We start from the raw sequence: 72089 nt of genomic DNA on the forward strand, positions 1-72089 counted from the left end.
GCTCATGTTCCCAGGATCTTTACTTGAGGAGTTCCAGTCAGTGTTTATATTCATTTCTTCCAAATAGCAAGGTGCAGTACCAACCTAGGACTACTTCAAGCTAAATTTCCAGCATGCAGTTTTTCAGGTCATCCGTGTAATACAAATGCAGATGCCAAACTTGCAGGAGGGAGGGTGTGGGAACAAGAGTTCTCTGGAGAGAGATGTTCTTCTTTCCTATTCTCTCAGAGCCAACAGCATTTCTTCTTTCCATCTCTCTGTGGGGCAGGTAATTTTTCCAGGTCATGCACCAAAACCTACTAAGTGGGTATTCTCACTTAGTGTAGACCCCAGCCCTTTTCTCTTATGTCCTATATATTCAACACACATGACAAATGTTCGAGTTCCTCCAGAGCTCACTAACTCAAATTAACTCAGGCTTCCTAGGGCTTGGCCTCTGAGGAACTCACTGACTTTCTCAAACACACTTTTAAAATACTTACCTTTTAAATATTGCATATTTAGGTGGGCAGTAGTGAGGTGAATTATTCTGAATGTCTCTTCTCCATTCTTGCCCTCCACAGACTACTTTTGCCAGATTCCCTAAAATTTCCCATAAGTAGCAAGGTAAGATCCTTTCTAGTCTGCTATGGAGGGTTACATAGCCACTTGTATAAGACTTGGCTCAATAACCCCAAAATGGGTGCAGACACTAGCCTGCAAAAGTCAACTAACAACAGAGTAATCTGGGAGGAACTATAGAAGCCATTGTTTCCTAATTCTGGAACCTAGACAATTACCTAGACAGGAAATTAATGAGAAAGACACATGTCAGTGTTGGGAGTGAGGGATTCGCTGACCAGGAGATAATATGACTTTTCCTGTGGAAGCTAAGTGGGCATTAAGGTGAGCAGTAAGAAAGATAAACAGGGTGCTAAATATAAACCGTGGTGTCTTTACTAACTCACTAAAAGTCTAGCTCTGTCACAGGGAGAGACACACATGAAAAAAATGGATAAAACATGCATGTTGCACGGAGGCCATAGAAATCAATTAGTCTGATTTCCTCAGCTGAAAAAACAGAGGCTAAAATGCTTGTCCAAGATTCAACTGTAGTTTGAACCTAGGTCTTCAGATTCCTGATTCTAGCACTATTCTTGTTTCTCAACAGATCTTAGCATTTTTGCCTCCCACATGGTGTGTTCCTTCAAAACAATAGCTGCAGAGGGTGTTGCTATGTGAGAAGGAAATCAGTAGCCAAGCCTGAGAAACATTGAGACAGACAGAGTTAGATATGTTTTAGAAGATATTTTTTCTCCTTTTATACACAACTGTTATTTGTGAGGGTCAAAGAGAGAATATAGAACTTCCCAAACTTATTTGATTGTGGGATCTGTTTTTGAATTCAACATTACAAGGGATTAATGTTCACAAAAAAACCTATTTGGAAGATGTTAGACTGTGTTGCACTGTTTGTGTAATTCTCTAACACTTACAAAACATTTGCAGAATTCATAATAACAAGTATTGATGAAGTACAGGCCATCTGCCCAGTCTGATGCTAAGGCAGTGGAGGACACAAAGACAAATAAGATCCCTGACCCCAAATGCTTATATTGTCCTAATAGTATTCAGACCTGTGCATAAAAAATACTATTCTGCCCACAATATGATCAAGAACTTTTTGGAAACTCTGGCAATGTTTTGAAGGTTAAAAGGTTGCAAACTTCACAACTGAACAGATCTTCACATCATACTTAACAAACACTTAAAGTTAACTTTTCCAAAACTCAGCTTCTGATATTCCTCCCCTGACCCTCCGGGACCTGCAAAGATACAGCCTTCCCCATTTGGATGAATGACCTGTTTCTGTTTGCTCAGGCTAAAAACCATGTAATCATCCTTGACTATTCTTTTACTCTCATACCTCACAGCTTCAGCAAAATCCTTCAGCAAGTTTTGTGGGCTCTCCCCTTAAAATGCATCCAGAATACAAACACTCCTCTCTGCCTTCACTGGCACACAAGTGTAAGTTACCATCTTGTCTCCCTTAGCTCACTGCCATGGCATCTTAACCAGTCTCCTTGCTTCTGCCCTCACACCCCTAAGTCTTTCTTCAATACTGCAGAAGATGTGATCACTTTAAAATCTGAGGCAGATCACGTGATCCTTTGGTTCAACACAATTCGCCCAAGTGCAAATGCCTTCACAATAACCAGTTGAGATCCTGAATGATATCACTCAGGCCTTTGCCCCCTCAATCCCTTGTTCTAGCTGCAGGAGCCCCTTCAGTCTTCCTTAGACCCTCTGCACACCTTCCTGCCTCTGCACCATGGCGTTCGCTGCTCCCCCTGCCTGGGCCATTCTTCAGCCAAACAACTTACGTGATCTCTCCTTGTCCTCCTTCACACTTCCTTAAATGTCCTCCAACTGTTTAAATGTCAACTTCTTGGCATAAGAACACCTATTTCCAACTGTAATCCCCACTCCCTAGGATTCATTTGCTCAGCTTTACTGTCTCTCCAAATACTTATTTAATACACTAAATAATTCAATTTTCATTTGTTTATTACTCTTCTCTCTCACTAAAACCCAAGGCCATGAAGCAAAGTGTTCACCTGTTTTGGCTCCTGCTGCCCTCCCTCCACATAAAGCAGCTCCCAGCACATAGCTTGATAACAACTTACAGGATAAGAAATGGATAGAACTGGACGAAGCTATTAAAAAGCACTTCATAAAGAAGGTGGCCTTTGGGATGAGCCATGGTAGGCTGAGGGAATAAAATACCAACAGAGTAGCTTGCGTCTTGGTATAGCTCCTCCAGCGGCTGATTTTGATCTGGATCTAGTCTCAGCCTTCCTCAGTTGGGCCTTGATTGCTCATAAAGGAGAGGGCCTCCAGTGTCTAAGGAAAGGAGGAGCATTCAGCCCAGCCCCTACTTCCACCAGAGTCGCTTTAGTCTTCCCACAGGCATTTAGCAGTCTGCACAAGATTTCACTTGAAAAGCATTATATGGCCAACAATGAAAAGCTTGGAAACCATTGCTCTGAGTGTGTGTGTGTGTGTGTGTGTGTGTGTGTGTGTGTGTGTGGCTGGGTATTGAACCCCTTGTGTGCCACTGAGCCACACTCTCCCCTACCCCTGCTTCTGACAGTCTTTAAGACACCCACCTTAGATAGTAGGAGACCATATAGTCACTACCCAGGCACGGACGGCAAGGATGAATGGGCATTCTGGGTGGCTGAAACTCACTCCCAGATGGGTTTGATCTGAAATGAAAGAGGTGAAGCCCACATCCTACAGCAAGAACCTGGTCCCAAACCCTGTCATCTCCCAGTGGCTCCACTCAATGGGCAGGCATGAGAGGACTACAAAGCCACCACCCATCCTATAGTTTGGTGAGTACATCACGGAGCAGACATCTTAGCGTGGAGAATTCAGCAGGTGTCAAAATGCAGTTTGTTCAACTTCCTGGATAAATTAAGAGCCCAGGATTCCAGCCTCACACTAATTAAATCATAAGAGAAAATGATAGAGTGAAGAAAGCAGACGCTGGAGTAGTTGAAAGCTGCCGAAAGTCTGTGCTAATGATAGCTGATTCCACATTAACATGAATGCCTTTGGTTAACGGTGGAAATGTGCCGAAGCAAAAGCTTTTGTCAGGGCAGACACATCTGTGAATAAATGAACAATATTCATGTCGAGGGAGTCAGCAATTTATCACCAGCTCGGCCTCCACTTTCAGAAGGAGTGAATAACTTTTTGAGTGAAGAGATTAAAAATATGTACGTACACATGCACAGCTCTTGTTGCAGAGTATGCGATGACTCTGGTACATGACAATCTGATCCAGTCTGACTTTTCTCTATGCAGGATTCAGAATCAGATGCAGTGAGGATGAACTCTCTATTCACATCCCCAACTCATAGCCCCAGAGGAGCTGCTTCTACACAGTCACCTCAGCATCTCCAGGCAACCTGGCTTGTACTGAGACACCCAGACCTCACTCAGCCTCACTCCATCCCAGGTCTCTCAGGCCTTAAAAGGTTGGGGAGTGGTCTGTCAGTTGTGCCCCAGCAGCTGTCAACTCTTGGCCACCAGCTCCCCTGTACCTCAGACCTCAGAGACAAATCCCTTCTCATCAGTACTAGTGATGCCAGTCAGCCAGAGGATGGTAAGGAGCCAGGCTCTGTAAATCAACTCAGTTCTGAGAGAAGACCCCAGCAAGTCAAAGCTGAGAACCATGAAGATGGACTGAGCACAGAAGAGCCAGTGTTTGCTGGTAAGAGAGCCCAGACCTGGAGAAGCGCAGTGAATTACGCAAGGTACCCAAGTGCAGAGTCACATCTTTCAGACACAGACTGGCAACATTGTGCAAAGCAAAAGGTGCTTTGCCAAACACCAAATCAGAGGAGGCTTGAAAACATGGGGAGGCATAATTGCTGAGTTTTAGAATAGCTCAGAATCAGAGTGTGGATCCAAAGGGAGAGGAGAAAAGAGTCTTCAGTCACCTTGCCCACCCTCCTAAGTGTGTGTGTATATACATGTGTATAAGCGTATGTGTGTGTGCGCACATGAAGAGCATGTGTGTATATGCATGTGGGTGTGTTTATGTGTATATGCGGATACATGTATATGTGGGGGTATGCACACGTATTTATGTATGTACATGTGCATATGTGTATGTGTTTGGTCATTTAATTCAGAAGGTCATAGATAATATAGACCTTGGATAGAAGAAAATTCCTTCCCCAGGAGAGTGATACTGAGCAAATGACCACAGCATTGAACTCAGCAAGGGCCTGGCACTGCCGTTCAGGGTCTGGAAGCTGCTCGAAGCAGAGCCTGCTCTGATGACCCTCTGTGTCTGGTCCTGCCCTCTCTGGCTGCCAGTCCACAGCCAGTGCTCTCCCAGATCCACAGCCTGGCCATCCCCACCCAGCCGTGAATGAAGCTCCTCTCCACCTGCAGCTGAGAGAGAACAGTGGGGGGCCAGGAGGAGGGGACCAGCTCCAGATGGAGCCAGGCAGTAGCACGATGGGATAAAAATAGAGCTGGCAGTGGTGACTTGAAAAGTGAAGCCCTGTGGGCAGGAGCATTGTATTGATTGGCTAGGACCATGGAAGACTCCAAGTGCTTCCATTTACTGCTGTACTCCCAGCCCCTCCACCCTCAGCACTGTCTCCCTGCCGCCTCTTCTTTGATTTGTTTTTATTTTGATGGCACTGGGGTTCAAACTCAGGGCCTCACACTTTCTGGGCAGGGGCTCTTTCCATTTGAGCCACTCCACCAGTCCTACCTGCCTCTTCCTTGAAAAACACCCACATAACTGCGTTTCCCAACTCAACAATTGTACATCCTGGTAACACCAGGTGACAATAAAGGATATGTCACTAAACCACTGTGTGGTCTTGGATAGGTCATGCTCTTTCCTGGGGCTATAAAATGAGGAGTTGGAGTTCCTGCCATTTTTGTGCTCCCCTTCCTCTAAATCAGCAATAGTGTAGAGAGGTCCAAGCACCAGGCCTGCCCATAGGGCCCATCAAACTCATCTTAGCAGAGTGGTGGTGTCCTGAATTACTGTGAGCAGCCCAAGTGAGCAGGTGGGAACCTGCTTTCCTGGCCGTTTCTTATGTCACATTCTTTCTCCCCACTCAGCTGTGCAACTAACTAGACTGTGGTCAGCCCTGTATCATTGATGGCTCTTTCAAAGACACAAGTGACAAATGGTGACAGAAAGGAGAAAGAGAGCCACAGCAATCCTAAATTAGCCAGCCTCATGCCCAAAGCACCAGAGGCTCCAGTTCCCTGGATGCTGTTCTTCAGCAGTCAATTACCCTGTATATGGTCCTTCTCAGACCTTCCTTGGGCTCTTCCTTTGGTATCTATGTGGCTGCCCCAGGCCTGCCCTCCCCTCCATTCTTACTAGTTCAATTCCAGGGAGAAATAAAGAGCCTCTCTTCTAGGAGCTCCCTCAAAATCCTAGATTGGCTCTGAGTAGACCATCCCAATTAGAAGCCAGCCCTGTGAGAACGAAGGTTGACAATGGAGGAGGCATAGGTATGGGTTAGTGCCATGGCCTATGATACTTCATGGAGAGCCTGAATTGCAGGATAAATAAGCAATTGCTAAAGAGGGGAATAGATGCCATTACTCGGGTGGGGTGTCAGTGATACAGTTTCCTATCAACACATGTAGCATCCCCTGCCTCCACTTCATTTGCCTTGCCTCTCAGCTTTTGTCCCCTGCCCCACTAAAAAGGTGTCACAGCTACATAAGGGGCTTGGAAAATGAGATCTCTGGTCTGGAGAAGGCAGCCTAGAAACCCTCACAAGAAGCGACAGGAGAAGACACACAGCATTCCAAAGAACACACACACACACACACACACACACACACACACACACACACACACGTTCTGGACCTAGTGCCCACCCAGAACAGCTCACCCTTGCTCATCTCCAATAGTTAACTGTGACTAAATAGTGACTCCTTAACTCACATGGGCTAGAAGCCAATTGCCATACTGAAGTCTTCACTTCCCCTTTTCTGCAATGGATCCCCCGTCTGCATCCCCTATCCTTCCCAGCCTTCCCTTTCACTACCAGTAAGTGCCACTCTGGACTCTTCCAAGGTCATCCACTACCAGAGTGAGCAGACCTGAACAAGAAATCCCTCTCTGAAATCAGAGGACTCCTCGTTGGCTAGAAATCTCAATTTGTTTTCCTGTTAAGTATTAGAGCTTGTAACTAACATAAAATAAACATACCTTATTGTTTTTTACATTTAATGCCATGACTGAAGGAAATTCAGATGGCAGTCTGCACCAGGTGGCTTCTGTTTAGGAAGATGGGAACAAAGCAGAAAACACACTCAACAAGTTGATGGAGGGTTCGATAGGGGTCACAGGCTCACGGCCCTTGTGTGCCTGGGGACCATGCCCCACTCAGCTCTGCGCCCCCAAATAAGAGTGTATACATCCTAGACCTTCTCCCAAGACATCAGGATGCACAGTGGATAGACTGCTTTATGTCCCTTCCTCATGCTCCTGAAGGACAACACAGGGGGCACACATACTCATACCTATGTATATGTGTGCGCACACACACACACACAGGCACATATGTGCCCACATACCCCCCACACCCTGTCTCTCTCAGAAACCATCTCTCTGATATTTTCATTCTCCCTGCCTGCCATGCCCCTTCTTTGTCATTTTGAACCATACTCCATCACAAAGACCCAAATCCAGCACTCTTGTCCAGGAAGCCCGCCAGGCATGCTCTTTCCTTGGGAACCCCTGGGTGCTTCACCTGAGCCTCCTACTGTCCATAGCCTTCAAGCATCACCCCCAGCACGTGGGCAGGAGAGCCTCACCAGCTGGATAGAAGGCAGCCAGCTGTTCAGCTGTAGATTGCCCTGGTTTGAGTCCTGACTCTGCCAGTTCATGGCTTTGCACATGCGCAATTTCCTTGCCCTTGCTGTGCCTGCTTCCTCATGTGAAAAGTGGGGAGTATGACGTGAGCTACGTGAGCCCTGAAGCTGAGCTGTGAGAGATTCCATGAGGGTCTGAAAAGTACTGAGACAGCACCTGGCAGGTAAGAAATGTCCCCTGCTCTCCCAGCCAGAGCCTCAGCTTCCCAGGAGGTGGGACTCTGTCTTCTGTCGGCTCCAGAGAGCCTTGGATACAGCACTTGCTCAGTGCATGTCTGTTGAATGATCATCTGTCCCTGGGGAAACACGTCAGAAGTCTGAATGTGTGGTCATCATGGTACGAGCCCTTCTAGATCCAACCCCAGGTGACCTGGAAAGTTTCCATAAGGCCTGGCTCTCTATTCCTTGGGAACACATGTGTCTTCATTTCTTCTCCCAGGGACTTTAGGAAGAGGGATGGTTTTCATGGTGTTTACTTTAGCTGTTTTCTGTGTACACCTGGCCCAGATCATCCAGTCCACAGAATGGCAAACACACTTTTGAAAATGAGCAGACTATCATGACATTTAACTGGGAAGGCAGGAGGTAAATGATGAGGTTAAAGATATTCATGGCAGAGGGCTGAGGGTGTGACTCAAGTGGTAAAGCATCTACCTAGCAAACTCAAGGCCCTGAATTCTTTTTTTTTTTTTCATTTTTCTTTTATTATTCATATGTGCATACAAGGCTTGGTTCATTTCTTCCCCCTGCCCCCACCCCCTCCCTTACCACCCACTCCGCCCCCTCCCTCTCCGCCCCCTCAATACCCAGCAGAAACTATTTTGCCCTTATTTCTAATTTTGTTGTAGAGAGAGTATAAGCAATAATAGGAAGGAACAAGGGTTTTTGCTGGTTGAGATAAGGATAGCTATACAGGGCATTGACTCACATTGATTTCCTGTGCGTGGGTGTTACCTTCTAGGTTAATTCTTTTTGATCTAACCTTTTCTCTAGTACCTGTAAGGCCCTGAATTCAAATCCCACTACCATCATAAGGAAATAAAAATTTAGAAGCTATTCATGGCAGAAGCTGAAGAGCAGACAGAGCCACTGAGCAGTGCGCCGTGTCTGGGGGCTTAGGAAGGTGGGGATTCACCAAAACTCTTAAGCAGGTCTACATTGTAATCAGATAAGAAACTGAGGCTAGCCAAAGAAATGGGCTGGCACACCAGACAGGTGCAATGAGGGAAAAGAAAAAGGTAAGAAGGGTGAGACGGAAAAAGGGAGGGAAGTAAAAGCAAAACCTGTTGGGCAGAGATGGTGGCATTTTCCCTGCAATTAGATTCTAGCAAAATAAAGTGCAGATATCACCTGGCTGTGGGAGGGTGGAAAGATGACAAACAGAGATGCAATCAACCTTTAAGTCCTATCATATTGTTTATGAAGATTAAACTTGTTACAATGTTTAAAATGCCCAGAACACATAGTCAGTGTTATTTACTCGTTCTCTGCTTCCTCGTTATAATTGATTACTAATGCTGACATCTGTTCACCAAACATATGGAGGTCCCTACAGAAGTTGTGCAATGGACCAGGCATCCATGACACACATGTGAATAAGAGGAAGGCCCCTAACGAGGGAATTATGGAGACAGGTTGATCAGCAGACAGGTGATGGAGATGGGAGGAACAGAAGGAAGAGAGTCCAAAACTGCTGGTCACTGGGATATCAGCCTCCTTCCCAGAGCCCAGCCAGAGGAGGCTTTCACCTGGCCCATGAATGTGGCAGCATTCGGAGCCCCCTCAAACCTGCAGAGGGTGGGCAAGGACAAGATGTTCCCGCCCTGTGTGCTGATTCCTGGCTCAAAGCCAGCCTGTGCTGCCCCAGACCTTGGATGAGGCTTCCTTTTATCAAGGTCACATTAGAAACTCACCTTTCAAATTGTTTCCCTGGCTCAATCAACTTTCACATTCATAATACAACAGAGATCTACAGGTCCACCCAGCTGAAAGCGGCTGCAGCTTTTCATTTCCTGGCATGATTAGGGGGATAATCACTGTGCTTGGAAAAATAATAAAGCCAGAGTCTGACGTGGGATCAAAGAGAAGAGTCCAGCCACACACAGGCTTGAAGATGCAAAGACACATGGGCTCAAGCCTTCCCTGGGGCAGAAGGAAAGGGACCCTCTCACCTCTCACACAACCCGTGCAGAGGGCTGCAATCAAACCATGGTTGCCCCATCAGCATCAGCATCAATCGCCAACTGAAAAATGTCTTGTGCCCCAGCCCTCTAGCCATCAAACAGAAAGGAAGAGAGCTGAGCACACTGGCTGGAGGGAAGTTCACAGACACATCTTTCCCATAGGGAGAAGAGTGGATTTGGAAGGAGCCACCTGCCATCTGAAGAGCTGAGGGACACAGATATAGAGCCAAAACAAAGGGTAGATGCAAGAACTGACAGCACAGGCGGGGGCCCCGGATGCTGGATCCATTTCCCACATATCTGATGTGGGAGCTCCTCCAGCACTGCCTCCCTAACACAACAGCACATAAGGAGTGACATGGAAAATAAGATGACCTAATGTTGAAGAGCTACCGGACATATGGACTCCAAGCTGGGCTGGCCAGGCCATACTGTGTCCAAAGAGACCAAGATACGCTGGTGAGTAAGAGGAAGTGCTGCCATGATGAAAACAGAAGCCTGTAGTGAATGAGATGCTCTCTGGACCCTAAGGTCTTGAACTGGATCTTGGAGGTACAGGAGGCAGGTGGATTCCCAGCAGCAACAGCAGCACCCATGAGCCCAAGTAAAGAACACAGAGCATGCTTAATGGGATGAGGCTGACCCAACCACATATGTGACTCCTTCTGTGCTGTGACATTGTGGCCTCACAGCCAGCCATCACTTCTGAGAGTTCAGCAACTGCTGGCCATGCTCTCCTCCATATCTGGGCGTCGGATCCCTCATTTGTAAAGTGAAGAGTTGTACTTGGTGATGTCTGAGCCCCACTCTTTTGGATCATTCATTCTGAGGCTCACTGAGGAGAGTGATCTTCTCAGAGGGCAGAACTTTGAGAAAGAATTGGTACAACCTTTTTATTGTAGTTATTAATCCACATTTTCATCCCAATATAATCTCCCTGAAAGCAAGAATTTGATGTCACTCCTCTCTAAGCCTCTAGAACTTAGGACAACATTTGTATCCATAGTACAAAAGTGCTACAAACCAAATCTATGAGCAGGAGAACCATATAGGCCAGGGTTTTAGAAATTATCCACTAATCAAAGTCATGAGTCAAATCCACCCAGACTCATGCCACATGTATAGACAACCCTTCAAAACACATAGGCAAGAAGGGATGTTGAATCCAGTTCCCAAAATGTGGCTTTGAGCCTCAGCAAATTAGCAATGTTCCTCAGCATGAGACCTGGATGGGAGTGAGGGACGCCAAAATCCCCTGTCACCCTAATCAGGAGATAAATCCATGGGTCTTGTGTTTGTGTGTGTGCGCACACACACATATTCATCTGCAATTAGCTCAGAATTAACACAGGAACTTTTGCAATGGAAATTAGGCCAGGATAAAAGGAGAATGTGCCTTTAGCAAAACAAGGCCAGGGTGATTATTTCTCAAGGCATAGGGGCACATAAGCTGGTTTCTTCCCTCAACTATTGGAAGAACTCATGTAGCTCAGACTACAAAATTTATTTTTGAGCTAGTGAGTTTCATTTGCCTTGGGGACTCTTGGGAGAAACACCAACAGCCACTCTGTGGGGCTCTGAGCTTGGAGATTTCTCTCCTCATCTGCTCCCTCCCTTCCAAAGGGAGCCCCTCCCCATACCCTGCTTCCTTAGGCTGGCACTGGAGCAGCAATATGTGCCAGACACAAGGTGGGGCTGTGCTCAGACCTGCTTTGAGGTGGCTGGTGAAGGCAGGATGGCCAGAGCAGAAGGCCAAGTTCTGGAAGGAGAGGGGTTAAAGGATGTTTGAGAAATGCAAGAACTTAAAATAGTGGCAGTTAGTTTCTCCCAGGAGCTTGCTGGAATAAGGAGTTTCTGTAAGAAAATCCAATCTCACCCTGCACAAAACAAGGGAGCGGTGTGCCCTGAGACCCTGCCACCACAAAATAACAGCCTGGGTTTCCACAGGAGGTGCAGCAGAATTTAGAAAGGAGTGATTGCTCCATGGTCATCTGATAGACACAGGCCTGTCTCACTGCTGATCAGCAGGCAGAAAGCTGTCCTTCCAGGGAACAGGACTAGGCCATGATGGGCCTTCTTGGAACTTCAGTTTCCTCATTCATAAAATATGGATAATAAAAGCTACACCTCCACACACAGCACGTGCAGAGTGAATGCGATAAGGTCCAGCGATGGACTTTGTGATTATAAAGTCATTCAGGCAACTAGAAAGATCACAATGCACTGCAATTCCCTGTTCTCTTCTAAAGGTAGCTTTGGGCTTTGATTTTGTGTCTTTTGCTAGGTTTTGTGGACAAAAGGAAGACTGGGAAGTCAGTCTTATTGTCAAGAAGGAGTATGTGTTCCCATTTCCTCTTCCCTACTGTATCCTGTCCCTGTGGATTTCATTCACCCTGGTGACTGCATTTGCACCCAAAGAGCTCTGAGTCCAAAATCAACCTAGGATGTGGCCAGGTGGGCTTCTCCACTTGGATCACCTTAAGGCCTGCATTGGTCAGCTCTGGCCGCCATAGCAAGGCACTTCTGACTGCGTGGCTTACACAGTAGGTGTTCATTTTCTCACAGTTCTGGAACTAGAAGTCCAAGATCAAGGTGTGGGCAAAGAGTAGTTTTCTCCGAGGCCTCTTTCTTAGCTGCTAGACAGCTGTCTTCGCCGTGTGTCTACATGTGGTTTTCCCTCTGTGTCTGTGTCCTAATCTCCTTCTGAGGACACCAACCTTAATGGATTAGGGCCCAGCACAGAGGCCTCATTTTAACTTAACCCCCATCTGTAAGGACCCTGTCCTCACAGTCACATTCAGAGATATTAGAGCTTAGAATGTCAACATGTAGATTTGGGGGGGGACATAGCTCAGCCCATAGCAAGCTGTCATTTTCTGACTCTGTCTCTCCCACCTTACTGTGACCATCTAAGGACAGGACACTGATTCTTCAGCCTTGGATCCCTAGCACCTTGTACAGTGCCAGAGAAACAGCAGGTGCTCAATAAATTCCCAGGGTGATATATGAGCAATAACCAATCCACCACACCCATCTTGTCTAAGAAGAAAGCCATTCTATAGACGACCCCACCCCACCATACAAAATTTCAGCTGAGTAAAAGCTAAGTTTGATTTCTTGCTCCCTTTTATTGTGTGATCAATAACTTCTTAAAATCCTTAAAATTAAGTGGCAGGGCAAGGCCAGGGATCATAAACATGGAGAAGACGACAACACATGAGGAGCCTGCAAGAAGCACTGCTAGTATGTCACAACACTACAGGGATATCAATATTAATAGCAATATTAGTGCCAAAAGGCATCAGCCTCAATATTTTGCAGTTTCTTACAAACACCTTTAATGGGTAATGACAGATGGGTGATTTCTGGGTAGAACTGAAAAATGCTGGTGAGAGTGAGGAAGTAGGACCGTGTGTCTCCTTGAGAGAACCAGCCCCTCCGGCACCTGTGTCTTCCTCAGGCTGCAGAGGCATTTCACAAGCCCACATGGTGCCTGGATGTCCTGGTCCACCAGGGTTCAAGGCCCAGGCTCAAGAATTGGCTGAAGAACAGAAAGAAAAAAAGTGGGAGATAGGAGCTACCAATGTCGCTATAGATAAGGTGGGCATCTCAGGCTCCCAGGTGGATTTGGCCCCTCCCACTTTCTGCACACCTGCAGAAAGTGATGGAGAACGTGGCCTATTTGAAATTGCATCCTGTTGTAAATGCACCAGGGGCCTCATCCTTCAGCAAAATAATTTATATAGCCAGTAATCCTTTTGCAAAATGAATACAGGTGTGTTCTCCCATAAGCAAGCGTAATTTACAAATTCAATCTAATTCAACAAATGTTCATTGATTACTTTGTTTGGATTCAGGGCATTGCGCCAGTACAGGTAATAACAAAGATATATAAGACATGATCCTTGCCCTTTAGGAAACTCATATTCTAGCAGAAGAAGACTGACAAGTAAATAAATACCTCTACCAACAGCGAAGATGTGTGTATTAAAATAAATCAAACAATTCACCAATAATGAACGAATCAAGAAATGCTGCAGGGAAAACAGGGGACAGTTGAAAGGAAAGAACAATTGGAAGGGGCCTTGACATTTGAGTAGGAGTTCACCAGGCAGTTGCATCCAGCCAGATGAGGGAACAATGTGCCAATATGTGAAACACAATGGATGAGAAAGAAAGATCAGGAAGAAGGAGTGAAGGGAACAGCCTGCTCTACACTGAAGGAAGAGATTCAGCTGGGCTCAAATCTCCATTCTTTACCTATCCAGCTGATGTACCTAAGAAGTCACCCTGGGATTCCTGTAACTGGCCAGCTCAGCTACTACATTTGCAATATGACTTCCTTTACAAAGTTCTGTTTGTGTACTTAGAGAAATGCCTTGGTTTTGTGGCAAGAGTGCATTTGTAAGGGAAGAACAGCCACACCCCAGTGTTCACACAGAACACTGTGCTGAGCTGGAGCTCAGGGCTTGACTGCTCTGGGCACACAGGAAGATCCAGGAAAGGCAAGTTCAGAACCACAACCCACCGGGACTCGACTGGGGTCATGAGGAAAAGCTTATTGGGGCTGGAACTGTCTGGATGTGTAAAGACCAAGTGTGTCAAGGAAGACAGGGTCCACTGCGCAGAGCCTCAGGGTACTTGGGGAAGGAGAGGGAAACACACACTGCCCTCAAGACGTCTCTCACCTGCACTGAAACCCAACTCCTGGTAGGGGACACAGATTCTCCACCTCTCCTGTGACCCTCATCTGTCCACCTGCTGCTCTTACTCATAATCATACAAATGGTCAAATGGAGAAAGACCATCTTCGACAACATCATCATCAATGTCACCATCACCATGCCTTCCATCCCAGAAAGGACCCTGACATAAATGCAGGCTTTTATCTGAATTATCTTAGGAGAGGTGTCTGTGGCTCAGAGAGGCTGTTTAACCTGCCTGGGATCTCACAGATTATTATTTGCAGAGGTAAACCTAAATCCAGGTCTCCTGGCATCCAATGTAAGGTACCGGGCCCTGTCACCTTACAAGTGGTGACTCAAGCAGCAGATGACTGCAAGGGGTAAATAGAGAGGCATTAGTAAGGTCTCCCGCCCACCCCAAGTTTTGTCTGTCCAACCAAAATTGCATCATTTGATACTGTGGCGTGGGGCAGGGAGTGGTAAAGACAAAAATGACTTCAATTTTTATCTCTACATGTTTTACGACAAAGCTCATGTTGCAAGTAAGCCAAAGATCGCTGTATGTGTAATGTTGTTCTCAGACCTGGGAAGAAAAGACTGATGCTGTCTCAAATGAAGAACTCTCCAAATAGAGATGGTGAAGCTCCAGGCTATCAATAAAGGGGTACAAAAGAGTCATCAAGACCCCCCCAATCTCTTTCCATCCTTCTGTTCTGCATCCCCAAAATGCAGTTATCCTCTTAGACACAAAATGGCTGCAGAGGGCAGCTCCAGGTGTCTTCCCTCACATAGCTGCAACCAGAAGGGGGCAAATGTGTCTCCCCATTTTATGCAACTGACACTTCTCTTAGTTCTCACTAGCTGCAGGAAGGTCATATGCCAGTCCAAATCAGTCCTGGCCAAAGACATGGAAGACCTACACTGGCTTCATCTTATTGGCATTCTTCCTCCCCGTAGAAAATCTTGACCTTTCTCCCAGCAGCACTGCAGGGAAGCTACATAAAAACAGTGAATTAGCCAAGCTCTGTAGCGCTTTGGCTGTTAACACCTGTGCTCCCTTACTTACCAGCTGTTATTAATCGCATCCTGTATCTGGCTAAGAAAACCTTGTCATAATTTTTGCATTGTGCTTCTAACTAATTGCAGAATAACTAAAGCACCAAGCTCTCTTCAACAAGTGTTAGGGGTCAGGAAATGACACCCCAAAGAATGACACTTCACTCACCGAGCGGATCAAATGGAGGGGGATTGGAGGCAAAGTCTCTCGGCTGTGTTTGGATAAATGACCCCTCCCCACCCCGCCAAATGTCCATGCAATAAAACTTGGTCCCTAGGCTGTCCCTATTGCAAAGTGGTGGAACTTTCAGAGAGGTGGATCTTGGTTACAGTTTTTAGGCCACTGGGGATGTTCCCTTGAAGGGGATTTTGGGACCCCATTCTCTTGGTGTCGCAGTCTCTCTCTCTCTCTCTCTCTCTTTGCTTTTTGCATTGACATTTATTGGAATGGTAAGATTTTGTCCAAAAGCACCTTTGAGTTGGCGTTGTATGAGCTCATTTCTTACTTCCACAGAGGAAATAGTTGCTTTGCTCCATCTGATTTTGGTTTAGTCTTTGATTTTGTTATTCTTTTGCTAATTCAGGTTTTAAAATTCAGCTTTTGCTTTAATGTTGTCATCTTCCTACCACAATAGTCGTATCTTCTCTTTGCATTTCTCTTCTGAAGTATTGGTGGATTACTGGAACATAATGTATAACAAATATTCCATCCGTAAACATTTTGGGGTAGAAATTAGTAAAATAACATCCGGATCTCCTAAGATGCTGCCTTGCAGCACCACACAATTCATGTGCCCAAAATTGCCAACCTAATGACTTATTTCACCTCCAAACCTTATTACTTCTTAGGACACCACACACAGAATCTGTATAAAGTATTCTCTGTGAATATACTTGCTAATATTTATTTTATCTGCAACAAGGACTCACCACTAGCAGCCAACAGGGCAATGAATACAGTCTTATCACAGGCAGGAATGACAGGCACCTGCTCAGGTTCTGACAGCTGCACTCCTTCCGGCTCCTGTCAGGTCCAGGTGCCTGAGATCTTTGACCTTAACCTCCAACTCCTGGGATCAGCATTTCCTGTTCTAATTTTCTACTGTGTCTAGGGGTTCTTCCGGAGCAGCAGCAAGTGTCTGTGAACTGTTAAGATTTAATTCTCCCAGGAGACTGGCAATATTTTTTTTTAACCACTTCTCAACTGATTTTTCTCAGAGGAGCACACACATTTTCTGAGACATTCTGGAAAAAGAATTCCTGCCTAGAATAGTCCATGGGTGGGAATTCCCACGGAAAGTCTCTTAAAGCACAGGATAGTGGGCCAAGTCAGGCTCTGAATGGGGATGTGTGAGACCCTCCTCACTGTACAATAGTACCATGCACTCGACTTCCCTTAATACCTGTCCTCCTCCCACCATGATCCTGGCCCCACCTAGTCAATTCACCCCAAGTTTCATCCACACTAGACAGACTTTCTCCCCTACTTCCTCACCTCAGTTTTGCCCTCTGCTTCTCTGTACAATCCCAGTCTCCACAAACACCTCCACTTCTAATATTCTGAGCAAAATCGCTATCAGCCATGAGTATGCCCTAATAACCACCATGACAATTTAATTAAAGTCATTCAGATGAAGGTCTGAATCATCCATAAATTTCCACTTCCTGTCAGTATGAACTTACAAAGATCATTTCATCATACTCAACCTCAATTTTTTGGTCTATAAAATGGAGATAAAAATCCCCAGTTCATAATATTTTTGAGAAGATGAAACGATACAGGTAAAGCAAAGAGCTGGTAAGTGCTAGAAAATGTTTTCCTTCCCTCCTTCAAAGAGGATAGGATTTGGATTTTAAGAGAAGAGTTTTTGAGTGCAAATGGCTTTGTGGCAGCTCGTGGAACCACCAGCCCCATCTCCAGGAGCAGAAAGCACTGTATTTGTAAATCCAACATGAAGAAGTGTGGCGAGTGCCTCTCCTGTCTCCACAAGTCCATCTAACTTCCCACCCTCCACATTTGCTGAGTGGGTTAGACCATTGTCACTGCCCCCAGTGCCTGGCCTGAAGTAAATGCTCAATAAATGTTTGCCAAATTGAATTTCCTTCTCCCTGGATTAATCGGTGGCAGAAGCAGGGAGCTGGCCCCTCCGGGTGGCTTCCGGACCCAAAGGCTTTGTGAGTCATGTCTTCGAAGGAGGCCAGGCAGCAGCCACTGCCTCCTCTGCTTCTGACCTCTCCTGGTTCTTCAGCAAGTTTATGGACATAATTACAGCATGCTATTGATTTCCTGACAACCGTCTTGATGTAACTATTTTACAGAATCAAGCTAATTTCATACATTGAGGTTTTTATGGTCTCTGGCAGACTCAACTGAAGAAGTCATTTTGTCTCCTCGCTGGGTGCTCCTGCCCCTTCTCAGAACACCACTTCTCTGGGCCCCTCCTTTCCTGAAGCCAGCTGGCCTCCATTGCAGTCTAGAGTCTCTGTCTTTGCTTTGCAACCCCTTGTTGACAGTCACCCGAGCCACAGTGTCATGGGCCAACAGGGAGGTCTTGCAAGCCCACGAGGGCAGAGCAGTGCTTCTGGAAAGACACTCCCTGGTGACTCCTCCCCCTTTAAAATTTGACTCTTCCCTCCAGCCGCCTCTCACCCATCCCCAGATGTATTCCTGGGCTCATAAAACACTCCTTTCCTGCAAGCATGTACTATTTTACAGTTTTTAGTGCTCTGTGACACACGATTCTCTTTAATCAGCAGATCCATCCTGTGAATATGTGATTGTGTCCATTTTAAACCTGTGGAAAATGAGGCTAGAACAATAAAGCAGCTTTGTCATATAAAATATTAATAAGTAGCCTACAAATGCCTCACCCAAAGGCTTCTCCCAAGCAGTTTCATTTGTAGACATAAGGAGGTACAGAGCCAAGGTCAACTTCTGCTGGTAAGCTCTGTCCTCACACCTCAGCTTCCTCACTGTGTCCTTTCTGCTTCCCACTTGCACAGTGCTCCTCATGGCCTGATTCACCACGCTGCTCTTGAGCTGCTCCCCTGTCACCTCCAACTCAGATCTATCCTTAAAGCACTTCCTCCAGGCCCATCTCCACAGGAAGACTTCCTTTAAACTTCCTTTCTCTGAACATAGTAGCCATATTGTCCATACTACCAGACATTAAATGCACACAGGCAACATTTAATAAAGGTTAATAAAAGTTCCATTCCTCTTGTCCCTTAAAGTAGTAGACCTGTATTGGTTGAATCTCCACCATCCACTTCCCAATGGATGTAAATCTCTCAATTTCCCAGTAGCATATCACCCTGTTTCCTCTTTGGGGAACCATTGGGGTATCTGGGAAGTTGAATTCATCCATGGTCCAGAAGTAGCATCCAACACCAAGGCCAGGTCAATCAGTGCATCCATGTGACATAAGGTGGTCCAATCAGAGTGAACAGCTAGACTTTGGCTAGGAATGCTGGGAAAGACATTTGCTCTTTCCTGATGAATATGAAAGAGAAAGAGAAGAGTCTGCTCACAGGAGAGCCAACAGAAAGGAAGCAGATTTAAGAACAAACAAACAGAAAAAGTGGGTCTAAGTCAAACATTTTGAGATGCAAGATCAAACCTTGCCTGAAGCTAGCCAAGCCCTTTTACCAGATTTTTCAGTTGCATGAATCAGTACAGTGCTCTTTGTGTAAACCCAGTATTAGCCAGGATTTCTGCCCCTAAAGGGATTCTAGTGCAAGTACTTGAATGGTGATGCTTGTTCTAATGCATATCATTGTAGTGGAAGAGTGACCCTCTGTTCAGGCTTTGAATTTTTATAAGAGAATACCAAAATACAATTAGCTCCATTGATTTTTTTATATGACTTATTGGATTTTTGTTTTATCTGATAACAAAATAATACATGTCCATTAAAAACAGCTTAGAAATTCTACCATGGAAGATTACTACTAACAAACAAGATATATTTACTTTTATTCAATTACGTATGGTATTTTATAAAATTGGCATGGATCATGGTATGTGAATAATTTTGACTCCTTTAGCCATTTAATAACAGGCTAGCATGATGGAAAATAGAAAGGAAGGAAAGAAGCAAGGAAGGGAGGGAGGGAGGAAGGGAGGGAGGGAGGAAGGAGCTAGATTGCCTGGGTTCAAATTCTGTCTCTGTCATTAATACCTATGTGACCTTGAAAAAGTTATGCAAATCTCACTATGTCTCAATGACCTCATATGAAAAAAGAACATACTGTTAGTAACTGATTATTTTATAGAGATGTTGCAAGGATTAAATAAGATAAATTAAGTATTTAGTGTGGTAACTGGCATATGGGAAGAGTAAGTTTTGGACAAGTTGAAATTTGAGACATTAGGGCTGCTCAGAATGAGGAGGGAGGGGAGAGAAATAACCCAAACAATGTACACACATGTGAATAAATGAATAAAAAATTTTTAATAAAAGAGCCTGGCCATCTGCATGCATTCCTTTCTTTTTTTTCTTGGTGGTACTGGGGTTTGAACTCAGGGCCTTAAGCAGGCGCTCTAACACTTGAACTACACTCAAGCACATGCTGCCACCCAGGAGGCATTCTTTATTACAGGAAACCATCCCAGGCATTGTAGGATGTCTAGCATCACCCCTGGCCTGTAGGCACTGGGTGTCAGTAGTGGACTCCCCTACCCCACCAAACCCCCACAATGTCTCCAGACATTGCCCAGTGTCCCTTAGGGGACAAAATAACCCCACCTGAGAACCACTGCTTGATATTTCATTTTATAGCTATATCCTAGTATATTTTAATCCATTCTTTATCGCTGTGCAGTTAGGATGGAACCTTGTATGTATTACAATATCCTTAGACTGATTCAACTGTGGTGGGAATTCCTTTTGTATTTCACTGTGCATGTAATAATGAACTATTAGTTTGAGCTGAATTATCTTATATTAATTTTTAATTAAATTTTTACCAAGAAATTTTTTGAATTGTTTTTCAAAAGTCTTTAAGGCACTAGATGAGATTTTCTCTGCCTCACATATTCTTCAGTTGTGTAAATAGAATTCCTATCATTAAATTATTCTTGCATTCATAAGATACTGCCCAACTGCACATAGTATTGTACTCTTAATAGCAATGACTGCAATTTGACGTCATTTAATTCAAGGATCGTTATTTCCATTTCATAAAATAAATTAAAACCATTATTTACTTTTGTTTCATTATTTGGGACCTATTGGTTTCATAAAGTAGTTTGGAAAGGTTTGCATTTATATATGATATGAAATGATTAGTTTACCCTGTAAATTATATAGTTCTTGAAATTGATAAAGTGAATTACAATATTAAGTCAAGAGCATTTTTGCAACATAATGCTTCAACAATATTTTTGCAATTTCTTCTAAGAATATGAGTTCTCTATTGTTAAGTCAATTTCGGTGATTAATATCTTGCTACAAAGTGATGTCTTATAATCAAAATATTTTAAATAGCATAAACAGTACAATTTGCATAATGGAACATATTATATTTTCAATCTCTATAGTTATATACACTTTCTAATATCTAATTTTGTATATTTATTTACTCCCTTTTTTATTAGACTTTCTGTGTTTCCAACTGCTATTCTAATTCAAGAATATCTCCTTTGGGATTTGTTTTTTCTTCTCCTGTTTTGTGTTTAGGTTTCTATTGTTGTTGCTCATTAAAATATTTGGATTAATTTTTTAAATTTAATAATAAAAACCTTTAGCCTACGAATTTGCTCTTTTGTACAGCTTTGGCTTTTCTTCATAAGCTTTTACATGGACTGTGCTCATTTTTGTTACTTTATTAGTAGTCTGTTTTTCTTTTTTGACCCAATAATTGTCAGGTCTGTCATATTTTAAAAGTTTGTTATTATTTTCTATCTATTATTTTATGGTAGTCAGTGCACACATTCTACATAAATACTGATTTTTAGCAGTTAGTGAGATTTTATTTCAACTTTTGTCACTGTCCTAAGGCTGGAGAAAGGAAGTCTTATCTGTTCATTGATTTAAAGTTTATTGCTCATTTTATTAAATAAAAGTTATTAATTCCATTACCTGTCTACCATACCCCTTGATAATTTTTTGCCTATTTCTTCTGTCGTGTTCTGAGGAAAATATTTGTCATCCTTTAACAAATACTTTTTGCTGTTTTCTCTTATATTTTCTAATGCTTTTGCTTTAATTATTTTGATATTCAACTATTTGGCACCATCTACCATTTAGTTTATGAGAACTACCTTTTTATTCTAGATTTTATGTTTGATCGGTGTTAGATAATTCTCACTGTATTTCAATCCTATTGGTATTAGTGTTAGTGCTAGTGTTGTCACTACTGTATTTTGTATTGTCTCATCCTGATATCTTTCACCTGGCCTTTTACTCTTCAGATTCACTGTCAATCATTGTTTATTAAATTTAAACACATTATAAACAGCATATATTTGACATTTATTCTTTGACCTAATCTAAGACTCCATGTGTATTAATGGGAGAGTCGATCCTGTCATTTATTATAAATTTTGCATCTAGACTCAGTATTATCACTTCATTTTATTATTTCTGCCTATGAGACTTCTTTATTTCTCTAATACTTTTTATTAATTTGATATTTTTCTTATAACTTTCTTTTCCATTTCTATTTATCAAAGAGACCATAAATTATTTACTTTGGTTTTTCCCTTTAACATCTTGGATGATGCAAATATATTCCAAATTCTTTTCATGGCTCTTTTAGATTTTAGGAAATCATTTTAACCTATTTTTCTAATAATAAATATAAAAAGTGAAACAGTATCTATTCTCTTCTCTCTACTAAAATAAGGAAGTCATGATGCTTTTGATACTTTCTGCTCTTCCCATTCCTTTGTTTCTCCTGGAGTAAAATAGAGCATTAGAACCAAATTCTGTTGGGCTTTTTTCACTTTTGAGAATGACTCTTGACTTTCCATCCTACTTTACAGCCATGTTAACAAGAATTATTTAGACTTCACTCCCTGCTCAACTGACACTAGTGCTTGCCACCAAGCTCATTCCTAGATAGCTTCCTCATACTTAAAGTTGTTTACTTTGACACACATATCTGTCACCTGGAGCGTATTCTTAAGTACATTTTTCAGAAAGGAAATAGGCCTGCTACATGTTCTGAACTCACATTTCTGAAGGTATGTTTCTCTTGTGCTCATACCTCAGCTGCAGCTAGATTAAATTAGCAAACAAACAAATTTGAATCATAATCATTTCCCTCAAAACTCTGTAGGCCGTTATTTAGAGCAGGCTAAATGCTATAACAAACAGCCTCAGAACTGCAGATGATTAACACTTATCAGAGTCCATCTGGAGGCCAAAGACAGGCTTGTAAAAGATGATTCAGGAACCTGGGGTCTTTTGTCATTATTTAGGGGGTCTCTAATGTGTCCTCTGCATCTGACTGGCAATGATCAGAGAAAGGAGAAAGACAGTAGTAGATGGCATAGCAGATTTCAGAGGCTAGGCTGCAATTTCAATAGCACACCCCACTTCTACCCAAATCTGTCAGACGAATCACTCAGCTGGCCCATCTAAACATGAGAGGGCTGGGGAAAACTGTCTTCCTGTGTTTCCATTAGGAAAACCAAATGTTCTGATGGACACGTAGCCTTGTCTGTGTCACAGAGTGCCCTGTTATCTTTGGATAGCTACAGAGAAATTGGAGGACCTTTCACTTTTAATTTTTGTGACTATGTGTTCAGACCCTTTGTTTCTATTTTTTCTTACAGTGCTTAGAATACCCAATCTTTTGATTAAAAAATTTAGCCACACTGCATGTAAATGCAGTTTTCTTTAAATTTATTTTGCCAGCATACATAGGCCATTCTGCAATGCATGCTTTCTTCTGTTGTGACTTTGTCTGTGGTTTCTGTCTAAGTTATTCTGGCTTTTTCCTCAACAGGTGCTTTAGTAATCATTAGTCAGGCAGTGTTGAATGAATGAAGGAATGAATGATTGAATGGAGTGAGTGAATGAGTTCAGGAAGCAAAACAACAATTAAACCAATTTATGTAATTGGCTTCTCTTGGTGGCTTTTTTCTCTTTCCTGGGAGAAGGGATTCCTCTCCTTGCAAAAGTGAGGACAACTAGTCATGGCAGACCTCACCTAAGTCCCACCATGCTGGAGCAGCTGAAGACAAGCCATTCTCTTCCTGCTTGTTGCTCCAGCCACTTCCCAATCTATTGCCAGCTGCAGATGCCACCACCTCTGCCCTGTCTACTTCCTAGGGATGAGGTTCCCTGTCCTCCCCACACTAGCTACAGCTAATAGTCTGCCCCCTGAGCTTATCCATCTTTCCCTCTTAGTGGGGAGAGGGCAGGAGGAGTGGACTCTAGCTATAGCAAGCCCAGGTGCAGAGACATGAAGAACAAAGGAAAGATTGGGGTCAAGATCAGAGTCTCCCTGCAAAGAATGGGATGTTCTATAAAAATGGCAGACTGTCAGCCTCTGAGCATGAGGAAATGACAGCTAAATATGTGATCAAGGTGGCCAGGTGACATGGTGACAGGCACCTCTCACATAAATACCAACCAGAATATAATGGGGATATTTCTTCACCAGTAGCCAAATCATAGGCAGGATGCCCTACACGCAACAAACTGAAGATCAGAAGGGCAGCCCTCGCCCTGATCAAGGTCACCTCTGCATAGGGCCAGGTAATGAGTCCAGAGGGCTGGGGAAGCAGGGGAGAGCTGACAATGGAACAAGAGAACTGACAGGTAGCCTCAGGCCTTGCACTAACTAGCTATAAATCTCAGGGAAGCAGTAACCTCTCTAGGCCTTCATAGATTGTCCCATGAAATGGGACGGTGATATTTGTTCTATTCTTCCATGAAACAGACCCCTGCTTCTGCAACCCCCTCACCCACCTCTGGTGCTACTTTAATGAGCCATAAATGAAGCCCTGCCCAGAACTGGCAGCCATCCGTATCTCCAGTGTGTGTCATTTACGAGCCCTAATTTAATATTGCTCTTGAACACAAGGAGGATGTTAGGCCCTGGATTAACTGCTGTGCAGAGAAAATCATGGAATCCTCAACCCACTCATGAGCTAGTTACAGTCATGTGCCTCCCAACAATGTTTTAGCCAACCATGGGTCACATACACAGTGGTGGTCCCCGGATTTTATAATGGAGCTGAGAAATATCCACCACCCAGCGACATGATAAAGTCATAATACTCTGCATTGCCGGTATTGTGTACCTACTATATTATACTTTTAGCAGTTTTTAGAGTGCATTTTTTGTACTTCTATAAAAACTAGTTGCTGTAAAAAGGCATGCCTTTTACGCCAGCAGCAGCCACACCCAGCTCAGTGAGTTTACTGAATCTCACATAAAGAGCTACATGGAGCACTGACCTTTCCATCTAGGTGTGTGAGAACCCACTGTGATGTTCACACAGTGAACGTCGATCAGGGACACGTGACCCTTCTAGGTTTATTCCCACTGTCCTTTCTGAAGTGAGGAAACTGAGGCACAGATGGTCCTCACACACTAGCAGGTGGCAGCATAGTGCCATGTTGCACTTTGCTGCCTCAGTGCCCTGGAGACTCGGCTGACATCAGGTTTTCTGATCATTTAACTCTCACTTTGTTGCCTCCCAAATAAATAGTTCCTATGCCCTGGCTTCTACCAAAAAAAATCATATTTCCAGCTTGTGCCCCTTGGGCAGTAATGGAATTTCATCCTCAATCCCTAGCTCTGAGTCTCTGTCTTTCTAACATGTACAAAACCCCTGTTCCTTCAAACTAGCACCCCATTCTGTTCTCAAGGTCTATGCACACACCTCACATATTCCACTGGAACTGGTACCCGTAGTCAACCTTCCTTTTATAGACAACCTCAGGGCAGCCTTGTATGATGATGCTGTAGGGCCTGGATGGCCTTATCCATCCCCACTTGCCCGTTAGTTCCAGTGCTCAGTTAAACCAGCTCATCTAGCATCCCACCTGTGAACAGCATCTATCTGCTGGGGGCTCACCTGGCCACCATCAGTGGAAGTGATCTCTACCCCAACAGCAGGCAGAACATGTACTTTGGGATCTGACAAAGTGAATCATACGTCTTCCACTTCCCCTGTTCTTTTGTGGTTTTTTTCTTTTTAGGAAGGAAAATTGACATATAAGATCTTACGAGCACAGGTCAATAACTTTTGCCAGATATATTCTACCATGTGACCAACACCCCAGTCAATAAATAGAACATCTCTGTCACCCCAGAAATTTCCCTCAGGCCCATTCCACTCACCATGCACACATACCTCTCACAGGCAAGCACAATTCTGAATGTTATCACTGCAGATCTGATCTGATCTTGGTCATTTATATCTTCATGTAAATGACCCCCTGTGAAAGGAAATGTGGTCTTTGGTGCCAGGCTTTTTCCCCACAATGTGTTTCTGACCTTTACATCTGTTGTTTTCTTGTTCTTTGTTTGTTTTTCAGTTTTGTTTTTGTTTTTTCTGGCTTCTTGTATATGAGAAGAAGTATTAAGTATTATCTGCTTTGTAATCTTGGGAAAGTCATGGGGCTCTCCAGTCATTCATGAGTCAGTTTATTTAATAAGAAGAATTTACACTCTGCCCAGTTTTATAAAAGACCACATTAATTGCACTTATTATTGTCTGTGTGTTTAACCACGACTAGAAAGCTAGAAAGACAGTTGGGTGAACTCAGGAGTCAAATAGCTACTTCAAATCCCAGTTTTATCCCTCACTAGCTGGATGATCTTGGAGAAAATACACAACCTGTCTGTGCCTCTGTTCTCTCCTCCACAGAAGGATTAAGTGGGGATGAAACAATGATTGTAAAGCAGTTAGAACGGTGCTTGGTACACAGTAAGTGCCATGTAAGTGGTGGCCATCATTAGCCCTCACTAAATCATGGCTATTGTTTCTGTTGTTGCTGTGCTATTCTTCATATACAAGAAGAAAACAAGGGCACTGGTCAAGCTCTGGGGCTCACTCCACTCAGGAAGTGGAGACTTTGAAGATCACAGTTCAAGAACAGCCAGGGAAAAACATTAGCAAGACCCCATCTCAATAAGCAGGACATGATGGTGTGTTCCTGTGACCCCAGCTACATAGGAGGCCATAGGTGGGAGGACTGCAGTCTGAGGCCAGTCCTAAGCAAAAAACTTGGGCTGGAGGTTTTTTGGGCTCAAGTGGTAGAGTGCCTGTCTAGCAAGCATGAGGCCCTGAGTTTGAACCCTGGTACCACCAACAAAAGAAAGAAAAGGAATGAGGTCACTGACACTTACCTAGGGTGGTTTAGTGAAGTGGGGAAGGAACCCAGTCCCTTGGTCATAATAATAAACTAACAGGGCTGACCTGACCTATGGTAGCCAACTTGTGCTGGGACTTTCCCAGTCAGCACTGAAAACCCCAGGAACACTCATAGCTCCAGACAAGTGGAGATAGTTGACTACTCTAATCTGAACCTCACTCTACTTGTCTATTAAGTGGGCATAATACACACTGCTTACCAAAAAGGCCAAATGAAACAACATGTGTGGAAGTCCTATATAAAGGTGTTCCTACATTTGTTTGTTTTCTTGGGTGTCTTAGTCTGAATTGCATTGCTGTAACATCAATTCCTGAGGTTGGGAAAGTTACAAAGAAATGAGGTTTGTTTAGGCTCATGGTTGTATCCACGATTGGCCAGACACATCTGGTTGGCTTCATGCACCAACTCATGGGAGAGAACAGAATGGCAGCCTATGCAGAATGAGCAACTGTGTGGAGGAGACCCAGGACAGGTCACAGTCTCACTTTATTATAACCTGCTCTCATGGTAACTAATCTAGTCTCAAGAGACCAAACTCACTCCTGAGAGACCTAATCTAGTCTGGAGAGAACTAACCCAGTCTCACTACCCTCAAGGGTGATACCCATGCCCTACCTAATTACGTCCGTCTAGGCTCAACCTCTTAAAAGTCCCACCAATCTGAGCTGAGCTGACCAAGCTTTTGGAGGCAACCCATATCTGAACCATATGGGTATAGCAGAAACCACACTAAACCTTGAATTCACCTTTGAATTCAAACTTCAAGTTCAGTCTTCATTCAGCCTGCTCTGCTTCCATGCTGAGTGATGCAGAGCCCAGGATCTCTTCTCTGGGAACCCACTTCCTCATCTGTACAGCAGAAATGCTCAAAATTAGCCACAGGCTTGGTGTGAGGTCACATGGGAGAAGGTAACACCCGTACTCAAAAGTACAACACAAATTATACATCAGTCAGGGTGGTGCGATGCTCTTGGGAACAGAGCTGTCTGTCCCTCCAAGCTGTCTCCCTCTGGCTCTGGTCCTGTGAATCCTGCTGCTTGACCCCAGTAACTCCTGTCAGCCCGCCAGACTCTCTCACCTGTGTCTGAACTCCTGGTCTCTGACCAGCCATGCAACTGTCCAGGCCCGGTGGGCTCCTGGGCTCAGTCTTACAAGCATCCCACAAGCTTCTCCTCCACAGCCCGCAGCAGAGCTGGGAAATGACTGCTGGAATCATGAGGCCTCCACAGTAATCAGTGCGTGGAGGCCTGAGGTAATGGAAGAACCCTGATGCAATTATATATTGATTGCAAGTATTATGGCTGCTGCTGATTGCTTCTTATTGATACAAATCCACTGGGCTGCCGATTTGGATAATGCCAAGTGAGAACATGGACAGGCAGGAAAGAAAACGGGAAGAGGGGCATGAGGGAAGACAGGATGAATAGCAGAGTAATTGGTCACAGATGGGGAAGCAGCAGCCTCTACACTCCCCCTATGATGGTTCATCTGGCTATCCCAGAGACAGGAAAAGAAGTGAGGGACACCGGTGTCACCCTCCATCGTCACCTAGCTCCTTACAGTTCCAAGATGCCTTTTCTGCCTAACAAGGCTGCTGCCCAGAGGGACCTTGCTAACACACCTGTCAGGGACTAGAGAGGAAGTCAGAAGAAATGGCTGACTGCCTCTGTCCTGCAGCTATAGTGTGCCATGAGGGCAACCAAAGGCAACAAGTCACCTGGGGCATGTCTCAGTGGAGGTCAAAGAGCAACAGGGATCAAATGCAGAGAGGTTACAGGTCTGGGAGCAAAGCTTGCATAGTCACGGGAAGTTAGAACAGGCAAACCAGGGGAAGTCTGGACATGGCCTTGCTTGGGCAAGGGAGAAACTCAACTCATAAGTGACCAGGAGATGGCTTTCCCTGGAGCAGGGAGTATGAATGATTCTGCTCTCAAGACAAATTATTAAAGACTTCAATTATGCACTGTTGATTATGAGAAAATGGTTATAGAGCCCCAGGAACCTCCAGTCTGTACTCATGGGAAAACAGAGAAAGTCAAATAACAGCTCCATATTTGTGTATATTATTTTTGATCTCATAGACCAATTGCAATGGTCTAGGGGGACCAGAGTCCCTGGACACCACAATGAGAACTACCAGCCTAGATGCCTAGCTACGTTGCCCTGTGAAGCCCTCAGGAAATGAGTGTGGAAGCCAAATCAACACTTGACCTTCAGTCATTACACAGCAGTATGCTCACCTCATCCAGTCTGAACTAGTTTCTACTTTTTCCACGGTCCACAATCAGGGAATCAAAAAGATTTTGTACTCTGAAAAGTCAAAGCACATATAAACAAACCTACGTGCATGCACACAGAGGTCCTCATCATTCACAGAGGTTGCACTCATCCAAATTGATTTGTAACCTTGAAGTCTACACTGGAAGCACTTCTTGGATGTGGGAATAGTGGGGACAGATTTGAGTAGCTGAGAAGTGTGTTCCCAGCTGAGGTACAACGAGGTAGCAAATGCTCCATCTTCTTGTAGGTCTCATAGGGTAAACAAGTGTCTGTTTAGTACCACATTTTCTCATTTTTTCACATTTTGTTAAAATGACCCCAAGTATAGTGCTGAAGCATTGTCTGGTGTTTCAAAGAATAAAAAGTCTGTAATGTGCCTTGTAAAGAAGACATATTAGATGACTGAATTTTATTCTTTCATGAGATATAGTCACAAGTTCATTGTTAATGAATCAACAATACATGTTAAATAAGGTGTCTTTAAACAGAAACACACATAGAATAAGGTTATGTGCTGATTGGTTGGGCAAGCTGTGAAAAGAGCCTTACAGGATTCTAAACCCTATACTTCCAGAGGAACAACAGCTCAGTATTCTGTAATTCAGTGTTCATGGTGACATTACCTTAAAGCAACTGAGGCCAATAGGAAAAGGGGAACAGGTACTAGAGAAAAGGTTAGATCAAAAAGGACTAACCTAGAAGGTAACACCCACGCACAGGAAATCAATGTGAGTCAATGCCCTGTAGAGCTATCCTTATCTCAACCAGCAAAACCCCTTGTTCCTTCCTATTATTGCTTATACTCTCTCTACAACAAAATTAGAGATAAGGGCAAAATAGTTTCTGCTGGGTATTGGCGGGGGAGAGGGAGGGGGCGGAGTGGGTGGTAAGGGAGGGGGTGGGGGCAGGGGGGAGAAATGAACCAAGCCTTGTATGCACATATGAATAATAAAAGAAAAATGAAAAAAAAAATAAAGAAAGGCCTTAGTAACTGCAAAAAAAAAAAAAAAAAGAACATGAGCTACCATGAATAATGAGTATCTACATACAGGCACATATGAAAAAACAAAATCTACCAGTTCCAAAAAGAAAGACAATCTTGGGCCTTCCGCTAAGTTCCTGGCTTCCTAACAAGAACAGCTATATCCCTGACTTTTCAAATCTGATACCTGAAAATTTGTCATGATCTTGGAAAGTATGATTCTTATACGAGAAAATGGTTGTATTTTCACCAGGGACAGACTAACAATGATAACTTTGGAAATCTTGCCTGCTTTTTCCCTCGAAATATTTGGATGCTTTTTATTGGGCGAGCCCGTCTTTGTTTTATTTTGTTTGGAATATGAAAATTTATTACAATCTTTTCATCATCAAAATTTCTGATGTTGGTCTTTCCTTCTTGCTTTTTGGAAAGGGCCAAAAGAAACACACTGGCTACTTTAACAACCTTAAAGTGGACTTCAGGAATGTCACCAACAGTATGACCTTTTCAACCAAATCCACCAATCAGAATGTCATCAGTTTCCCCAATAAAATTCAAACAACCATCTTTGGGCTCAAAAGCTGTGATTTTCTTGCCATTCTTGATCAGCTGACACACTTTCTGATAGCAGAATTTATCTATTTGGTTTCAACCCCTACTTTTAGTGCCCAATTCCCTTTGCATGGGAAACACCTCCAAAAGAATTGGCCTTCAGGGCTGTGCCCAAATGGGCTTTCTTGTATTGCTTATCACGCCACTTCTGATGCCATCGGCACAGAGCTTCCTGGCTGTATGAAGACTGTGACACTTGCCCATACTGCTGGTGCCAAGGGCCTGAGGGAAAGATGAGTGAGCCAGTCTTTTTAAAACCTTCTCTAGCCATCGGCTTTTTTCTTTCTCTAAAGACATGAAATGCTTGTGTTTCTGAGCCTTCCTTTGATTCTGACTAGCTTAAGAGGAGGCGCCAACTTACTGGGATGTCCACATCAGCATTGCATGGCCACCATCCTGATGGTGGTGGCAAGTGTCCACGTGCTCAGAGGGCCCCCAGCCTAGTGTGATCTTATTTTTGTCAGCAGAGCCTGCTGGCAGAGCATGCTTACACACAGTAGGGCTTACTGGACAGGCGCATGGCCTAGTCACAGCTTTGATTGCAAACAACAGAATTCAACACAGTTAACTTAAAACCAATTACTGAATGTCACTAGGTAGCTCACAGAATTGACATAGGACATGGATAGGAACCGAGGAGGTAAAGAAGCTAGGCCCCAGCTACAACTGCTCAATAGAATAAGGGACTAGATTGCTGCCCACACCACTGAAAGCTAGAATATTGCATGGCCCATGATTGTTGGCTGACTTACTACAGGAATAAGAATATCTCTGCTGCAGCCACCATAGCCTGTGACTCAAAGAAGCTGTCCCTGTTTCTTTGCAGTCCTTACTCCAAATGACAAGTCCCAAACAAGAGCATCCAAGTGCCCAGAGTTCAGTGACCAAAGCCCAATTGCCAGGGTTCCAGGACCATGCATCTAGACTTTTCAGGTTCCTTGGCAATGCTGGGCTTTGCCTCCAATGAGACTTACCACATTGACTTGAGACTAAAGGGTGTGTACTGTGAATGGAGAAAAATGAATAAATTTTTAAAAATTAGAAAAAAAACACTGAGTTCATTGGAAGATTACCTGGATGTGGGGATGCATACAGAGTCTAGGGTGATGCCAAGGGGTCTTTCTTGAACATCCAGACTGGGGAGAGTAACAATAACTAAGTCAGAGAACAGCAAGGAAAAGAACAGCAGAGAAAATAGCATAGCTTGGACAAGTTGAACTTGAGATGAATTGAGAAGCTTATGTCTTTTCAGTGGAAACTCTGCAAATTCCAAAGCTCTGTGTGTTTGGAAAGGATTCTATCAATACTATCAATACAACTATTATCATTAAATATTAATGACGGTTCCTTCCTTAAAGAACCAAAGACAGAATTACTGCAATGAACTGGGAACAAAGCATGGCTTTTGTCTATAGACAAGAAAGCAAGACACAGCTTTCAATTCTCTGTTCCTGCTTTTGCTTGGGCTGTTAGTCCCAGACAGAGTGGCCAGGCATTCAGGGGCAAGACTGCCCAAGGCAAAATGGATAACCACCCACAGTTTTGAAAAGAAGTAACTAGAAGTCAATCACAAGTGAATTAGCAACCAAATTTAAAACTGCTGTATTATAAACCCTTCAGGCTTTATCTACTCTGGGGGACTGTCTGGCAACCAACGAGAGAAAATGGCATTTGTTTAGAGAGCACCAGGAGCTAAGGAGGAAGAAGTTCTAAGAATCTGTGTCCACTTGACTCCTCCACATGTCCCCTGCCCTCACCTGCTGTCCAGGAGACTCTGGGGCTCACAATGACTGGGTTCCTGGCCAGCAATGTGGTGCAATTCTAAGGCTGGACACTGATTTGCCAGGGTAATTCTGATGTACGTATTATAACTAACTCATTCTTTTCAACCCACAGGCCTTAGCATTCTAACTCAGGAAATGTGCTACTCAGGTACTGAGGAGAGTGTGAGGGGGAGAAGACCTGTGATCAGGGATCAGGATCACCTCTGTCTGACTTTTAGCACAGTTTTATTTTTTTCTGTAATTAAGCCTTAGCTCTTTCACCTGTAAAGTGGGGCTAATACACCTACCGCATTACAGAAGGACCATAGAATTAAAGGAAGGGAGAGCTGTGGCAAGGCACAGGCAAAGGTTCGTTCCTAATACCTCTTATGTGGAAAATACCCATAAGCTTTCCATAAACTTACTCCCTCTGGTGGTAATGGGTTAGACACTGAACCCTCCTGGTCTGGTGTTTGCTGGAGTGAGTTGGGAAGATAGGATGACAATATGTTAAACAAGGATGGAAAGTTCCAGAAGAGTGAATGCTCCACATCCATCACCCCCAAAGAAGGGAATAGATGGTAGGAAGGGTAGGAGCAAGACAAGGTTTTGGAGAAAAGACACATCCTGTCTTCAGAGCCGTTTCTAGGACAGAAGGACTCATTTAATTGTCTGCAGTTTTCTTTTTTCCTTTTAATTCTGTTAATGTAGCCTGAAGCCTTATAGTAAGCAGAGTGTGTCTTTAATGAAGCCAGAAAATAAGTTTTTAAAAAAGAAAGAGGAGAAGGAAAGAAGTCCCATGATTTACTGGAGAACTTCAATGCTCTCTAAATTCACGATTTGACTTTCAGCCCACTGTGCCCCACACTTACTAAAAGGGGGTCGATTCTTCACAGCTGGCCTCTGTGATTTTAGGAAGAACAAGCAACTCCCCAACTTTTAACTCACATCAGTCCAAGAAGCATTTATTGAGAATATTAAGAACCTACCACATATAGGAGATGCCACATGTATGTGCATGAAAGGATTAAGCACACAGTAGGCACTCAATAACTGCTTTTCTTCTTCTTGGCTGTTATGCCATGTCTGTGAAACCAGGAGTCACATCACCAGGAAAGAGTAGGCCTTTCATCTGAGTTTGTATGTAATATCCTCTTCGTAGGCTAAATACTGAACGAATCAGCTTTTTAAAAAAAATCACTTCCATTTATTTTGCAAAAGACTTGCTGACAAGACACCAACAGCATCTAAAATTTCATCTAGACAAAGAGGGCAGGGACCAGGGGAGTCAGGAGCTCTATTTTCTCCTCTGGGCTCCCCACTGCCTCCTTCCTACCTCTCAAAGGCACACACATTGGAGCCCATGTGCACCACTGCGATAAGAGACTTTCAAAGGCCACAATTCATCACCCTGGCCCCGGCTGCAAGAAGCGTGTGAGTGAGAGCATGTGTGCACGCTCCTGTGCCACACTCCTGCATGCACGTGCACCTACAGAGCTTTTGGAGCTCGTGGGACAATGGAGCCAAGGCACAGAGCTTACAAAAAGGAAGGAAGAGGCAGGGAAGCAAAGACAGCAAGGCGCTTTGCCTGCCTCCCTTCAGTTTTGGCTGCAGATCTGAGGCGGCTAACCGGTTAACAATACCATAAAGGACAGCAGGAAAGGAGAGAAGCTGCCAGCCTGCAGGCCTGATGCAGCATGAAGATAAACATTAATCACTGCCATGCCTCATGGGAGCTCGGGTTGTTCTTTAATGCATCTTGGTGGGAATTTATGAAGTAGGTAAATGTGGATGGTAAGCTAATTCCCCTTCCCAAAGTCATCTGGGACCTCCCTGCTAACCCTCAACTCTTTAGTGAACCTCATCCAGGGACCAGTGTGTGCACATAAGTACACACACACGCTTGCACACACACAGAGACACATGCTCCAGAGCCTCCAATCCAGGCACCCTCTCAGAGCCAACCACTCTTCTTTGGGAACTTCTTGGGAAAAGGCGAGTTAAATGAACCTACATTTACAAGATTTTCATTTGCTTACTTAGTTTAAGCCTCATACAAGTACTGGAAGGTTTTTCTTTTGTTTTGTTTTGGTTTTGTTTTCTGGTTATTACTCATTTGTACAGATCAGGGAAACTAAGATGGAGAAAGGTTATTTCAGTTTTGTTTCAGACACACATAGGTGGTATACAGTTGGGTGAAGAATTCAAATCTAGACATTTTTCATATCCAAACTAAACATGTAAAAAGGGAAAAATTGACAAGTTTTTATAGATACAGATACGGGTATAGATGATATAGATATTTATGGTCATGAAACTGTGACCAAAATCAAGATAATAAACATCTCTGTCACCCCCAAAGTTTCCTCTCTTCTACCCTTTCCTTCCCCTCCCTACCTAATCAGGGTACAACTGACCTACTTTCTGTCACTAAAGAGTTGCATTTTCTGCAACTTTCTATGTATCTGGACTCATACAGTATGTACACTTTTCTAACTAACTTCTGTCATTCAGCATGATTAATGTGTCCTCTTATTGCTAAATAAACTCCATCCTAAAGATATGCCACAATTTGCGTACCCATTTACCTATTGGTGACTATTTGGGTTATTTCTGGTCTGAGGCTATTACAAACAAACAAGAAAAGCTTCCATGAACATTTGCATTCAAACTCTCAAATCTCAATAAGAAAACAAAAAAAACAATTTAGAAATTGGGGAAATATGTGAATGGACACTTCATCAAAAGGTATACAGATAGCAAATAATCACATGAAGAAAATGCCTAGCACCATTCATCAGTGGGGCATTCGGATGAAAATCACAATGAGCTATCACTACAGTAGTATTGGGATGACGAAAATGAAAAGGGCCAGTCATCCAAGTGTCCATAAGGATATGGAGCAACGAGAATGCTCCTGCTCTGCTGATGGGAATATAAAATGAGCTAGCCATTTGGGAAAGAGTTTGGCATTTTCTCAGAAAAGATCACCATATGCCTACTGCATGACCCAGTCAATTCACTGAAAATTTGTGTCCGTACAAATACCTGCTCATGAATGTTCATGGCAGCTTTACTTGTAAGGAGAATCTGTGTTTTTAAGAGCACTGTAGGTCATTCAGATGGTGAGTCAGGTTTGGGAACCATTGTGTTGGGAGTCTTGGACATATTTGATAGCTGGAGAAACTCCTCTTATTCCCCAAATAACCATACAGTCAGCCCGCTGTACTCACCAGTTCCACACCTGCACATTCAGCAAAATAAGGCATCTGTGCTGAACAGGTACAGTTTATTTCCTAATCATTAGTTCCTAAACAATACACTATAAAAGTTATTTACATAGCATCTATGTTATATTAGGTATTATAAGTCATCTAGAGATTGTTTGAAGTATATGGGAAACCATGCACAGGCTATATGGAAAATCTATTCCATTTTATATATGGAACTTGAGCATCCTTAAATTTTGGTTCAAGAATGTCCTGGAGGGCTGGGATGTGGCTCGGTGGTACAGCGCTTGCCTAGCATGCATGAGGCCCTGGGTTCGATTCCAGTACCAAAAGAGAAAAGACAAAAAAAAAATGTCCTGGAACCAGTCCCCCAAGGTTATCAGGAACGACTCTATGAGTAAAGGTTTAACTAGTTGGTGAAGGAATGCAATTTAATGAATCCATGTGATATTGGGCAAGTCACTTAATGTTTTTGAACTCTTTTACAAATTTGAACCATGAGAAGGAATTCTAATACCTATGAGACTCTAGGAAGTCTAACTTCGATGATCTCAAAAAAACTCCACCATAAACCTAGTCGGCCTCCTTGAAAGTAGAGAATAATCCCATAGAACAGTACATGGATAGTTTTTCTATCTATGGGAGCACCCTTCTCTCCTTTCTGATACATGCTCAGCCATACAAGCAGGTACACACACACACACACACACACACCACCACCACCACCACCACCACCTCCCTTAAAATTTCAAAATGTTAATGTGTCTAGGATTGAGGGTGCCAGAATTGTCATTCAACTGCTCCAGACACAAAGGCCCTCTGCTGCTTTGCAGCCCACGTGAGGCTATCTTTTGCTTATCTAGATCCCTTTTGTCTGAAATGAGTTCCTCATTTTGAACAACCTGCAGAATAAGGTGGAAACAGAATCACTGGCCTCCTTTAGTTGGAGATGGACTTACATTTTACAGACTCTGCCCATACCTGGGGCAGTTTGGATCAAAACTGTTTTCAAGCCTCAAATATTACCACTCTTTAAAGAATTCACCCTTTGACAGAGAGCGGGGGGAACCCATGCTTTGCCCCTTCAAGATATGTTCCCATTCTCACAATCCCAGTGCTCTTTTTGTTTCTTTTGAAAGCCCTGTTTACTTCGGAAATTCAGCAATTACTCCCGAAGTTCCTTTGATGTCTACTGAATTTAATATACTTTGCTACATTATGGAAAAACTATTTCAGTTTCGGTACCAACATTTCCTTGATGTGCCAAGGGGGCTTTCTGTTGGGTTTTGTGCATGTGGTTGTTGATTTGTGTGGATGAATTTCTTTTAAGATGATTTGAAGATTTCTGTACTTTTCACTCTTTTAAAAGTGTAGCCAAAGGGTGAGCAAGCAACAAGATTGACAGCTCCTAGAAACAAGAATTCTCCAATGAATCAAGGGAGAGATCACAAGAAAAAATTATTTTTCCCTTCCCTGTTTTCCCTAATTCCATTGCCCCAGCAGAAACTCCATAATAAACCCACAGAATTCATCTTTTAGCAACATTGTATCTATCAATGGACAATCAACTACACACTGTGCTACATGAAGGTTTTGTACCAGGTGTAAAAGTCAAATAGATTAAAGTGTAATTGAGAGATGACATCTATATCTGCACTGAGCTGAATAATGCATTCTAACAATTAGCATCCACTTGGAAGCTGTAAATGTGCCTTATTTGGAAACAGGGACTTGGCAGGGATAATCAAGTTACAATGAAGTCATATGAATGGGTGGGCCCTAACTCAGTGGCCAGAATCCTTATAAGAAGACAGTATGGATGGAGACGCACACAAAGAGAAAACAGCCAAGTGAAGAGAGAAGTAGAAGCTAGAGTGGTGCTGCCACAAGCCAAGGAGTGCCTAGGGTCACTAGCTCCCCGTAGTAGCAAGCAGAGGCAGTAGGCCATTTGTAGAGCTTTTGGAGGGACAGCAACCCCTCTGACACCTTGGTTTCAATCATGTAACTTCCAGAAGAGTGAGAGAATAAATTCCTGTTGCTTTGAGCCTCTCTGTTCATCACAATTTTCTATGACAGACCTAGGAAAACTAAATGCAATATCCAAGATATGATTAGTAACAGGTGTCCATGTATGTATCATCAGACACTAATCTAAGCTCTCACATAGTTCATTTTTATTATCTTATGAAACGAGTACTATCATTTCCCATATTTAGGGTAAGAATAGGATTTATCAGCCAAATCAAGGCACTTAGAGAGGGAATGGGGACACCATTAATAATCACAATAGGATAACTGGCTTTAACCAACACCATCAAGGATGTATGGCCACCCTATCCATATTTTACAAACAAAGAAACTGAATTACAGAAAAGCTAAGTACCTGTGTTATAAGAGCCAGGTACTTGCTTCTAGAAATAGTAGAAATGAGACCAGACCCAGAAGAATACAGGCCAGGCTTTACTAGGCCATTTGCTTATCCAAGGTAGCAACACTGACCAAGAGTAAGTCAGGCTGGTGGCTCCCAGAACAAAGGAAAGGGGGTACCTCATACAGGAAGAGCTCCTACCAGTGATTCCCATCCAAGTTCTTCAAGCAAAAACGGTATTCAAACTTGCAGCAAGTGTATGGTCCTGATGGGTCAATGTCTGAGTTCAGTTGTAGGCAGTTCATTGGTCAGCTTTGACTACAAAGATAGGGCAGGTTTTCAGAAGACTGACCCTTGCTTGTATCTGGATTCATAGGATGTGTTTGTGACTGTTGTATGTTTAACTCTGGGGCTTCCTGTGAGCCCAGGGTCTCCTTTTTTTATCCTTGTTTATTTTTGTTGCCAAAGCAGAAAATAGGTAAGATTCTTGTAGGGCTCTTTCCCAATAGCTGATCACTTTATTTTCTATTGGGGTGGTCCTTAACTATCTCAGATTGCCCAAGGATACATGACTTGTAGGGAACAGAGGCAGGATTTGTGCCCTAGCATTGTAGCACCAGGGTTCTTGCCTATTACCTCTAGACCATGCCAAATTCTTAGCCTCTAAACCTAGCCAGAGGAAAAATCACCACCTGCATATATGCCTAGCCACAGGTCTATATTAATACAAGCAAGAAAAGAACCAGGGCCCAGGTATCCAAGATCTAAGAGAAATCAAGAAAATACTCTGGTCTCTTGAAGTCAAGAACAGAAGTTAATAGAAAGAATAGAAGTTTTAAGGCCTAGACTAGGGCTCCAGTTCTACTGTCCAGTACCTGTGTCCCATCTTCTTGCCTATGGATTTTTCCAGTCTGCTGTTAGACCTTCTAACTTCATCTCTGCCAAAGTGATACCAATATTAACCAGTGACCCCAAGGCTGGGTTCAACTCTGAATCCCAAACAATGAGAGCCAACTGCAAAGCAATTTGGAGGAGGGGGATCCTTGTAGTCCTGTGGATGGGCTTTAGGAATCTTCTGTCTCTTCATCTAGGATGTTTTGGGTGTCTCAGGGTGAACTTGGCCACTGGGTCCCTTGAAAAGCAAGAGGCGGGCAATTCCCTTTTCCCGACCAGCAGAGGTTGGGGACAATGTGAACAACAGCCATATCCCAGGCTCTTCACTAGTTCTTAAGTCAGGCCTTGAATCCTGAATTAGGCTGAAGCTCTAATATCCCCCAATTCCCATGCCTTCCTCACCCCTCACTAGTTCTTAAGTCAGGCCTTGAATCCTGAATTAGGCTGAAGCTCTAATATCCCCCAATTCCCACGCCTTCCTCACCCCTCAGGTCTGGTCCCTTGTGTTTTGATAGACACCTGGACCAGCCTTGAGTTTGCTCTGTATCCTAGACCTGGTGATTGGGACCACTATTGCCAGCTTCTCTGGGCTGGATCTGCTTGACCTCTACCTTCAGCTCCCCATGGGAATTGCAGCATGACTCATGATCATCTTAGGCACCCATCCAATCCCATTCCATCAGTACCTACATCCTGCAAAACCCCTTCCCTAAGCAATGGTGTGTCCAGACTACTGAGTTCCACATGCATGAGGCAGCACTCAACTGCTCTCTCTGGTTCAACTCTCCTCTGAGCTTTGTCTCTTTCCCTCTCTTCATGGATCCACCCTTCTCACCACTCATGAGTTATCACAGGAGAATACCTACTGGACTACATCAAGCCTTACACATGAACCTTCAGTATATTCCCAGCATAAAATGTTCCCAGTACAAAGGCCAAGCTCCCTAGCTAGAGCCCATGGCCTTTCCACCTAACTCCAAACTGCCTTCCACACTCATCTTCTCACCCCTTTCCAGCCACAGCATTCTTCTGCTTCTTCTCTGTAGGGTAAAAGGCTGCCCCCCAATACAGCAGACTCTTAGCACCTCTCCTTTTCCACTGCCTAGTTTGCCATTGTCCTTGCAGTTAATACCCTCCTCCCCTTCAAGGCACATCTCAAACACCACCTGCTGGAGCCAGTCTTCCTTGTCTCCTCCTTCCTGCACCCAACCTCCCTCAGGACCAGCTGCTCAGTGATCCCAGGGTGCATTGGGAGAGCTTCTCTTGCTACTCTCCCCAGCTCACTGATGGCACATTTCCTGCAATACTTCTCTGGCTTCCCAGAGCCTAGATAGGCCTTCACCTCTTTGCATCCCTACAATGCCCAGCCACACAGATAGTACCCAAAAGGGGCTCAGGAATGGGAAAATATTGGCCTTTGAGCCAGAACAAAGTACAAACTCCTCACCTGGCATTCTTCAGATGAGATAGGCTTTGAGCAGTGGTATGAACATGGCCCTTACATGAGGTGGGAACCAGGGGTGGCAGATACAGGCTGTAGTAGGAGCCATGGGGAAACCCCCCAAGAGCTTCAAAGGAACCCACTTAGAGGGAAGCCAAGGATGATATTAGGCTCCAAGACAGGGGGAGGAAAAAAAAGGAAACACATGCTTTGCTTTGTGCTGTACCTTCCTAGGAAACCATCTCCCTGCCAGCCTCATGCCCGTCTTTGCTGCCAGTCTTTGCAGGAGGGTTCAGAGTTTCTCTCCAGTTCCTCTCTCTCTCCATCACCCCAACGCTCTCGTATTTGTTGAGAGTTGGCTGCCAAGCCTTTTCCCAATATGCACCTTTAATTGCACTCTCCAGCACAAGTAGAGTCAGGCATTTGCAAAAGGAGAGAAATATGGAATTCAGGAACTGGAGCTGTCACATGCAAAGACCCTCAGGAAGGCAAACCAAAGAGAACCTTTATTTATTTTGAGGGGTTTTGTTTTGTTTTTTACCAAAACTACAACAAGCATCAGCCATTAGGCTAATTAGACCCTCAGAATAAGAAAAGGAAAAGAGTTCTCTGGTGGGGGAGAGAAAAGGGAGGGGATAAAGACAGTAATTGAAGCCAAATAATGAATATTAAGCTTTTGTAAGTAATGTTTAATTAAGTTACCCTACAACTGAGGCTTTTTGCAAATATTACCATGGAATTCAAAGTAGCACATTAAGTGCCCGGAAAATCACTAAGCAGAGAACACAGGCTGCCGTCTTTTTCTCCAGTCTATGCAGCTGTTTGTACCAGCATCAAAGATCCCAGGGCCAAGGGCTAAAGGAGCCACAGAAAAATGTGTCCCTGAGCCCTCTGCTCCTGCTCGCTGTGCATGGGTACCACACCAGACCACACAAGACTGGAACTTATTCCCATTTGAAGCCAAAAACTTCAATTTGTCAAAAGACTCCAGTACAAATGAAGGTCAGCCAAAACTTGAGAGGAGATATTTTCAAACCATAAAACCAACTGAGGATAAATCTTCAAGAAATGTAAAAGTGTTCTTACAGAAAAAGATGCATGGCCCCATAGAAAAATGGGCAAAGGATAGAAACAGGCAATTGGGGGAGGAGAGAGGGGAAATTCAGTTAGAATATGAAAAAAATATATATCAAGATAACTAGAAATCAGAAAAATGTACAATCTGAAATGCTACCATTTCATACCTATCAGGTAAACAACTAGATTCTTAGAAATGTGACATATATTTATATATATTTCTCTGATATACATATGGCAGCTATTTTATACAGCAAAATTTAGCAACAAACTAATGTTCATTGACAAGACAATGCACATACCAATTGAGGCTTATATAATAAAAAACTAATTAACAATAAAAGAAAATCAACGTATCATCCTAAATCTCTTAAACATAATTTTAAGCAAAGAGCAAAAACAAAATAACAGAAGGAGAATGTATACATTATAGTACAACATGTTACAATCTGTAGAACATAATATTTAGAGGCACAGGAAAAAAATGAAATGTGGCTGGGTGTAGAGGCTCAAACTTGTAATCCTAGCAACTCAGGAGATAAAGATCAGGAGGATTGTGATCTCCTTTTTATGAGGAGTTAAAAGTATGTAAGGCCCCCATCTTGACCAGTGGCTGAGCCCAGTAGTACATGCCTGTCATCCCAGCTACCTGAGGAAGCACACATAGGAGGACTGCAGTCCAGGCCAGCCTGGACACAAATAGACCCTATCTCAAAAATAACCAGTGCAAAAAATTTCAGAGGTGAGACTCAAGTGGTTAAGCACCTGCCTAGCAAATGCAAGATCCTGAGTTCAACTCTTAGTACTACCAATACATATATATATTCCATGTGAATGTTAAATACACCATTTAAGAATTCAAGGTAGAGGTTATATAAGGCAGAGAGTGGAAATGTTATGGGGAATAAGACCCAGAACAATACACTCATAAAAAGTAAATTATACAAGACTGGCAGAGTGGCTCAAGTGGTAGAACACCAGCCTAACAAGTGCAAGACCCTGAGTACAAAGCCCAGTATTGCAAAAATAAATTAATAAATTTTTTTAAATGCTCACCTATAAACCTTTTTCATATTTAAAATGTTTTATAATATATATAAAATTAGTAACAATTTTAATCAGATAGAATCATGTCTCCATAGCATCATAAGCTTTTCAAGGGCAGGGACTAAAACAGGGAAGAGTAAAAGACCAAGTGTGAGTAGGAGCCAGAATGGAAGGCACATTTAGGAAACACAGGAGAGGAGGAATTTTATAAACTATGAATTGTTCTTAATATGAAATCTCTGCCTAGTGGATACCTGAACATCAGTGGGCCCTAATACTAATCCACACCGAGTCTTCAGGAACGATCACAAAAGCCATACCAGATGAGGTGGCATGATGACCCACTCATTAGTCCTAGTAAGCAAAATGACTTACGGTTGGGAGGTAGAGTCCACAAGCAAAGAAGTGTGAATGTTTCCCATCCAATTGAATGGAGGTTAAATCCTTAATTTTCCCCAGCCTATATTTCATAGACATATCCAAATACAGCTACCCAAAGCCAGCAAAGATTTTCTGAGGACCCACAGAGGCCTCCTTTTCTGTTAGAACATAAGAATACCTGGTAATAAGAGTCAAGAAGACTCGGGTCCTGGACCAGGGGAGCATCCATAAAAACCAAAGCCATTAATACAAGGAACTGAACCTCTTTTATTTGGATTTAGTCTTGATGACTCTCCCTGAGGAATCACAATAAATTAATGCCTAATTTTGTAAAGGATTACCATGATGAACTCATCTTTAACTGAATGTCAATCATTCATAGAGTAGCATTTCATTCACAGAATAACACCCACTATCTCTCCTATTTATTGAAAAAGGAAGAAAACAGACCAAGCAGGAGAGCTACTAAATGCTGATATTAGCTTAGCTTAGCCTTGGGGAGCCCACTCCTCCCTAAGCACTAATAACCCTGACTCAATAATTAGGGCATTGGTCTAGACCAGGGGATTGCCAACTACATCCTACAAGCCAAATTTGACCTACTGCCTATTTTGGGAAAAGGCTACAAGCACTACAGTGACAGAGCTGGCTAGTGAGGATAGAGACCATACGACTTGCAGAGCCTAAAATATTTCCCATCTGCCCCCTTGCAAGAAATATTCACCAACCCCTAGTCTAGAGGGGTTGGTCCACCTTCTGGCAACAATGTCCACCAGAATTACAATGCAAGTCAGATATAAAAAATTAAACTCTCTGGTGGTCACCTTAAAGAAATCTTTTAAAGGTAACAAAAATGTTAAGCATTAACCTGATGTATCTCTAAGATGCAATGTGTAATCAACATAAAGAATTCTTTAGGAGATATTTTATGTTATTGTTCTCAAGCTAAGTCATCAAAATTTAATGTGTATTTTGTACTTACAGCACCTCTCAGTTCAGCTAGCTGCTTTTCAAATGCTCGGTAGTCATGTGTGGTTAATGGCTACTACAGTAAAAAGGACAGGGTCAGATTATCTGAGATCCTTTTCAGTTTTCAAACAAATAATCTGTCAATCCATCATGTATCTATCCATCTATCTATCTATCTATCTATCTATCTATTTTAAAATACCCAATCCATTTTCCAACATTCAATTAGAGTTCTTATTCTATAAAAAAATCTTTTTTTGATTCCTCCTATTCACACAGACCTTGGCCCATGGCACTCTGACTATGCCTGAGAACACGATAGCCTGACCCTGTCCCTTCCAGAAGGCTGAGCCCACACAAGGACCTCAGCTCCCATCCTGCCCTGTGGTGTGCTCATTCCAGTCTTTGCCTCTCATTTGTGCCTCTGCTCCTGGCTTTTGTATTGTGTGGGATGTTAACCTGGCTCCTGCCCTGAGCTGGGCTTAGATTTTCTCCTCTTCCCCTGCTGGAAGATAGCTTAGACATCCTAGTTTCAGGAGCCAATCCCAGCTCTGCCCCAACAATGAGGGCCTCTCAGGAGATGAGATGCAAGAAAGGTGTGGCCACACCACAAGCCACACAAACTGACAGGTTGATTCAGGAAAGTCGTAAATTAAAGGATTAACAAACTTTGAGAAGGCCCTTTTGGGTGAGAGAAAAAGGAGGATTCCTAGGGATTACACAAGGGGATCCACTGGTCATAAGACCCAGGAAGGAGTTAGGTATGGAGCCAGAAGCACAAAGACTGGGTCTGGGGTCCCCATAAGATGGGTCTGGCTCCTCCAGAGACCCAAAGGCAGTTGGTATGACAGTATAACCAGGGCCAGCACACTGAGTGGATTACAATCATAGCACAAGACCTCATGCTCAGGGTCCCAAGGAAGGTGACAGGACTAAAAGGAGGAGATGACAGGGCTCTGGATAGGGGGAGAGTTAATACTTCAAGACGAAGTTTCATCCATATGAAGAGGCATCTAATCGGGTGCAGTGGTACACAGCTATAATCCCAGCTACTCTGAAGGCTGAGGCAGACCTTGCCTCAAAACAAAGATAGAAAGGGCTGAGGATGTAATTCAGTGGTAGAGTGCTTCTTACTTAGCATGCAAAAGACCCTGGGTTCTATCCCCAGTACCACACACACAAAAAGTTAGTCCCCACTGCCCTTCTGGAAGGAGCATTTGACGACACTTACTTATCTGACTTATATATGGAGCTACAGTGTGCTGGACTGGAGAAAGGGGGATTGCCATGGTTTTTTAAGTAATTACATTATTATTATAAAATAATTGCTATTATAAATTTTTAACAGTCCAGGTTTAGCATACCTTAATGGAAATGATTGAGACCAGACATATTTCAGATTTCAGAGTTGTCTGGAATTTGGAATATTTAAATAGACTTTACCAGTTGAGCACCTCAAACCTGAAAGTAGTGTGTCACCTGAGTATGATGGGTAAATCACTTGGGCAATGCATCAGATGGGTACTCAAAAGTTTTGGATTTTGGAGCATTTCAGATTTTAAAGTTTTAGAATAGGGATGTTTAATTTTTATTTTAAAAAAAAAGGACCTGAAATTTCTCAACCCTAAGATGAAATTTAGTGATTTTGCTTTCATGTGTGTGTGTTCTATACCATGACAATATTTGATAGGATAATATCACATCCACTCATATTATCATAGACTGTGTGTGTATTGTGTGTGTGGTGTGTGTGTTGTATGTGTATTGTGTGTGTATTGTGTGTGTTGTGTGTTTGTGTTGTGTGTGTGTTTTAGCTCAGAATTCTTTTGAGTTTGGAGAGACTTACTCTTGCCTTTTTGTACCCACACACTATACTTATATGCAGAAAGTTGTTAACTAATATACAAAAATGATCATTTCACACATATCTCTATGCTTTGCTTGTTTCATACTTAGTGTAAATTTTCCCAAATTAGCACATTAAGAATTAATCTGTTTTTAATGTCTGCATAATATATTAATCAGTATGAGTATACTATAGTTTATCTGACTATTGGTGGGCACTCCCTCTGAAACAACTATGCATATATACCCTTCCTCCCTGGCACTAGAATTTCTGCGAGCTAGAGTCCCAGAAGTGGCACTGCTGGCTCAAAGCGGATGTGCAGTTTGGGGATATGCAGTTTGCTCTTTTACTTGCTACCGACAACTGTCCAGTTTACACGTCCTCAGCAATGTGTGCAAACTCCCTCAGCCCTGCCTCTCCTTCAAAAGCGACATCACTGGTCTTCATGTTTCAAGACAGCTATGTGTAAAGTTCCCTGACTTTTACAAAGTTTGAGCATTTCTTAATGTTTTTATTGTTCATTTAGATTTGCTGCTTATTCATGTCCTTTGCCTATGGTTCTGTTTAGTTGTCTTTTATCAATTTTAAGAGCTCTTTATATACTACAGCTATGAGTCTTTTATCAATGCAAATGTTTTTCTAAACCTTCTGATATATATCATCCTTACTTTTACAATCAAATTGCAGCACACTGTCTAGCCAAGGGGGGAGGATAAGATTCTGGAAAGCCAAGATCAAGGCAGCAGCAGCAGGGTCTGTTTCTGGTGATGGCGCTCCCCTTGGCTACTTCTTAATATGTATTCACATGTCCTTTTCTCTGTGCTGGTGTGGAAAAAGAGAGAGCTCTCAGGTATCTCATCCTTTTTTTTAAAAATAAGGAAACCAGTCCAATGGGATTGGATTAGAACCCTACCCCTGGGGCCTCTTTCATCCTTAAATACCTCAGCAAATGCCCTATCTCCAAATATAAGCAAATGTGAGTAGGGGCATAGAGCTTCAACCTATGTATTTGAGGAAGACACGATTCAGTGAATAACAGGTTCTGAAGAAAAGGATAAACCCAGAGAAGCAAGGACAGCATATATGTCTAGGCTACATTAATTCTCACAGTAATTTCCAGGCTCCAGCATGATGGAGAAACATCTGGATGGTTCCCATTCCCCAAAGAATGGCACAAAAATTGCACAGGAATCCCTAGGCTGGAAGGGGTCCTAGGCAGGCTATCTTGGCAAATGCCTGTATTCCAGTGAACCAGCACTAGGTCAGGGTAGCAGACTTGTCTCATTGGATACCTGTGAGGATAAAAGGGCCATGTGATTCTGTGATGTATTAAGAAATATATTTGGTCTTTGACCAATTTCCTATTTCCTGGCATACAACTCCTAAAACCCTTGGACTCTCTGAACTGATGTGTCTTTGGGGTGGCTGGGGCTCCTCCACAGCCTGGGAGGGAGGAAGGAGTTGCTGTCAACTATGTGACTAGAAGGTTGGAACTTTCAGTGACCCCCTCCCCCATACCTTCCAAGGGGAGAGGGGCTGAAGGTTGAGGTGATCACCAATGTCAATGACTTAAGCAATCATGCTTGAGCAATGCATCCTCCATAAAAAACCCAAAAGAATAAGGTTCAGAGAGTGTTCACATTGTCAAGCAAGGGCACAGGTGGGAGGGGCAATCCCATTCCCACCAGGACAGTAGTGCCTATGCACAGACCTCACCCTGTCTACTTCTCCATCTGGCTGTTCATTTGATCTTTAAAATATCCTTTGATTTATTAATCAGCAGTGGTAACTAACATAGTTTCTTGGATTCTGTGAGGTGCTCTAGCATATTATTAAGCCTGAGAAGAGGTTTAACACATCTGGTTATAAAAGTGTTCTATGTTGGGCATGAGTAGTGGAGCAAGAGAAATACATCCACTTCATTTGATTTTCTCGTTTTGTAGATCATAGGTCTTGGCTCAGCTCCATGTAAAACCCCCAGATTTTACCCCGGAAAAGAAGGGAAACATGAACTGACTTAGCTTAAGTGCCTTTCATCCTGGCAGAATGGACTTTCACAATAAACATGAAGATAAACTTAGAAAGATAAAGATAGGGCTTTCTCTTCAAGACCAGAGCCAGGCTCTAATATGCCATCCAGCTCCCCACACACACCTCTAAGGACTCATGTCCCCAGCTGCTCAGCTACATTGTTAGAGAACCTTGGCTCTGTCTTTTGGGAGCTTCCCAGCTCCAGGGTCACATCACCAAAGGATACACCCCTTTCCAGAGGGTCCCACCAACAGTGACTCACACAGATGTGGCCATCTTGGCCCAATTTGGAACAACTCTGGAGGTCATTTCAGCCGCAGGTGTCCCAACAGGTTAGGCAAGGCTATCTTTAGCTGTGTCCCCCTGGACTTTCCTCTCTGTCCACCTCTGCTCCTGCCCCTACCCTTCCACAGGTGTGGGTCCAAGAAACTCTCTAATAAACTCTCCTCCCTGGGGCAACTCCTGATCATGTGCTTGAACGCACACATCTGCCAGTCAGTGCATAACTAAGGCCAGCTCCTAACAGAAGTCCATCTAAGAATTTGACACAAATCAGGCCCTGACTGTGTAGTGCTGATCCTGATGTGAGAGAAGGGTGCAGGCTTTCTGGGGTGCTGACAGCCCCCTCCCAGTCTCCATGCAGGACTTCCATTTGGACACTGCCTAACCCACAACCTCCATCCCACACCACTGTCTTTGCCTTATCATCCCAGCTCCTCTCAAAGCTACAGTTAGCAATGACCTTAATGGGAAATGAGGGCCTGTGCTCCTTCGGCCAATCTTCCATGAAGGAACACATGGCAAATTGCTTCCCCAGACTTACTTAACCTACCCTCCAATTTATTCCCCATTAGGAGGCTTACACTAATTTAGTTATTTGTGGCTGTCAAGCAAAGACCCAGAGGCCTCCCAGCTTTGAGAGCAGTTCTCCACCCCACCACGCCAGAGCCCAGGGCCTTTCCTACTGCATAGGAACCAGCACCTGCTCTTGTTTAAAAATACATGAATAAACCAGCACAGCACAAGGCATGATATTTGATTGAAACTTAACATACCGATTCTCAAACTTCACAACATGCCATATAACTGGCCACACTATGAAATGGAGGAACACAAACCTCCCACCCACCCCTCTGAATATCTGTAATATACATCAGGGCAGAGAAAGTTAAGTTCCAATCGCCTGCTTCCTTCTGTTTCCAAACAGTTGTGTGATTTCACACCACTTCACCTCTCTAGAATTCAATTTCCTCATCTAAATACTGAGGTGACTGAACTTAATGTTCTACTAAGAATCCTTTATGTCTTTTTCTTAAACCACTATTTCAGATATTCTTTGTTTTGTTTTCTAGAACTGACACATTGGAGCTCCTGGACACTCAGATCCTTGGAGAAAGCTGAAAGTGACTGGCTTCAGTTTCCTTCTGTTGGCTCAGATCCACCAGTATAATTCCTCCCAGACTTTCATTTCCTGGGGTTTTACTTCTGAGCATTCCAGACTGTGAGAGTTTCTTGGACAAAAGCACCAAACAACACATCTGGAGCCGATCTCTCTTACTTGTCTGCCCTTAGTCTGAGAAGTTTATCAGTTCTTTTAGAGATGGAGCACTGTGCCATTAGCATTGGACATGGTGTCACATTTTGCAAACTTGTTTGTCTTTCAGAAAAGCAGAGCAAGGAAAGACAGCCAGATCACTTGGTCCCTGGATCAGAGATGGAAGCTGGTTTTATTTGTGAAATGTGCTTAATTTCATTCTTTACTCGCCCATGCACACATAGATGAGTGCACACACTCATATACACATCATCCTCCCATGTATGCATACACACACACACACACACACACACACACATACACACACATGCATACCCCTATTCACATACTAGAAAAATGCCTTCTGTGTAGTAGTCATGGGGGAAAACTGGACAGGAGACTTTTTTTTTTTGTAAGGACCGAAGAGAAGAATTACAGGAAAGACTTAAATGCTGCCAAAGATATGCTATCAGGACCCTGTATACAAATCCTCTATGTTCTGCAATGTCATATTGTTGATAAGACATTTACTTACATACCTTGTCTTCTGATCTTTCCCACCTCAAGGGCATACACTATTGGTACTTCTTGGACCTTCCTCCCTTATGAAACCACACACTCTTTACACAAGCATAGCCAACCTTTTCTTTTCCTCTCCATACAACCATCTCTGGCAAACCTATCTAAATAAGGACTTTCCCCATCATTCTTCTCCATCTTACCATTCTGTTTTTATAGTACTTAATTACATTTTTGTGTATTTGTTTATTTGCGTATTATTATCTATCATTTCCACTGAATTGTAAACTCCTTAAAAGGTAAGAAGCCATAAGTAGGAAAGGAGGAAGTCAAATTATCCCTATTTGCAGTTGATAATACTCTACACTTTAAAGAAACTAAAGACTGCCAAAATCTAGATTTGATTAACACTTTTGGCAATGTAGCAGAATATAAAATTAACAAACAAAAACTAGTAGCTTTTCCATATACTAACAATGAACAGACTGAGAAAGAAATTGGGGAAATAACTGTATTCACAATAGCCTCAAAAAAATAAAATACCTATGAATAAGCTTAACCAAGGAGATGAAAGACCACTACAAGAACAACTATAAACCTTGAAGAAAGAAATGGAAGAAGACACCAGGAAGTAGAAAAACCTCCCATGCTCATAACTTCGCAGAATTAACATTGTGAAAATGGCTATACCAGTGAAAATAATCTACAAGTTCAATTCAATCCCCCATCAAAATTCAAATGTTATTCTTCACAGAAATAGAAAAATCAATCCTAAAATTCACATGGAAACTTGAAAGACCCCCAAACAGCAAAAGTAATCTTGAACAAAAGAACAACACTGGAGGTATCACAATATTGGTGTTCAAATTATACCACAGAGCTGTAATGATAAAAATAGCATAGTATCAGCACAAAAACAGACACCTAGACCAATGAAACAGTATAGAAGACCCAGAAATAAACCCACACAGTTACAACCATCTGATTTTTGACAAAGGAGCCAAAAGCATAACATTGCAGAAAAGACAGCCTCTGCAAGAAATGGTGCTGGTTGTCTACATGTAAAAAAGTAGAACTAGACCCCTCTCACCCTGCACAAAAAAATCAATTCAAAATGGACCAAAGATCTTAATCTGTAAGAACTAAAATTTTGAAACAAGAAAACATGGGAAGATATAGGCATAGGCAATTATTTTCTGAACAGGACTCCAATTGCTCAGGTTATAAGATCAAGAATTTTCAATGGGATTGCATCAAATTAAAAAGCTTTTGCACTCCAAAGGAAACAATTCTCAGAATAAAGTGATAACCCTCAGAACAGGAGAAAATCTTTGCCAGCTATTCAGCAAATAAAGGATTAATATCCAGAATATACTAAGCTTAAAAATTAAATACCAAAAAAGTAAATAATCAATCAATCAATGGCAAATAAATGGGACGGTTCTCAGAAGAAGTACAAATGGCTAATAATTCCATGAAGCGATGTACAACAGTGGAAAATTTAACATAGCCTGGGCAAAAATCAAGACCCTATCTTCAAAATAACTAGAACAAAAAAGAGCTAGGGTCATGGCTCAAGGTGCAGAGCATCTGCCTCACAAATGCAGAGCCCTGAGTTCAAACTCAAGTACCTCCCAAAGAAAATATTCTGAGATTCCATCTTACCCCAGTCAGAATGGCATTCATCAACAACAACAGAAACACAAATGCTGGTGAGAATATAGGGAAAAGGAATCCTCACACCCTGTTGGTGGGAATGTAAACTAGTACAATCAGTATTGAAATTAGTATGGAGGATTATGAAAGAAATAAAGGAAGGGAGGGAGAGAGAGAAGGAGAGAAGAAGGGAGGGAGGAAAGAAGGAAGGAAGGAAGGCCTGCTGTACCACTCTTAAATATATATCTAAAGGAGTGTGAGTGAACATGTAAGAGAGATATCTGCACATGCATGCATAATGAAATTCACCAAGTACTGTTTGAAAAAGAAGGGTGCAGAGAGCGGTGGTTACAAGAATGTAATGGAGGGGATGAACTTGTTTCAAGTACACTGTATACTTCTAGGGGATTATCACAATGAAACCCCATTGTTTTGAGAAAGTTAGGAATCCAGTCTGTTTTATTCATTTTTTTATTACCAGTGTCCAACACAATTCATAGTCAATGAATCCTTGGTGAATAAATCAACTTGGTTTTCCTAACGGCTGTACAGTTACAGTCATTTCATAGGTAGGGAAACTGAGGCTTGTGGAGGGCAGGTGACTTGCAAGTTGTCAGTGGCTTGTCAGCAGCAGAGCCAGGATTCTATTCTGCATATCGCTTTTCTACATCACACTATTAAGGTATGTCCACTGAATTCCACAATAGCTCCCGGTCTCAGGAAAAGGAAGGAAAGTTACATCCACAAGAACACAACTTTGTCCTTGTGCTTACAGCTTACTTGTGTGTTCCCCAGCTTACTAGCTAGAAAGAACCAGGACTATACATACCTGAATTACCGACAACCATATTTAAAACAGCTAGCATTTCTGGGGTCTTAAAAATAAGGATAAACAAAGGAAATACAGCAGAATATTGGATTTGGAAGAGATATTTTACTGACTGGAAAACTGAGGCACCATTAAATAGGAATGACTTGGCCAAGGTTGTTGGGAGAAAAATCATACTGTAACCAAGGCAGGCCTCCTGACTCTTGGTCCAGTGCTCACTCCCTAAGATCAAACACAGTGAACTCAACACACAATAAATCAAGCTCCTCGTGCCTTCCAGAGCTGGTGTGGTGTACACGAACATTTTAGTATTTAACGTTGGACTCTAGGTATCTTTGCAAATTATCAGATGTTTGTGTGAGGCTGTTGATTCAAGTCTAAGTCTTTTTTCCTATTCTCCCAACTGTCACATTCACCAAGTGGCAAGGCATTGCTCCCAAATGTAATCAAGATTTATACACAATCTTCCAACTGATGAATGTTCCTTTGTATCTAAAACATTAGAAAGGACTAAGCACAATGGCTCAAATCTATAATCCTAGTTACTTGAGAGGCAGAGATTGAGAGGATCATGGTTCTAGGCTAGCCTGGGCAAAAAGTCCACAAGACCACTGTCTGGGCATGGTGGAGTGCACCTGTCATCCCAACTAAGCAGGGAAGCACTAATAGGAGGATTGCAATCTCAGCCTGCCTGAGCATAAAGCAAGACCCTATCTCAAAATAACCAACACAAAAAGGGCAGGTGTGGTAAATAAAAAGTGGTAGAGCATCTGCTTAGTATGAGCAAGGGCCTGCCTTCAACCCCCAGCAGTACCGAAAATAGGTAGATAGATGATAGATTAGATAGATAGATAGATAGATAGATAGATAGATAGATAGATAGATAGATAGATAAAGTAGGCAGATAGATAGAATGGTATATGTACACACAAATACACATACACACACAAGTGCTAGGAAGACCCTGGTCTAGAGATACAAAGGAGATCTGTGAATAAACTTGGGTGTCTTGGGTTAAAAAGTAGGAAGTTAAAGAGAGTTCCATAAAAGAGGAAAATGATTAGAAAAAGAATTTCAGAGACTTTCCTCCAGAATATCAGCAAAGAATGTAGCAGGTGAGGACTGGTTTGGGTGACCAGAGTCAAAGACCAGAAGAGAGGCTCTGTTTCAGGTTGTATTTGGGATCCATTCCAAGAAGTGGCATTACTCAGTTTGGAAGGGTCCCGCCCAGGGAGTCATGCTCCTCGTGCCTTACAGAGCTGGTGTGTTGTACATGAACGAGTCCATCATTATTCAGGACACCACACATAACCACACGCACTTTTATACACACACACACACATTCCGTTCCATGTCCCTGTCCCCTTGCTCATGGTGTTCCCTCTGCCTGGAATACCTTTGATGGTCAGGATCACCTTTTGAAGGTGCAGCTCCTGTAGCCTCTTCTCCAGGAATGCTCGCTAGCACCTCCTACCTCTTCCTGCATCACTGTAACTGAAAATTCTGTCCCTGGTCTCTGTGCCAATTTATAAATATTGAGAGCAGAGCTTTGAGGAAAAGGAAATAATATTTATTAGTTTCCCAGGCCAAATGAGAAGGACAGTGACATTTAGTCTCAAAGTCTGTTGTTCTGCTCCTGAGAGAAAATTCCCAGCTTTTAAGGGAATGCTCAGGGGCTCTGCCCTGGGGCATGTGCCATAGTTCATGCCCCAAGACCAGATGGTGGCCTTGGTTCCTATGTCCTAGTTTACTGGCATCACATCACTGAAGTTATATGCCTTGTTACAGAGGTTTACTCCTTGATGTGGTCAGAGAGAGATAAGTGATGGAAGATTGCCCAGGTTTGGCTGAAAGAGTTTAAATCTTGAGCTTCTCAGCATAGGAGAGAAAGAGAAAGGGAAAAAAAACAGTTTGAATACCTGAATAAGCAACATAGCAAACTGGCCAGCAATAAAGCTGGCTACAGTTGAAAGGTTTTTGGCGGTCCCCCTTACAGCACCTCTTCTCCTCTGTCCTCCCAAAACATACTTGTTACTGTAACATCACACCATATTACCTGCCTTCTTCACCCAACTGTGAGGTCTGCATGAAGGTGGACAGTGTTTTGTACATCTTTGTGTCTACGGCACAGAGCATAGTCCCAGACTCTTGATAGGTACTCAGCAAACAGTAGCTAACTGGTTGCAAAAGTGCATTTTCCTGCTGGGGACAAGGGTAGAGATGCTGAGATTGTCCCTCAGTCTCTACCATACAAGCAGGCCATGCTTCATCCCTAACACAGTTCACATTAACATCTATCACTTAACCCAGGGGATTTTCATCCCAATGAAATAAAGTGATAGAGTTCAGTTATGTAATAAGAAGAAAAACAAAAAGATAACAGAGAAGGAAGTTCTTATTTTATCAGCTTCCTAGGGATGCCATAGCAAGTTACCACAAGCTAAAATTTACTTTCTCACAGTTCTGGAGGATGGACATCTGTAGTCAAGGTGTCAGCAGGACTGGCTGCTCTTGAGGGCTGGAAGGTAGACTGTTCCATACCTCTCTCCTAGCTTCTGGTGACCTTCTGGGAATCTATAGTGTTGGCTTGTAGCCCCCATCTCTGCCTTCCTGTGTCATTTTCCCTGTCTCTTTACTAGTCTTCCCATGTGTTTCTGTCTGTGTTCCAACTTCCTCTTTTTCTAAGGACCTTAGCCATGAGGGTGCATGCTAATGACCTCGTTTTAACTTGAGTACCTCGCTAAAGATCCCATTTTAAATAGAGTCACATTCTGAAGCACTAGGGAATAGGACATGAACATATCTTTTGGGGAGGATGTAATTCAATCCAGAACAGTGCAACCGCAAAACTAACAAACCAAAGGACAGGAAGCCTCCAACCGTCAGATGTTCTTTGACCATTTTCTGCCTGGTTTTCCTCTGGTAAAGTCATAGGGAAATTTTTCTTGTTCTAATTTTGGATTTGTCAAAGATTATTTCTTGTTCTCTTTCTCCTTTTCATGGTCATTGTCATCGTCATCCTCCTCCTCCAGCTTTGCTTTTTGTTTTTTGAGACAGGTTCTACTATTATAATTCAGGCAGACCTGGAATTCAAGATCCTCCTGTCTCAGCCTCCTGAGTGCTGGAACTACAGGTGCCACCACTGTATCCAGCTCAAAGTTTATTTCTGATGTCCTTTATGCCACAATCTTCCTCCCCATTTTGTGGATTCCTCTGTTTCAAGTTCAGTGTCCCCTGGCTGCTTACAGGGGAATCCTTCCCAGAATACTTGTGTGTCAGTGCAGCCTCCAGACGACAAAATAGATTTCAGAATCCAAGGAAGTTTCTCCATATTATGGTGGTGTTTTAAACACATAGTGGAAAGAGTGGCATGTGTGTGCATGTGTGCGTGCATATGTGTGTGTGCGTAGGAGAAAGGGAGAGTATGCTTCCTGGGGACATCATGTGGTTAAGGGGAGTCCCCAGTGACAGGATGTGAGAGGAGCCAAAGGAACAGACTTGGAAGACATACCAGCAGCCACAGGGGCTACTCTATGGGGTGTGTTCAGCCTGCACAGCTGTGCACAGGGCCAGTTAATAAAAACATCTGGTCCCAGTAGAGTATCATGTTGGTGCCTGGCCATGAGCAAGGACACCAGCCTGAGGTCGGAACATGGCCTCTGGCCCAGAACCTCTAGTAACCTTCTGTGTGAAGTGGGCTGGGCTGGTCTCTCCTCTATACACTCAGTTCTCCTATCAGTATACTGGAGAGGTAGGGTGAGGAGGGGTGAGAATAACCCTTTCCCACTCATACATCCTCTGAGCATCTCTGATGACCCCCTCCTTACCAAGAAAAACCATCAACACAACAGCAAACAGAGAGAAAGGGCAATGAGCTCGAGCCAAGCATTCATCTGCTCGCTCACTCTAAACAGAAATCACTTACCCTAAACGGCAATCAGTCCCTGATGGCCTCCTTTCCAAATGCCTTGTATGACAATGAGTGATTTGTAACAACATCCAATCAGGCGCACCTAACCTTCCTGTAATTGCCTGTCCTTTTCAGCGTTCTTAAAAGCTTTCCAGTGGAAGAGAACAGAAGCTCCTTGTCAGAAGCAGGCTATTATACAGAAGACAGAGACACCCCTATTCCTTGCCTTCCTTCCAGCCCATCTATGCACCCGCCCAGGCCCCATGCCCCCTGCAGGAGGAACCAGCATCTGGCTAACATCAGGGTCAGATCAGCAACCACCTGCTGGTATGAATCTCCCAGCTGCCCCACCCCCACCCCGCCACTCCTCCTTCCTGATTCTGGGAACCTGGGCCTGGGCAGCTCACAGCAACCCTGCAGATTCCTGTGCTTCCTTCCTGTCTAAGAGAGGACAACTGCACCATTTTTATTCACAAGGAATGTTGTTATGAAAATGAGCAGAACTGCCCAACAGGAAGGTCCGGGGGCATATCTGCGGCCTCAGGGTACAAGGTCAGGTCCTGGGCTGAGCTCCCCTGAAGGCCTAGATCCCAGACAAGTTACACACTTATACTCCACTCTCTGAGAAGAAGGACAGCACTCTTCTCCTGGCCTGGGAGGGGCAGAAGTGGTAGTAGGGGATTCTCAAACCCATAGATAGTAACCAACATGATAGACAAGGATAAGGAAAAGACCTGGACTCTGAAGCCCATGAAATCATGGTCAAGGGAGGGAGAAAGAAGGAGCCACAGGCCAGGGTTCCTACAAGATAAAAAAGATGAGTGGGAGCCGGGTGCCAGTGACTCATGCCTGTAATCCTAGCTGCTCAGGAGGCAGAGATCAGGAGGATCGAGATTTGAAGCCAGCCCAGGGCAAATAGTTTCTCGAGACCCTATCTCAAAAAAGGGCTGGTAGAGTGGCTGAAGGTGTAGGGTTTGAGTTCAAACCCAGTAACAAAAAAAAAAGAGTGGAAATTCTCCAAAAGAAAGTATAGAGTGACCATGCACAAAAATGGTGAGAATACCTTAGATGGCTCTCTCATTCCACCAGACACACCATGCTCACTCAAAATCCCTTGATTGTTCTTCAACTCTACTGACTCATTCATTGCACAAGTGTTTCTTCACACTATAGGATGTGTGGAGATTCCTGTGATGTGGGCTTGGCCAGCTCTGGGTCTGCTAGGATTATGCTGGGGGTGGGGGAGGCTTCATCACCAAAGGGTGTTAGGGTGGAAGTGAGAAGAGGCCATGTGGGAAACAGGGAATGGGGGTGAAGGAGGCATTAAAGACAGCCTGAGTAAAAGTGTGGAGAGTGACCAGAGGAGTGCCCCGAAAAAGAAAGAGAGACAGCAACAGAGGGAGGAAGTATCTGTTTCAACACCAGAGTTAGCAAGTATCCCTTCAGACTTGTGGTCCTACCATTCAGGTGACATGAACTGTTCTCCTCTGTGCTCTGAGGAGATCTCTCCTCCAAATCCTTGCAAAAGAGTAAATATTTTTCCCACTACACATGACTTCCTTTCCAAGAAAACTTCCCAATCCCATAATCCCAGTGTCACTCTTGATCCACAGGCACTGGAGGTGAATTCACCCTGGGCTTCCTAACTAGTCCAGGAGAGACTGGCCCTAAAACTCTCTTCCTCCTCATCTCCCTGTCCATTGCCTCTGTCCTTGGCCTCTGCAACTACCAGTCTGGAAAGGTGTGGGAATGACTTTCTCAGTCACTCAATCCAAAATATCTGCTCTACCTTGAGCTACATCATCCTGCTGCTCCTCCAAGAAGTCTGCCCTGCTTGTGTGCCCTGTGGCCCATTTCAGCCCAAATTCATCTCCCACCCTGGATACAATCAGGATACCCAGTTTGGGACTAGAGGCATGACTCAAGTGGCCTCCTGAGTGCCTAGCAAGAGTGGGGCCCTGAGTTCAATCCCCAGCATTTCCACACAAAAAAAGAGAAATATACAGTTTGCACTACACATTTGGTGCTCAGCAGGTCTGAAGACACTTGGTGTCATATCTGCTTGCTGTCCCCAGTCAGACTGCAGGACCCTGTAGGAAGGGACCCGTATACTGCTCCCCGCCATACTACTTAATGCAATTGCTTACTTCTACTCCAAGCTGAAGTAACATACATGGATTGTCTGATGAAAGGTGCCGAATTTTCCAGAAAGATTGCCTCTTATCAATGGCCCTGGGATCTCAGAAGCGAATCCTTCTTCCTTCCTAACCTCCCCTCACAGAAAGTTGACAGTTTCAATTCAGTTCCTCTCTAAGTGTCGTCCTTCCACCTGCCTCAGCCTCACACTATGAGCACATGTCAGCCAATGGCAGCCCAAGATCCAATTCCTCCCAGGTCTTTGGAAGAAGCTCCAGAGAGAGTCACTGAGGGAGGCTACCACGGGTCCAGCATGAGCTAAGCAGCAGAGCTGCTAAGAATCCTTTCACTTTCCCGTGCCATCTCTCACAGCCATTCTCTGTCTTTGTCTGCTTGCTCCAGGCAGATCACTTCCCATTCCACTATAACTTTCATTCATTCTTACAAGGAAATTGGAAGTGAAACCCAAGAAATGTAGAAGAAAGAGAAAAAGGAAGGAGAAAGCGAGGGAAGACAAACGGGAGGAGGGAGGAGCAGGTAGGGAAAGGAGCAATAGCCCTAATACTGCAATTTTGCTCAAGATCCAAGTAGAATTCTGTCTCTCTACTTGACACAGGGCTGATGTTACACACCTGAACCACAGTATCAGACTTTCTGCTTCTTCCTCAGTTTTCTCATCTTTAGAAATGGGGATGAAAACAGTGTGTACCTCAGGGGTATTCATAAAATTTAAATAAATTAGTGCCTGTAAAGCTCTTAGAATACACCTGCCACAGAATACACAATCAATTGCCATTAGCCATTGTCTTTACCATTCTCATTATCTCAGGAATGGATTCCTCAGGCCATACAAGCCACACCTGGCTGCAAGACACACCCTCCCCTTTCTGGGTAGATTCTCCCTCCAGGTAAAGCAGAAGGGGCAGGCGTACACCTTCACTATGTGCTAAATTCCCTCTTGTTGCACATACTTGAATGAATGATTTAGTGTGCGTGACTCTTTGTGTGTGTGTGTGTGTGTGTGTGTGTGTGTGTGTACTTTTTACCTCCAGTCTTAATAACAGCCCACAACTGATTGTAAGCATAGACCAAAAGAATGCCTCATTTATGCCTCTTTGTCTTAAACCAAGGAAATATTCTGGATGAGTAAAGTTCCAGATAACTTTATCTGCCCAAGCGTGAACTTTTATTACTTTGACCACTACTGGTGAAAAGATTTTTTTCCATACAAAGCAACCCCATCTTTGCTGTGAACTCTGTTGGTGGCAGCCATGGTACAGTAAAAACAAACCCAAAGCCCCTTTACCATTTTGTGTGCCCTTAAATCTCTCTGTGCCCATCTACTTTGTTCCATTATGTCCAGAGTTCAAGGGTGCAATGATGCCTGTTAGTACTTCGGAATCTCTAGAGGGCTGCATAAATATGGAGTATTGCCACAGAGATGCCCTTGGGAATTATTCAGGCTGCAGGTCACATTAAGTGACCCCTACCTCTTGTGCTGGGCTATAGTTTCTTCTAGCTCTTCTGTTGTTGCTAGTTTTTTCTAGTTGGAGCCTCTTGCACTACTACCCTTTATTCTTACAGGTTTCCTTGCCCTTATCACTATTACTTCCAGTCCACCACCAACTATACCAAAGAAGCACAGCGCCTGACTTGCTCAACAGTAACCAGCACACCTTCCCTGCATTGGACACTCCTGGACCCAGCCCCAGGAAGCATCCAATTCAATGCTGTAAGGAAGGAATCTGAGCCCCAGGAAAAGGAAACGATTTGTCTAGATCCAATAGGCACTTAGCAGCACAGCTGGAACTAGACTTCCAGTCTCTTAATTTCCACCCAAACAATACTTCTCTGGTCTGAAGGAGGCTGTCCTCATAGGTTTTGTGATAATGGCCATGGACATTGTGCTTTTTTTTATTGTTTTCCTATTTACATTTCAGTTTTCAATCAAGATTCATGTAGCTATGACTATGGAAGATCAGGAGTGAGACCAGAAACTTCTCAGTCAAAAGAAGGCTGAGCTCTAGGCAAGAGACTGCACTCATATCCTCAGGGAACTCAGACCAATCATAGCTACAGAATGGGCCAAACTTCCGCAGCATCCATCTTATCTCTCTGCACATATGAAAGGCGACTCAGCCCTCACTTCTCCCAGTGCAGTCTGTGGACCAGTAGCAACCACGGGTCCACACTAGAAATGACACTAGAAATTACAATGATGGGCTCTACCTCAGAACTGCCAAATCAGGCTCTGCATAAGGACCTCCAAGTGACTTATAGTTACCTTGTAGCCTGAGGGGCACTGATGGCTCTTAATTCACTATTTCTGTTCTTTTCTCCCATCCTCTGGGACAGCCACTGCCCAGAGACCCTACAGGGAATCATGAGCTATCTGGAACTCCCCTGTTTTGCAGGGTGGTCTTGGTCTATTGTCTGAAGCCTTTCTCCTGCCTCTCCTGATAGGCCGAGATCACTACTCACAGGATGTTTTGGGGATGAGAAAAGGAAATTATGCCATTCTACCATGAAGAAAGCCATTACCAGACCACTCAGCAAGGAAGGAGGAATTCAGCTGCACACAGACTTGGATAAGCATCTCCTTGCTTCCCTGGCTGTTCTGCTTCTCACACAGGACTGAGAAAGTGACTCGGCCTTCCAGAGAGTTCAAGCATCTCCCTGGGACCTGGTGAGGGAAGTGCAGCAATGGGACGTCAGGCAGTGGGCTAGAGCTCATAGCAGAACACCACCCCCCTAATTTCTGTCCAGTGGACATTCCTGTGCAGACAGATCTGTGTCTGGTCCAGAGAGGGAAGGAGTTCTCTCAGACCTCTACTTTGAAGGACTGGGAGTTCAGTGCTCCTGGGACTTCAAAGCTTTCACAGGCACTGCTGGGTACCTGACCTGATGCAGTGACTGAAGCCCCAATAAAAGGAGACACTCAGGCAGTGGAGCTGCTCCCCAGTGTCCTGGGCTTGTTGCAGGTTCTGGGGGAAACCATAATCCAGACTTCATGTTGTAAAATGTCTCCAGTTAACAGAAGTTCACCCTGAAGGCTCCCAACTCATTTTCTTTTCACTGTTTAGGAAGGACATGATAAATTGGATGACACCCCTCTGTTTTCCAAAACTGAATATACAGAGTGTAAATTAATTTGTGCACATTATCAGGACAGAAACACTAACGAGGGGAGGGGACATTCCTCTCTGTTGGCCCTTGCCCTCTTCCCGTTCCCAAGGCTGAGAACAATGCTTGATGCCTGCAGGATGCTCAATAGACCTAAGTAAAGCACTTTCCTGTGTCATGTGTGGCACAGTGCTCTGGGGACAAAGGGATGGCTTTCTCTCTTCCAAGACAGAACTCATGGAACAGCCAGGGGACGTGAGAAAGATTGGGTTGGTTTCCAGCCACTGATAAGTGTAAGCCATACTGAGTCTACAACACCCAGCAACACAGTGGCAGTACTAGACACTCCAGGCTTTCCATTCTCTCTGCTAGACTGTCAGTTGTTGCTTGAAGTTGCAAGGAACTGTTAACAAGAGGGAGAGTTAGAAACCACTCTCATGAAAAACAGACACATGGCACAGGTGCCTTTACCTGCAGCCCCCACAGAGGAAGGCAGCACCTCTCAGTGACTCTGCTCTCCCTGCCTCCCCTTCCCCCTTCCAACCCATCCATCCAGCTGGAGGATATTGACCTGAGAAGCATGTCATAGCCTTCATCCAGTACAAGTGTCACACTCTATGGGTGAGGAAGCTGAGATTCAAAGGCTAAGTTATTTCCTACAATCACTCAATTTAAGGAACAAGGGATAAAACAAGAACTCAAGCTTTCTGAGTTCTAGCCCATGGCCCTCTGCTCCTAACAGCTGTGTCCCTATTTCCCTCATCACCTCTGATTTCTTATTGGCTGATAGAGTAAGGTAAGAACAGACACAAGAGCTTATTAAAACAACTCCTAGTGTGAAAACACGTACAGGGCATTTTAGTATTTGCTCACATCATATGTCAACGGGGAATTTCAAATTGCAATAAGACTCCACTGCACATCCATGAGAGTAGCTAAACTCCAAAACCTTGACAGAGCAAATGCTGGCATGGAGTAATTGAAGCACTCATTCATTGATAGTGGGAATGCAAAATTAAATAGCCATTCAATTTTTGGCAGTTTCTTACAATGTTAAGCATAGTCGTACCATACCATCCAACAATCACCTTCTTGATATTTACCAAGTTGAGTTGAAAACTTAGGTCTACACAAAAATCTGCATAGGCGTATTTATAATACCATTATTCATAATTGCCCAAACTTGGAAAAAGCCAAACTATCCTCTCATACACAAATGGATAAACAGACTGGGGTGCAATATTATTCAGCAATAAAAAGAAATGAGCCATCAAACCAGAAAATGACATGGAGAAACCTTAACTACATATTACTAAGTGTAAGAAGCCAATCCTAAAAGGCTATATGAACCTGATATATGACATTCTGGAAAACACAGTCTAACTACAGAGATGCTAAACTTCAGCGCTTGCCAGGAGTTTGAGGGAATGAATTTGTGGAGCACATAGGATTTTTAGGACAGTTAAACTATTCCTTTGTGCATGTATGCGTGTGTGTGTGTGTGTGTGTGTGTGTGTGTGTGGTGCTAGGGTTTGAACTCAGGACCTCACACTGCTAGGCAGGCACTCTACCACTTGAGCCACTCCAACAGCCCTTTCTTATGCTGAGTATTTTCAAGCTAGGATCTCAAGAATTATTTGCCCGGGCTGGCCTCAAACCATGATCCTCCTGATCTCTGCTTTCTGAGTAGCTAGGATTATAGGCATGAGCCACTGGCTCCTGGCTCAAAACTATCCTATCTGATGCTGTTATGGTGGATTATATGATGTGTATTTCCAAACATCTATATGTTTATGTGCAACGCAAAGAGTGCACTGCAATGTGAACTGTAGACTTTGGTTAATAACACAGTATCAGTGTTGGCTTATCAATTGTAACAAATGTTACAGGCAATGCAAGGAACCGACTATACTTTCTGTTTAATGTTTCTTTAAACTTGAAACTGCTCTTAAAAATAAAGACTCTTGATTTAAAAATCTAATAAAAACCATATCTAGAGTGAAAATATTTAGACACTGTCCTACGTGTAAAAATCACGAGCTCTAACACCTGAATCACTGAGGAACTGGCTCAGTCACCTACATCACACTGCTAGTCTGGATCCAATCTGCATGTTGTGATTACACAAGATGCAATCCCAGACTTGTGAGTCTCACACCTGTGAAACCTGTACTAACCGATCTTCTTAACAGAGAAGCCTCAGTCTGAGGTCATCCCAGACTGGGTCACTGTCTTCCACTCCATCAGTCAGCAGAGGGGACCCTGCCCCTCTCCTGGGGAATCTCTCTCTCAGCAGCCTCTAATTTACAAAAGTAATTCCTGATGTGGAGCTGTATCCTTCCCACTGGGAGGCTGGCCCCTCTTTTCCTGGCTTGATCCTTGGTAGAACTTTGACAAATAACCACAGATTGTTCCACATCAAAATGCAACCTGTGGAGGAAGATGGAAATTAAGCACTTCACACCAGAAGCCATTCCAGGATGCACTGCAGCCGCTGGGCTGACGAACTAACAATGAATCACGCGCAGGCACAGGCAGTAAAAGGCTCATCATCTCACTAAAGCCATCTTTATTCACCCTGTATTTTTCCACACATTTCATTTCCCATCATGGCTGACTGCCTAAAGCATTCATGTGAAAATAGCAGATTTTTGCCTGTGTATGTTACTCCCCATCTCCTCCCAATAATACAGTTTATTGGAGTCTCAGAATTGACATAAACACTTGGCATATCCAAGAGAAAGAAACAGAGAAAAAAAGAGAGAAAATAGCCAGTGAGACCATCCTGAAAATGAGGAATTGGGGCTTGTCGCTTGCTGACAGTGATGAAGTCATAGGTGTTATGAGTTCATGTCATTTTGCAGATGGAGAAAGTGAGGCCTGGAGAGGTGAATTCTCCCAAGGTCAGTATGTGAAGGAGGATGACTGGTGTATGTTTTACATGGGGTTTCCTTCATCAAGCCCAAAAAAACAAAAAGAAGAATTCTGAACAGGGCCTACGAATAAGAGTCTGGATGCAGTGGAGTCATGATAGCAGTTCTCCAATAGCCTGTCTTCATTGAGGTCTTTTGAGTTCTTTCTCTTGACACCCAAAGGTAGAAAAAGCTCATGGCACAGTAGGATGAGAGCTGGGATGTGAAGGGAGGAGAAGAAACAGCATAACTTGAGCACCAACTGCTCACCCAGCATGTATCTAGAAATGTAGCAAGTGTCAATCTGAGCTTCCCAACTCATTATATAAAAATCCTTCCTAGATTATGGGCACACACCCATAATTCCAAAACATGGAAGACCAAGGCTGGAGAAATGTGAGTGCCAGGCCAGCCTGGGCTACATAGGAAGACCCTGTCTCAAAAAGAAAAAAACAATCTTTCTAAATGGAAGCCTGGGATCCCAAAGCAGGATATCCCAGGAAAGAGAAATACTGGTAATACATATTTACTCCAGGCTTATTATTTGATAGGCACCATCTAAGCACTTAAATGTTTTAACTCCTTTGAATCTCACAAGGACTGTAGGAGCCTGGTATGGTCATTCACTCATTTAGTGGATGAGAAACTGATACACCAAAAGAATATAGCAGCATTTCTGAAATTACACAGCTGATCATTGGTGGGGCTAGAATTCATGCTGCAGTCTGTCCTTGGAGCTGAGGCACTATGCACACTTCTCTCTCTTTCAAAGTGTCCACTCACCTGAATCCTGTCAGTGGCATGCGTCCTCTCCACTGACAGGACCAGGTGAGTACTTTCTAAGGGTTTTCAACACATCATCTCATTGGATCCTCTCAACATCCCTACAAAATGGACAGAGCAAAGATAATCCTTTTCATTTAACAAAATAAGTAAACAAAGTACAGAAGAGTGGTGATCCCAGATAATGTGGATAATAGGCAGAGCACAGGTGTGTGCCAAGGTGCTTACTTTCCTAGCTGTTCACACCTCATCACCCTGTCTCTGGTCCCCATTGCACCCAAGGAATGTCCCTCAGAGACAGACCCTGCCTCTATCCCCAACCCCACAAAGACTCCAAATGGAAGGCCCATTTTTAAATTTGGAGAGGCACAGGGAACGGGTTTATAACAAGAAACTATCCCCACTTCCAACTTCATTTTTATTTTCTCAGTTCCTACCCTCAATTTGGTTTCTTTAAGGAGGCCACTTCTAGGTTGTCTTTCTTTGCACTGGTTCTGGGGGAACTGAGGAAAATAAAGCCTGTCATCTTCTCCCCAAACCTCCTTGTTCTTTCTTTTTTCCTTTCACTTCCCAAGGACTCGCCTCCTCTTTCCTCTTCCTCATAGTAACCCAGCTTTTGAAAAAACTCCATCAGTGAAATGTGTTAGCAATTGTGCACTGAGGGTGACATTTAGACGCACAGTCCTGGAAGAAATCACATGGATTTGGATGCACCAGAACACTAAATTTAACCAACCCAGAGGGTTCTGGGGGAGTCAGGGAGGAGGAAGAGGGGAGGGAGAGGTTTCATCCTGGGACTGGGCTTGCAAAACTCAGGGGCTGGGCCATCCAGAGCCTGCCCTTCCCTGCCCATCAGGATGGGAGGGGTGCAGCTTCAATCAGCTGGCATTCACCTCTTGCTATTGTTAGGTGGTTGCTTGGAATTGTCCTAATCATTTCCCCTATTGTCTGCTTCAACACAAAGCAGAGCAAAGCAATGGCAATGCTGTACCTCTCTTAGCAGAAAATCCTGAGGTGTGTTGATATATTCGTGTCTAGATATGTTAATTGACACAGGCCATCCCCCCACTCACTGTACATACATGCATGTACACACATGCACCATCACACACAGGAGGGGATGCAGAGCAGAGCCACCTTACCCACAGAAGAGAATGGTAGAAAGATGGCCTGACTCTTCTGTCTCCCAACCCCTTTAGTGGGGGAACCACCCAAAAACCTTTGTCTTAACAATGGATTCCCAGTGCCAATTTGTGGAACACCTGGGGGCTAAGTATGCTAAAATGATATAGAATCACCAGGATTTTCCTCATTGCCTCAGTTTCTTATTTGGGTCAAGAGACCTGAAGCACTTGCAAAGTAACTCTAGCTATCCCGCTTCCCCTACTTCAGCAGTGTTTTGGAAATAGAGCAGAAACCTTTGAAAATGGAGGTTAGATCTGTCCATAACATTTTGGAAAGTAAATAAATGATCTACAAAAATTTCCCTTTCATGAAAAATGCTTAAACCCTTATAAAATGTCATACCCTAGGCAATTTTGTTGCTCAATAAGATGCAAAGCAGGAATCTGATGTAATAGAGTGAAGCAAATTATTGTCTTAACAGCTGGAACCAGGATGCCTCTTAAAGGGAGAACACTGTTTGCTGAGGAAAATGCTTCTTCAGAGACATGGTGTGATGGATGGATTGCTCCAACCATCCCTTCCTGCTTAGTTGTGTCTATGCCTTCAGTAGCGACTCCTACCCTAACTCCGGGCTGGGCAGTGTGAATGTTACTGGGCTTACCTACTAGATGGGTACAAGAGACACATGGAAGAGAGTTCAGTCACCTTGCAAAGACCACCTTAGATTAGGTGTACCCAAGATAATATACCAGTTGACAATCAATGCATATTCAAGCCCAGCCCATATCAGCTGAGTTCAGCCATGAACAGCAGACATCTGCTTGGTTTGGATATGAATTCAGCATGTGCCCCAAGGATTCATGCACTGAAATTTAATTTGCATTGTGAAATATTGAGAGATTGGAAACTTAATCTAACTGTGGTGTTTAAAAGTGACTAGGATTAATCCAGTCAGTCATCAGAGTGGAGCCCCCATGATTGAATACTGATGACCTGATATATTTATATGGGGAGAAAGAGAGAGGGAGGGAGAAAGGAGAAGAAAAACATGCATGCGTGCTACACATCTCTTGCCATGTGACACCGTATGTAAGATTCAAGACTTCCAGCCAAGAAGGCCATCACCTGATGTGGGCTCTGAAGCCGCCAGAACTGTGAACTAAATAAACCTCTTTCCCCTATAAAGTTCCCAGCCTTAGGTATTTCATGACAGTAATGCAAAGGTGACTAATACATTATTCAACTGATCCATAGTCTCATCAGAAATAATAAATGACAGTTGTTTAAAACACAAAATTATAGCAATAGTCAGTTAACACAATTGGCTTAGAGAGGGAATTCGCAAGTCTCAGGGAAACAAAAGGAACTGCAAAGAAAAAAGATAGGAATAGAGGAGGAGAAAGAAGACAAAGAAGTATGCTAAAAGCAATCAATAGCATTGGAGTAAATAAGATCGTTCTTTTCAATTTTAATTGTATTACTTCCATATGTCCATCTTTTACTCAGGAAAGTCTGCCTGATACATAACTGTCTTGTGGTTATGAGTGAGTGTTCAAGTACACGTGTATACATCATAGGACGAGGATAAGTTCCACATCCAAGTCAAGGCAGGTTGGAACAGGGACCTTGACAGGATATGTAACTAATTTGGTGGCAGCCCAAGGCTCAGAAACAAGAATGACCATGAGAATGCAAGTCTTTCAGCAATTTATGGAAACAGGAACTCATGCCAACTTATCCAGATTTAAAGGATAGGTGCTCCAGCGATGACCAGGCTATGTGCCCAATGCATGTTCCCAGGGCCTCTATTTGCAAACCCTGCAAGGTAAGGCAAAACTCAGGAGGTATAAGACCTGAGTTCCCACTCTTCCTAGTTTGTCCTTATAAGTGAGCTCTGGAAGCCAGCAGCATTTATGCAGTATGCACTCACACACACACACACACACATACACATACACACACACACACACTCTCTCAATACATGCATGCCTCTCCTAGGTTTCCAGAATTCTCCACACAAAGGGAATTTATCATAAGGCTAATGAAGCTTAAGCTTCAGAGATCCTCACTCCCATTTGAAAGTCCTGTATTCAATTTTATATGCAAAATCCTGTATTATTTACCTTTAGAGATCATACACACAAGTTTTAAGCTCCATAAAGTTTGGACCCACCTTGCTGTAACAGTTGTAACCAAACATCTGGCTCCCAAGCCAAATAACTCTCATCTTGAACCATATGGTATTGTTACGCTATCATGGGGCTCTGCTCAGAAGTGGCATCATGCCCAGACCAGTCATCCAGAGAAAAATACCCACAACCCTACCCCATGCATACACATTTGTGGACACATGCAGTCATCCTCCCTGATCACAACTAAGGCCTTTTAAACATCTCCATGCACAGGTAAATAGAAGCAGATAGGATACTATCTTCAGTGGAGAAGTCAGAAATAAATCCCTTGGTCTATAGCTTCTTTCTCCTTGCTTTCCCTCAGCTCCTCTGTCTTTTTACCACTTGGTACATTCTCCCCAGGTCATCTCACCACTTAAGTGGCTTCAAACACATTGGCCTTTGTCATAGACACGTGACTCTCAACACACTCACAACCGTGGCACCTCACCTAGAGAATACGCAGCTCTCCAACCAGCCAAGTGACCTGGAAGTGATAAATCCTCTGTCCCCACCCCCATGTCCCAATCTCTAAGATTTTCCATTTCCCATTCAAAACATGCCCTCCAGCATGTTCCTTCTTCACTCACCCCAGGACCACCCATGTGTAAGCCTACATCATGTCCGCCTGGACTGTTGCCCCTGACTCATCCCTCTGATTCCAGCCTCATTGCTCCTCTAATACATCCTCCACAAGGAGTCAGTGAGATTGTTCCAAAATGAAAATGTTATCCTGATGCTCCTACAAGCAAAACTCTTCAGTAGTCCTCCCCCAGTCATCAACATGCTGGTGTTTGTGTTTGGTGTCAGAAGTCCTCCACCATGATCCACCCGGGCATGACCATCACCACCACCCTACTCCACCGCACCCTACCTTCTACATTGCAGTCTCTTACATGTACCCTCACATCTTCCTTTGGCACCCTGTCTCCACGGTTCCCTGTCTCTTCATTTTCTCTTCTTGAAGTGTACTCTTCTATCCCTGCTCCCATTCCATTCATCTATTATGCTTTTGTTCATTATTTGAGGCCTACTCAAACCCAGCAACCTTTGCAGATGCTCACCCACACCTCCCTCCCCTGAGTGTACTAGCCACTCCCTCATGCGATCCCAGGCTTCATCCTATACCACTGCTGCCAGTGTATCTCATATTCAGTATAAGCATGAAAACTACATGTTACCTGGCACCATCTTGGTTCCTTAATGATTGGCCCAGACCCCAATTCCTGGCGAATGGAAATGTGAAGCCCACTTTCTTTCAGAGTTCTAGGAATCCCCAGAAAACTGCATACTCATGCTTACCAGTGATTCTGGCCCTAAATGAACGAATGGGTGAATAAATAAATAAATATTCACACAAAGCATGGGTGAGTATTATATACTATTCTTTGAAAGGGGGGATGCTGGGGATGGAACTCAGGGTCTTGTGCATACTAGCAAGTTCTATACCATTGAGCTACAACCCAGGCCCCTGTAGACTGTTCTAGGAAATTTTCATTCCATCATCTTCACAGATTAACAACCATCACTGGCTCCTCTTTCTAAACTCTACTCCACTCTTGTCCACTCTGTTGCTCCAGTCCTCTCAGGCCCACCAGCTTATCACCAAGAACTCTAAGGTCTTCTCTCTTTCTTGCACAAAACCCCTCCCTTCTCCTAGGCCTGAGAGTCAAACACTGCTGAAGGATCACAACCCACCAAGGACTATTCCTTCCCTAGACCACAGTGATGGCTGGAAAAAATGGCTTCCTCCCAAACTGCTCACCACCCCAACAGATCCTGCCCTCTTGAGAGCAGAATGGGGCCACATTCACTTTCTGTCTCCCATGCTTAGCACAGAACTCATAGAAGGCAAGTCATAGATGTTTGTTGAATTAACAAGCAAATTTACAAATGATTCCGCAGCTCAGTGGTCCCTCATTTTCTGGGTCATGTGGGAAGTAATACAGTCCAAGAAGAGGGTGGGAGTCTAGAGACAGGTGGATGGAGATGGGTGGGAATTCATGGCTGAGGAGCACTTTTTCTCCTTGTGATTTCATGGAGCACATATCCCCCATGAAAACTGGCCTCTTTCCCATTGAATGCTTCACCTCGGCCACCTCCGGTGGTGCTTCGGCATATTTCTGTGTGAAATAAATGTTATTTTCTGGTGCACCCTAGTTTCATTAGTCTTCCTGTCAGTGAGAATCAAAGTGAGAGAAGAGAGCACTTGGCACAAAGTGGCTTCTTGCTTACACCAGGCAGAAAAGGATAATGTTACCCAAAGAAAGAGGGAGGAAAAAAGAGAGAGACAGAAAACTAACTTCCTCATTTAATCAAGTTGAAACACAGATTATATGAGGGTGAAAAACAGTTACCTTGTTCTCACACCAGCCTCTTGCTCTGTCTGGGTCTATAAAACCCTTTGCGATTTTATCTTTTCATAAACTTTTATTGAATCTGATGTTCAAGGGGCCATGGAGGATCATCCAATTAAACTCCCCCCTCTAATCCTACTCTTAAACCCTAGCACTAAACTGATGGGAGATTAAAAGCCAATAAAGATGACAAATGAGAGGCGATCTGCAGGTTGATAAAGGAAATGGAGTTGGGTGGGGATTAGTCAGGAAGGACCAGGACCCAATGCTGGACAGCTCAGGGCCAGGAGGGGCCTTCCTAGTGGCAAATTCAAAGAATTCTGAAATGCGCAACTCAGATGCCCATGGCAAAGTACTACTCAACAATTCTGTGATTTAGACTTAGGGGGGCTTCCCAGGATAGGGAGATACAGAGGAAGAGGGGGGTCAGAACAGACTTACTGCAGCTGAAATGTCAAAGCTAATCTTGCTAACTAGAAAATTGTGACTGATGCCAACAAACTGTTTATAGGGCAAATGTAATGACAGCCATATTTATACCTGTCCTTTGTGGAGCACCGGCCATGGGGAGACCCTCTCACATGTGCTTTGCTTTGTTCTCCTATGGATACAAGTCACGTGTGAGAGGGCTACTACCCCATTTTATGTATTAACAAACTAAGATTAAGAGCAAGCCAATAATTTCCTCAAGGCCCATCATTAAGAAGCAGAGCCAAGATTATAGCCTTGTCTTTCCGAGAAAATAATCTCACTTCATGGAGATATTTCAAGGAAATAATGAGAAATAATGATAGTTTGGGCTTTATGGTAGCCACCCAGGAAGTGCATTTTCTTCCTTCTCTGACACCCATATTTTGCATTTTAAACATCTCAGAAAAGATTCCATACATTCTTTATCATCACCACCCCCCAAATGCAATTTTTTTAAGTAGAAAGTAAGAGTGAATTTTTTTAACATCTCTGCCTGATAGTTTATACCAATTCATTTAATCATTTTACAGGCATCTATGAAAACATTCTGGGCAGACTCTTTCATAAATATGTATCAAACTAATCCTCATATCAGCCCTAAGAAATAGGAATTATTTCCTCATTTTAATTAATGAGTAAACAGAGGCTTACAGAATCCAAATGATTCTCCCAGGATCACAAGGCTAGGGAGTGACAGGGATAAAATTCAAGCACAAGTGTGGCTTGATGCCAATGTTGGGGCTCCTTCTAACTCCATATTGCCCTTGTCCAGTAGGGGATAAAGCAGAGACACAACCACATAACAAACCAGGACCATGTGATCTGTCCCATACAGGGTACGCTCGCCACTATTGCTGTTTCTGCAAAGGAAGGCAGGCCAAGGAAGGCAGACCAATGAAGGAATCTTGCTGAAGGAAGCCTAGTGTCCTGGCCTTCTAGAAGTAGTAAGTTACAGATGAAGGG

The 72089-nt window shown here is 43.5% G+C and overlaps 1 pseudogene; it reads right to left on the reverse strand.

The window, feature by feature from the left end:
* Positions 1–30312: 30312 nt before the first annotated feature.
* Positions 30313–30757, reverse strand: LOC109695173 (small ribosomal subunit protein uS12-like; annotated as a pseudogene).
* Positions 30758–72089: the final 41332 nt, after the last annotated feature.

The sequence above is a fragment of the Castor canadensis genome, chromosome 14, assembly GCF_047511655.1.
Source record: "Castor canadensis chromosome 14, mCasCan1.hap1v2, whole genome shotgun sequence".
Lineage (NCBI taxonomy): Eukaryota > Metazoa > Chordata > Mammalia > Rodentia > Castoridae > Castor > Castor canadensis.